Source organism: Hermetia illucens, chromosome 4 (assembly GCF_905115235.1).
Source record: "Hermetia illucens chromosome 4, iHerIll2.2.curated.20191125, whole genome shotgun sequence".
NCBI lineage: Eukaryota > Metazoa > Arthropoda > Insecta > Diptera > Stratiomyidae > Hermetia > Hermetia illucens.
Window position 1 is genome coordinate 161,606,126 of NC_051852.1, and position 56,032 is coordinate 161,662,157.

General features: G+C 43.1%; 1 protein-coding gene across 8 annotated transcripts; it reads right to left on the reverse strand.

The window, feature by feature from the left end:
• Positions 1–14,031: 14,031 nt before the first annotated feature.
• On the reverse strand, positions 14,032–51,075 carry LOC119654051 (transcription factor Sp4-like). 8 transcript variants are annotated; one of them, XM_038059213.1, is made up of 13 exons: positions 50,374–51,065; positions 35,415–35,649; positions 34,860–35,147; positions 34,663–34,794; positions 34,467–34,593; positions 31,361–31,759; positions 30,750–30,955; positions 24,554–24,961; positions 23,863–24,484; positions 22,848–23,035; positions 14,870–15,004; positions 14,639–14,806; positions 14,032–14,403 (listed from the first exon to the last, which is right to left on the reverse strand). In XM_038059213.1, exons 3-13 carry the CDS (start codon positions 35,121–35,123, stop codon positions 14,296–14,298), a joined length of 2,757 nt encoding a protein of 918 aa, XP_037915141.1. In that variant the 5' UTR covers positions 35,124–35,147; positions 35,415–35,649; positions 50,374–51,065; the 3' UTR covers positions 14,032–14,295. The 8 variants fall into 8 exon arrangements, 6 of the variants coding, with proteins under 6 accessions (XP_037915141.1, XP_037915142.1, XP_037915140.1 ...); XM_038059214.1 differs by lacking the exon at positions 35,415–35,649 and having other exon boundaries at positions 14,639–14,803; positions 50,374–51,068; XM_038059212.1 differs by lacking the exon at positions 35,415–35,649 and having other exon boundaries at positions 50,374–51,063.
• Positions 51,076–56,032: the final 4,957 nt, after the last annotated feature.

The following is a 56,032-nucleotide window of genomic DNA, read 5'->3' on the forward strand; positions in this document are numbered from 1 at the left end:
ACTGTTAGCAAATGCGGCACTCATTATGTACACAGCTTTCTGAAACCCAATACGCCAGTCAAAATATTGCTTACACTGCCCAATGAGATGCATAGGGCTTCTAAAAAATCTCTTTCAGTCACTCGGCGATTTTCCAATACGACATCCTGTATTTTTTCTACAATTTCTGGTGTTGTTTCTTTTTTTGGACGTCATTGACATGGATCGTCTTCAACGCTTGTACGGCCATGTTTAAATTCAACAACCCATCTTCCTACTGTACTTATTGAAGGCAAAGAGTCATTATATACTTTCAACATTCAACATTTCCTTTGCTTTTAAACCTTCCAAAAATAAAAATTCAATCAATGCACGATACTGGATTTTTTCCATTGTAAAAAAATACTGTGACACGTCTATACTAAATGGCTTGAAAACGAAGAATGAATTGACAGATTGGAGTGAAACTTGACATGCGTTTATATGAAGAGTGTACCAACATAACAAAAGATAATTTAGGCTAGTAGCAACGCACTGTCTTTTCGAATCGCAAAACTTATTGAGCCATCTAGTATTTCGTATTTTCGGATCAAGAAAGATACATCCACGCTTTAGTATATGCACGGAAGACTTTAGTACCTACTTATCGATATCTCATCCCCAATGCCGAAAAAGAGTCAATAAATCAGATCAATCTTTTTACTTTTTATTAGCCAGTTTAAGTCAACTGGAACGCGGCACTATAGATAGGAGTATCTCGACCATCTTGGCGTTCTCAAATGTATTATTGCAACACGAGTATCTGTTGCAGAAATCTGATTACATACATTTGTTTTATTTAACATTTGTTGTTCTTATTTAATTTTTATTATTTTTCTCGACAAGATGATGCAGATACAATTTTGCAAGTAGTCAATCTCGCTTAACCAGGAGCGTCTGTTTATCGCTGGACTTACTAAAGCCATCTTGTTGGTACGTCGTAAGATAAACTCGATAATTGTTGATCAAATTCTCCGGTTTACCTTGTTTATAAAAGCTCTATGCTGGCGTCGTCGCACAGATCACTCAGTGACTCATAGCGCAGCTACCAAACTCGTATTTTCCAGGGGAAATTGGAATGTTTTATATTTCAATTACCATTTTTTTTTCAATCCATCTACGAAGTACACATTCGCATACTTGAATCCAAAGATAGGCGACCTAGGGGAATCCCACCGCGTCATGCATGTACAGATTCGCAATTTAATAACTCAGTGCGAATACGACAATGCACATTTCGATTGACCTCAGAAATTTTGCTGAAGCGAAAACCCAGTGGCTGGGCTATAATATATGTAAATGTGTAACTTGATACCAATAATTATAATCTTTGGGGAGATCTTCAGATTCCAAATAAGCTTGGAAAGTTTAGTGCGAATTATTTATTACACTTTGGTCTATGGAGCTATAATTTTGTGTAAACATTCTTTCATTTTCAAATGCCCTTCAAAAATTAGATGCAGAATTGCTTAGTTGGAGGCAAAAGACTATCAATGTGGAGCTCTTTTTTGAACAACAAATAATTTTATTTATTTGTTCGTCGAAAATAACGTTTTTAAATTATTGTAAACAAAGGCATCAAAAACAAGAATTGCTGGCAAAAGTTCTACTAACTTGTGCACTTCAATGCACAAAACAATGTAAACACAAAACCTTATTAAAATTGGTTTGCTGTCTGTCTGTCTGTCTTTTTTTTTATGGATGGAGGTGGAAATCTTACAAAGACATGCCGCGCCAGGTTGCAGCAGCGTGTGGGATTCTCAGCCACTAAAACCACCCCCACTTTCCCCTTTTTCCTTCCCCGCGGGACCGTCGCAAGGCATTACTTCGCGGGGTGGACTGCGCTTTAAGCGACCACGCTTTCCGTTCTTCGCGTCCTCCTTGCGCGCTCCGCTCTTCCAAGTTCCTCTCGTATTCTTTTGATTGCGGAGTTCACTGCACACCAGTTTCTCTCCGACTTCAACATTTCCCCGACGATGTTCTGCGGGTTGAGGTTGGCTTTCAAGGAGTCTTCCAGACTTCCCCTTTCTGAGAAAAATCATGGACCGTGGAACATAAAATGCTCCGGGTCCTCAGGTGTGCAACTACATTCAGGACACAAGGGAGAATCATCCAGCCTGAATTGGTGCAGGTACTTCCTGTAACCACCATTTCCTGACAGGAATTGCGTAAGATGGTAGTTAATCTCACCGTATCGTCGCTGGATCGACTCCTCAATACGGGGAATCAAACTGTGGGTCCAGCGACCCCTCTGCGAATCGTTCCACCGTTTCTGCCACTTCTCCAGTGACTCTCGCCTTGAAGCCTTTCGGTATTCTGCATCCTTTTCAGGAGGATTCATTTTCCTTGTCTCGTACAGGCAGCGTGCCTCACTTGCCAGAATGTCTATCGGGATCATTCCCGCAATAACACACACTGCCTCGGCTGATATTAATCTGAAGGCGCTGCACACCCTTAGCGCCACTAAGCGGTAAGTCATATTTACCCTCCTACGATTACTCTCACACGCTAGTGCTTAGTCCCAAACCAGTGCCGCATATAATAGTGTGGAGCGAACCACTCCGGCCACAAGTAATCTGCGACTGTATCTTGGGCCTTCAATGTTAGCCATCATCCGCGCTAATAATCCGCTGTTATTTGCCGCTTTCTCACAGGCATAGTCCAGATGTCCCTTGAAATTGATTTTAGCGTCAATCATCATCCCTAGGTATTTGATAACCGGCTTCGAAGTGATCACGTGAGCACCAACACGAATATTAACCGTATTCCTCTTCCGACGCTTGGTAATCAAGACCGCCTCCGTCTTTTGTTCCGGAAGATCAAGCTGAACCATCTCCAGCCATACTTTTTTGACGCTAATGGTTTCGTTAGCGTACATTTCAACGTTCAAGGTTGTTTCAGGACGAAAACCACAGCTAAATCATCAGCGAAGCCGATTATCGTGGCCTCCATTGTACATGACGTTCCACAGGAGAACACCCAACACCGAGCCATGTGGTACTCCTGCGGTGACGGTGTACTGCTTAGATCCCTCACCCGTGTCGTACCAAAGTGTCCTCCCAGAAAGGTAGCTGTTGAGTAGCTTAGTCAAATAACTAGGGATACCCGTTTTGGCCAGTGAGCTTTTTATCCACTCCCAGCTTGCGGAATTGAACGCATTTTTGATGTACAACGTCACCACGGCACAGCATTTTTTAGACGACATCGCGTTTCGAGCCAGCTTCAAAACAACGTCTGCAACGTCGATCGTTGAGTGGACTTGACGAAATCCAAATTGTCGCTCCGATAGTCCATCCTTATATTCGATGATAGGGAGCAGTCTGTTGTAGATGACCCTTTCGAGCATCTTTCCTGTCCTAGGCGCTTATTCGGCTTCAGGAGCAAAATTAGTTTTTGCCTCTTCCACAGGTCGGGCAAAACTCCTTCTATCATGCATGTTTCAAACACGCCGATAAACCAATCAGGTCTGGTCTCAATAGCGAATTTAAGGGCTCTATTGAGAACAGCATCCAGACCGGGTGCTTTGTTATCACCAATTCTCCGGCAAATTTGCGTAAGTTCCTCCTCAATTACCGCAGGTATGGTGTAGATGTCCAATGCTTGCTTGTGTTGTTTGCGCTCCCCTTTATCCGGGGGAAGAGCGCCGTCACGGTATCGAGCAGAAGATGCGGGCGGGTCAGTTGTGGTGTTCGCCTTCTCATCTTCTTCATAACTATCCTGTACGCTGTTTCCCGGGGGCTTCGGTCTGCCTCTGTGCAAAGTTCCTTGAAGCATTCTCGCTTGCTGGTCCGTATAGCCTGCTTAAGCCTACCTCGAAGGTTCACATATATATAGCCGTCTCTCGTCGCAGTCTGGTCTTCCTCTAGATCGTTGGCAAATCCTTCTAGCACGAAAACATGCGTCCCGTAACCCGGCGATCTCTTCATTCCACCAATAGTTTGAGCGCCTTTTTGCGAGAACTCGTCGCCTCGGCATAGCAGCGTCGCATGCTCTCGTTATGCGTCCCATCATTTGCTCTACCTTTTCCGTAGCCGCACCACCGGGATTTTGGCCTCCCAATAGTATCCTCCGCAAGCCCTTCCACGGACCAGCCTCGGTTTCCAGCCTCACAGGAACGCACATCGACGCATGGCCCATATTCGATCTGGAGGAAAATCGCCTGATGGTCGCTTTGAGTATAATGCTCACTGACAAACCATGTCCTTCAACTCGCCAATGTGGTACGAGTACAAGGCCTTGATGACCGCTTGGCTCTCACTGGAATACACTGGTGATACCTGGGAGACCATGCGACTTGGATACACCGTGTGTATTAAAAAAAAACCCCGCGCCGACTCCACAGGCCATCTTTGATCCGTCAGTAAAGAATACTGAATCATAACCTTGAAACACGCCGCCGGTCTTTCACTTTGCCCTAGTTAGAAAGTCCACAGCAAATTTTCTCGAGAAATTCAGCTTGCGTATGGCATAGTCCATGGGGAATGCCCAGATTTCCCGTGGTACTTTGTCTCGGATGTTGCTGTGGCCGTTGGACTTGGCTGACCAAGATCTGGACTTACGTATTCTGACGGCACTGCACGCTGCAACGTATTTAATGTGGAGGTCTAGGAGGAGGAGATGCAGGAGTACATTGTTGTCCAATGTTCGTAAAATTTTGTCCATTACTATTAACCAAAGCACCGGTGAGATGGCGCCAACCTGAAGCGTGCCTCTGTTCGCAACTCTGGTCAAGTGGTTGCCTCCCAGATCCGACTGGATTGTCCTGGTACTTAGCATGGATATAATCCAGTGCGTAAGATACAACTCCAATCCAATACCGGTCAAGGCTTTCTTGATGGCGTTGGCACTAACGTTGTTAAAAGCTCCCTCTATATCCACGAAGGCAGCTGGGGTATACAGCTTTCACTGCAACGACCGCTCAACCGAGCCAATTACCTCATGGAGCGCAGTTTCGGTGGATTTTCCTTTGAGGTAGGCATGCTGGTATTTTGAAAAAGGCGTTCTCTCCATAATCGCCCTTAAGTGAATGTTCAGGACGCGCTCTAGAGTCTTCAGCACGAAAGCGGTCAGGCTGATTGATCGAAAGTCCTTCGCGGACTCATGACCACGCCTGCCCGCTTTCGGTATGAAAACTACTCGTGGGCGTCTCCAGGACTGTGGTATGTATCCTAAGGAGGTGCAACTCCGGTAGTTCTCAACAAGTCACGGCACAACCCCTTCCTGCTGCTTCTGTAGCATGACTGGTACTATGCCATCTCGACTGGTGTTTTCGATGTTCTGACAATAGTCCAACCAGGAGCGCCTCTTTGGCGATCCTGATGGCCGACTTGTACTTCTTCAGGCAGTTTTTGTATGGCTACCAGATTTGATTCACCTTTTGGTGAAGAGTAGCGCCTACCGCTGTACTTGAGGCATCGACGAACACGACTAGGGGTGTATCTGGCTGAGGAAATGCCTGCAGTGTTGCATCAACAAGGTGTTGTTGACTGTCTGAAACGCATGGACCGCCTCAGCAAACCACGCAACCTCGCCGGAGTCTTTAGTTTTGGGCCCAGACAAGTGGGCGTTCAGGATAACTGGGTGATGAGCAATGCACTCGAGATGTTTTTAGTGCTCAGATTCTGAAGAGGAGCGACCAAGACATCATCCATGTAGACGAAACAAAAGTTCATGTTTCGTAAGATAGAAAGGGTGAACCTCTCCAAAGTCTGCGCAGCATTGCACAAGCCGAAATTCATTCTAGTGAATTTGAAGAGTCCGAAAGTTGTGCAGATAGCCCTCTTCGGAATGTCTCCGGGAGTGATAGGGACGCGATGGTACGGCTTGGTTAGATACGAGGTCGTAAAAACACGGCAGTTCGTAAGTGATTGCGCAAAATCTTGGATGAGTGAAATAAGATATCGGTCTGGAACCGTCTGAGCATTCAGACGCCTATAATCTCCACATGGCCGCCATTCGCCGTTTGGCTTAGGGACCAAATAAAGTGGAGTGGACCAACAGCTATGGATAGATGGTCTGTAGATGAAGCAAGGTACATCAAGTCTTCAAACTCTTTCTTCGGAAATGCAAGCTCCTGGGGTAAAAGTGGACGCACCTTTGAGAAGATTTGAGAGCCGGTAGTGTTGATGTGGTACTGCACATCGTCCTTAACTGGCTTAGAGAAACTACTTTCAGTAGTGATGTTGCCGTACTTTCGGAGGAGTGCGCGAATGCGGTGGTCGGCAACTTCCTCGAAACTTGTAGACAGAGTGTTATTTTGGCAGGTAGAAATCTTCCGTGACGAGTCCAATGGTCTCCTCGTCGAGACAGATGAGTGCATGGTTGAACCTGGTGGCGTCCGCTATGATGCCCGCCAGCGCAAATTGGCAGAACCACGCAGCCGGATTGCATTGCCAAAAGGGAGGCACCCGAACCGCGACTGCTCCAGCGGTCGTATTGCGCCTTCCACGGATTTATCCTCGTGTAACAAATTCCTACAGATTCAGGGAGAGAAGACAAGGAACGACACACTGGAGCGGAAAATGGTTGTGGACCAAATGAATTCGCCTTCGCCAACGTAACATTTTCCGCAGCCACGTGGAAAACGGTTTGGCAGAGACCGGAGGAAACAAACGACCGCAAAAAAAAACTGAAGAAACCTCCTGTCGACCGTAGCAGAATTTAAAAAAAAAATATAAAAGTAAATAATAATAATAATGAGAAAAAGAAGGAATTTAAGGTCCGGTACGGATAACCGCCCCCATCTTACCGCCCCATGTTGCACCAGAGATTCGTCGAGTGTTTCCCGCAATTCGCGCATATGACTGCGTAGCGAGCCGCAAACCAGTACCGCTTTATTACTCGTAGCGACACAATCCCGGCCACCATCAGGGAGCGTGTTCGAATTGAGGTCATCGGGGAAACTGGTGACCGAGAGTCGATAGGGGCATAGGCGGCGGCATCAACAACACCACGCCGCATTGCGGGCAACAGTTTCAGTACTCACCGAAGCACTCTTCTCCACCGTCCAGCTGAGCTTTCCGCTGAGGTTCGGGACGAATTCCAAAGAGCGTGTATAGAATTCTCGGATATGGATCCGTTGAATACACCAGGTATTCCCAGGCTCTATACATCTCCAGCAACTCGGGAAATTCTATCTCAAATCAATAATGAGATTGCACTTCGGCTGTGTGCTATGTCACTGCTGCAACTACAATCACGTGTGTATTGTGGTGCAGTTGCACGGTCAGAAGATTCGCTTTCGTGTTATTGGTTTGAGTGACCAAAGAGACCCACCATGGAAAATTCATCTGGAACGTCGGCGGGACTCACTTAGGCAGGACATTGCTAGACTAATTCAGATCAGCACTGGCAATGCTAGCAGACGGGTGAGAAATAAAATGCAGAGGGTTTACCGGAACTATGCCATCCACAGTGAGACACCCGTAGTTGGAATTCTGGACACACTAAAACAAAAACTTTCTGTCATATGCAGTCGGTTTCGACGGTATGGCGAAAGCCATTCCAGACGTGTCCAGAATGCAACATACGCGAGGAATCAGCAGAGCTTTTTCAGATCTCTCAACGAATCCCAACAGAGCGTCCAGCCAGTGTAGTTTTCGGTGACGGAAGCAAAAGAATATTGGGGTGGACTTTGCGGGTTACCCGCCCAGCATGCTGAATGGATCACCGCCATGCCAATACGCCTGGCATGAATTTTTGCGGCTGTTATCGAAGAGGAAGTTCGACGAGCCATAAACAGGTCGAAAAACTGGAGGGGCCCAGGTCTGGATCGGCTGCAGAATTTCTGGTATAAGAAATTTACCAGCGTACCCAATCGGTTGGTATGCAGTATCAATGAGGGCATGAGTCGGCCGGAGGAATTTCACTGCGGGGATTACCCACCTTATCTCTAAGAAGGCCACGGTGCAGGACCCCGCAGACACATGGCTGATTACTTGCTTACCAACCCTCTACAAACTCATCACGCCCATTATTAGTGGAAGGATCAATGCGCATCTCGAGATCAACAACATTCTGTCCGAGGAGCAGAAGGACTGCCGAGTTGGGTCAAGGGGTTGCAAAGAGCAACTCATTATCGACCCGGTAATTGTAGGACAAGCAACTAGAAGCCAAAGAAACCTCTTTATATCGATTATGCCAAGACTTTTCATAGCGTCCCGCATACCTGGCTAATCGATATCCTAAATCTGTATCGCATTGATCCGAAACTAATAAAGTTTTTGGCGACAGTCATGGAAGGGTGCCATACCACCTTATCAGTGCGTACATCTGAAGGTGCTAATACCTCAGAACCCATCCGTATACGGAAGGGCATCTTCCAGGGGGACTCATTGAATCCCCTTTGGTTTTGTATGGCACTGAACCCCCTTTCATCGCTTCTGAAAGAAGCTAGAGGGCATGGTTTTGCTATAAAGTATGGCCTACGTGCTAAGTGCGAACTGACACACTTGATGTACTTAGATGACATCAAGCGGTATGCTGGTACTGACAACCATCTTAGAAGTCTGTTGCAAATGATAGACATGTTCAACCGTGATATTCGGATGGAGTTTGGATTAGACAAGTGTAGATGAACCTGTCTTCGGACATCGGAAGTAGGAGCGTGGTTGGCGTCGCGGCACAACATCGTCGCCAAGTCGACTCGCTGCGCGCTTATTTTTACAGAAAAGAATCGGTGAGTCCCTTGCATGCGGCTGTCTGTAAGGGTGACTGTGGGCTGACTCCACTTAACTTGAAGAATCGATCTTTGCTTTGCCCGCTGGAACTGTTACTACTGTTAGGATTGGCTTTTTCTTTGGTAATGATCCACTAATTAGTTTCGCTATCTCGTATCAAAAAGTCACCGTCGTGACCGTATTGACTGAATACAGTATCACATTGATTTCGTGTTATGGCTCCATACTACCAGCTTTCAATCCTCACTCCACTGTAATATCTTTCACTGGGTTCAATGTTTCCATAAATATTCGATATTTTACAATTGGAAATTGCTGACAAAAAGACAATCCGAGGAAATTGCACGCCCGACTTTTCGAATCTTCAGACACTTTCGTGTAGCGGCGTAATTTAATTAAAACTGTTGAACCTAAAATGAAAATTTCACGGTTACATTAAAGAAAAACATAGATGGCTCGGCAGCAAATTATTTTGCTAGTATTCGTAGGTATCACTTCATATAAAAAATATGCATGGTTAAATTATTCATCATTAACGAAGTACGAAACGGAATATTTGATGCCTCTGAGGACACATGGGTCATTTTGCTGCGCTAAACGAATGTGATTATGCAACTTTTTTGTATGATCTAATATATCCCACAGTAAAAAGAGGTATACGCTGGGTTGTGTATCAGTTTTCATATGCATATTTTTATTACAGTGTTAACGACATATATAGTCATTAATCACGTTAAAAACAATCCACATTAGGTCATTGCTCTATCATCAAAAAATTACGCTAATTTACGCTTGGAAAAATCTGAAAGTCAAGTGTATATTCAATTAAATAGACTATATCAGTGTTAATGGAAGTCCCTTAGGTCAAAAATACAATTTTCCCGCAGTATTAACAAAATGCATTGGGAGAGAACCGGAGCGAAAACTGTCCATGAGCAGTTGTTCATCGGCAGAATGACTTTGGTAAGGTAGAATGTCGAATTTCCACCATTAACACAAAGGTTCAAGTATGCTGTTTAAAATATCCATCAAGTTAGTCAAACAGTAGTATAGGTCCCAGGGCGAAACGTGGATTGGTACCCATGATGAAGCATAAAACCTGGGAAACGCCTGATGAACCAACACCAACAGCTTTACTACCAAACCCTATCTCCACCTCCACGTGGTGACGGCTGGGAGTACTTTCTTTATGAAAAACTGCAGACGGAGAAGGATGAAGGCGAGTCTCCCGCGCCTAAAAACGGGACAAAATGTACCAACTGGTCCTCCAGGTTGGGGGTTGGGTAAGGCTGACAACCCTACACGGAACACCGATGTTACGAAGCCACGAAAGAAGCCTCGGACAGGACGGATCTTACAACGACTAACCTGGTAACGACAACGGATTAACGATTTGCGCATTTTCTCATGGAACGTACGCTCCCTGTACAGACCGAATGCTGCTGAGCAGCTAGCCGATACCCTGTCCCAATATTGGACTGATGTAACAGCGTTACAAGAGATGCGATGGGCAGGGACCGGTTACCTGGAGAAGAGCCGCTACACCATATACTATAGCGGCCATCCACCAAACCATGTGCTCGAAGTAGGTTTCTTAGTCAGCCAAAAAATGAAACCTGCTGTTATCGGCTTTGAAAATATAAGCGAACGGCTATGCACTCTGCGCTTGCGAGGCAAATTTAGAAATATAAGCCTCATTAACGCTCACGACTCTACAGAGGAGACTGCAAAGTCAGAGAAGGATACCTTCTATGAGGCAGTTGAGCGGACCCTCGAAGCCTGTCCCAGGTATGATATCAAAACCATACTTAGAGATTTCAACAGTCAAGTAGGGACAGAGCCCGTATTCCGGCGATACGTTGACTCCCTTAGCTTACACAGGGATACCAATGAACACGGATTACGCATTATCCAGTTAGCAGCATCACACGAAATGGTTGTTGGAAGTATCTGGTTTGCGCGGAAAGCGGTCCACAAACATACGTGGGCCTCTCCAGACGGGACCACTTTCAACCAAATTGACCACGTGCTGATTGAACGCCGCCACCTCTCAGCCTTGATGAATGTCAGAACATATAGGGAGGCCAATATAGACTCGGACCACTATCTCGTTGGCATGGTGCTCCGAGCTCGAATTACGACACCACCTAGAATCCCCTCTGACAATCAGGTGAGAGTTAATACTCAAGCCATCCACAACGCAGCCCTCCGCGACACCTATAAGAGGGAAATGGATGCCGCAATGACCGCAGTCAACAGAGGACCTGGAGATGAAGCATCAACAAATGATCTTCACAATCACCTGAAGAACGTTATCATTGATACGGCCACAAACATACTTGACTCCAGCCGCAAAAAAAGTTGGAATGGCTGGTTTGACGATGAATGTAGGCTAGCTACGGAACCGAAGAATACCGCATACCGAGTAATGTTACATTCTCAAAGAACGCGGGCACGCGCAGAGACTTATCACAAACTCCGTCGAGCGGAGAGCCAAATTGGTTAAATATGAAGGCGACCAATTACACCAAGTGGTTCATCAACTTGTGCTCAAGGTATGGGACAGCGAATCAATGCCTGACGATTGGCAAAGAGGCATTATCCGTCTCATACATAAAAAGGGAGATATTACACAATGCAGCAATTATAGAGGTATCACGTTGCTGAGTACCATCTATAAGATATTCTCCGCTATCTTGCTAGGCTGGATAGCCCCATACGCCCAGAACATCATTGGCCCATACCAAAGAGGCTTCACTCCAGGCAAATCAGCAACAGATCACATTTTCTCTGTGCGGCAAGCGATGGAAAAACTGTTGGAATATGGACAACAGTTGCACCATCTATTCATCGACTTTAAAGCCGCCTATGATAGCATAGCCAGGGTAAAACTGTACACGGCTATTAGAGAATTCGGTATCCCGACGAAATTAATAAGACTGACTAGGCTGACCCTGACCAATGTACGAGGCCAGATGAAAGGAGCAGGATCACTCTCAAGGCCATTCGACATCAACAACGGTCTACGAGAAGGGGATGCCTATCATACGTCCTTTTTAACCTGACCCTCGAGAAAGTGATCCATGATGCTGAGGTAAATGCAAGAGGTAGGATCCTCTTTAAATCCACCCAACTACTGGCCTATGCTGACGATATCGACATCATGGGAAGAACCACCCGAGACGTACAAACTGCCTTCATCCAGATCGAGCAGGAGGCGCGTGATCTTGGGCTGCATATCAATGAAGGCAAGACAAAGTGGCAACGTCAGCATCGAAAACCAACCAACCAACAACATCAAACCGCACTGGTCAAACAGAAAGAATAAGGATAGGAGAATACAACTTTGAGACTGTTAACAATTTCTCCTATCTAGGGTCGAAAATCACAGCCAACAGAGCCTATTTCAGCTTACAAAAACTTTTCCGCTCGAAACGTCTCACCATAGGGTCAAAGCTCTTACTGTACAAGACTATGATCTTGCCAGTCCTCATGTATTCCTCGGAAACTTGGGTTCTTAGGAAGAAAAATTGCGAACTCTTGGCCGCGTTCGAGAGAAGAATCCTCCGAAGAATTTTTGGCTGGACGATTCCGTAGCCTACACAATGGCGAAATCTATGAGCGATACCATGACCGTCCGGTTGAGGATAAAATCCGGCTCAATAAGTTATGGTGGGCGGGTCACTTAATCCGTATGGATTAGATGATCCCACCCGGAAAGTCTATAAGGGCAATATCTATGGTAGCAAAAAAAAAAAAGACGAGGCAGACCCCGCCTAAGATGGAGCGATGGCGTAGGTCAGGACGCCAGATAGCTTTTAGGGATATCGAATTGGTGGACCTCGGCGCAAAACCGGGATGTCTGGAGTTCCTTATTAAGGCAGGCCTAGATCGGATACCGGTTGTTGCGCCATTGATGATGATGATTTTCTTTAATAGATATCAACATTGATTCTTACGAATTTTTGGAAAAAAAGTATTGAAAATTTAAAAAGATATTAATTTATTAAAGTTTTTTGTCTCAATTGCCCCCAATCTCACCTATGCAAGTAAATTACAATTATATGCTAGAACCTAACATAGTCAGACACACATTATAAGTATTAAATTTTCTACGTTACATAAATTCTACTCTACTACACCAACTTCTAAGATCGGGTGGAGGGCCTCATTTAATTTTTTTCGCCCGGAGCCTATGAGAGGCTTAGCCCCAGTGGCTGGGCTGAGAAAGCCCAAATAAAATGTCAACAAATAGCGGACCACAGAAAAGCAAGGGAGGTCCTCGAGCGAGTGAAAGCTCCTTAATACACAAGAAAGGAGAAGGTGCAAACCTTTCGCCTGAAAGATTTGGATGCGGAGGAATACGATGAGTTGTTTAAGAGACGCGAACTGAGGTCAAGCTCCTCTCAGTGTCTCGCCTTAACACCACGAGGAACGAATTCTCCCACACGTCCTGATGCAAATAAGCCCAGAGAGCCATGGAAGCGATCTGGTCGGTATCAACTCGCTGAGATGTAAAACCAATCGCTAAAATCACTCGGGAGTTAAAAACTTTATGTGCCAACTACAGAAGCAGAGGGAATCTTGCTTCGTACCATGGATGCCCTGCATACTGAGTGCTAAATTTCAAGCAAGCCGTTTAAAATGTTCATCAAGTTAGAACCATACATTTCAAAATAAAACTTTAAATAATCTTAAAATCTTTTATTTTCTTTACAATGTAATGTTATTTACATATTTTCGTATCCATCCTTTTTTGTTTAAGTAAGTATAAACTAGATAACAATAATTTATTGATATCTTAAATAATATTAGTCCTAAAATTCGTATTAGTATTATTAAATTAGATTTAAATTTAATTATATACATTGGAAATGCATTGAAATTATGCGATACCAGTCAAAGTCTTCTTACGCCATATGAATTTCATATGTTTTAGATTTTTCTTTGCATTTATTTAGTTCCAAATAAAGTTTAATTTAACCTATCAACAAAATTATATTAGTAATAAGTTTCAGCATAGTTTTACAATAGGTACATCTGACAATGAATCTAAGAGGACTGTGGTGTCCACGAAATATCGGAAGAAATGGGATCTTTATTTGGAATTTGAAATTTGATTCTATTTTGAGTAATAATTGTAAAAGCATACGGTTGCACATCATCGCTAAAATTCACATTATCCTCTTAAATTCATGTGTATTATGTAAATTAATACATCGCTTTAAAAAATCTCACTAAATCATAGACTTTCATCTGCTACGCGCAGAAACATAAAATCTAATTTAACAACTTATTCAAATATACAACGTGATCGATATAAAGCTGAAAAAAATCAACTTGCCAATATGAAGTTAACATTGTTTCCTTTTTCACATGGAAGCAAGCAAAGCACTTGTTAATTAATTTTTAATTAAAAAACAAAATAATCTTTTAAAATTAAGGAAACCCTCAACGAGCATTCCCGAAATTCTCATTCCTATTTCGAAAGAAACAACATTTTTTTCTTGATTTTATTTCATTTCATATCGAACTGCCCAAAGGAAAATTTACCCCCACCAAAGGAGGCAATTTGATCCATGAACAGCAACTCTGAATGCTAGTTAGAATTGTCACCTATTTCCGGATCAGCAATTTGGATCATCATTTTCTCATCTGAACTATCATTACTGTCGGAGGAATGGGATTGTGTTGACGTTGCAGCTTCCTGAAATGAAGAGAAAGAGGAATATGTGTAAAGGACTCATATTAAAAAGGAAAAATTTGAGTCAAAACATTTATCAAGCAAATTGGCCAACAAAGTTTTGTAATTGATCTGAAACGCTCTACCAACGTAAGAAGTGATAATGGACTGAGATCCCAAAGGTAGAGAACAAAGACAACTTTTCAAAATGATAACTTTACAAATAATAACAACACAAAATAAAAAAAATAATAATAACCTGTGCATAAGTGAGTTGTTTGATGCTGTAGAGCGGTGGCGGAGGCGGTGGAGTGGACGGCGACGATTGGTTGTGCTGATGCAAAGCCGGCGACACCCAAATTAAAGAATTATTTGAATGCATCGGTGTCGACGCGGCAGAAGTAACATTTCCTTCAGCATTTCCCTTCTTTTAAACAAATAAATTAATTATAGAATTTTAACACGCAAATTAAGGTTGATTTGAACTAACCGTTGTGACTTCGAGTACAACTGTACTATCATCAGTTTCCGCCTCTTCTGAACCCTCCATTTTCGATCCCATTACAAGCCTATTACCATCAACTTTCATTTCCATTTCATTTTTCATCTCGACCATTGAATCAAACTAATAAATAAAAAAAAGAAATATAAAAATAATAATTAGATGAACAATATAAATAATAAATTTAAATTAAAGGTTCCTATGAGCTATTATTGAACTATTACTGTAGCTTTTCCCACTTAATCCGTATGGGAGCGGATCGGCTTTGCGACATTGACAACATTTTCTTTGCCTTGTCCAGTGACAATCTGCAATATTCCTACGTTTTCTCCCGCCCTAACACTCCTTAGCTTCACCCAATTTACTGCAGGGTTTACCAATGGAGACGCCCCTTTTCTAAAACGGCATTATAAACAAACGCGTGATGTTATCCTCAAGTGTCAAAGCGCGTTTTGACAGTCAAGGTCTGCCATTTTACCATATCGAAGTACACGCCCCAAGAACGTCTCCAAATTATCAAAATTTATTTTAAAAATAATGAGTCGGTTACGATTTGTTTAGGTAAATTGAGCGGAATCTACGGTCGCCATAATCGTCCAGATAAGAAGACCATTGTTCGTATGGTGGAAAAGTTTGAGTCTAAATCTACTCTACTGGATGTGAATCCACCAAACAGAATGCGAAAGAAGCAATCCGAAGAAAATATCGCGGGTGTTTTATCCAGCTTTACCGGGGATGAGAATAAGTCCATTCCACGTCGATCTGAAGAGCTTGGGCTCTCAAAAATGACATTGTCGCGTATCTTACGCAATGATCTTGGCCCACATCCCTTCGAAATTCTCCTCTCACAAGAATTTTTGCCGTCTGACCCGTGAAAACTCCGTGGGTTCACAAATTGGACTCTGAACCAGCTGGCTGCGGATGCCGAATTTCACAAGAAAATCATCTTTACCGATGAGGCTCACTTTTGGCTGAATGGATTCATCAATAAACAAAATTGTCCTTGGTCATAAAATATTGGAAAACCCTTTACATTCAAAAAAATTGACTGTTTGGGTTGGCATTCATGCTGGCGGAGTGATTGGACCCTTTTTCTTTTACAACGATGCTTGAAACACTTTCCACCTTCAACGGCGAACGCTACGGTACCACACTAACTGACTTTTTCTTCGAAGAAATCATTGGAATGGATTTGCACCACATTTGGTTTCAGCAAGACATCACAACTTGCCACACAGCCAGTGAAACAATCACACTACTGAAACGCAAATTCGGCAATAGGATTATTTCAAAAAACGGCCCCGTCAGTTGGTCGCCATGTTCGTCGTATTTAACACCGCCAGACTGCTTTCTTTGAGAATATGTTAAATCCATGGTCTACTCCATGTTAAATGCATGGTCTCCAACACTTGATGAGCTTCGCGACAACATTCAGCGTTCAATTGGCGAAATAAAGTCGAATGTTAGTTCGAAAGTTGTGGAAAATTAGGTTTCTCGTATTTGGTCCTGCCAGCGCTGGCAAGGCGGCCATATGAAGGATGTTGAGTTCCACAATTAATGGCATTAAATTTTCTTCAAAATAAAAAAAAGTATTGAAAAATATCTAAACGTTGCGTTTTAATTGAAGTTTAAAAAAGGGGCGTCGCTAATTGGAAACACGTTACTTTCAATTTACTCATTCCCATCCCTACATTCCATTTTTAATTTTATTTATTTTATAAAAAACCTAACAACTGGCCCCTTTCCCCTAATCCCAAGAATTCGTTTACATTTGCATAATGACAAGCTTCAATATTTGCGAGCGAAACTTCACGATCAATTTCGCCATCTTTTTAGGTTTTTGAGACAGCTCTTCCCTCTTGCTCGTCTCCGGCCCTCACGTTGGTCGTTTGACTATCGACAAGCCATTCCATCCATACAAGGCCTTGTCTCAGATGGAACGAAGGCGTAGGCCAGACGCCAGACGCCAACTTTTAGGGATATCGAATTAGCGGACCCCGAAGCAAGGCATGTCGGTACAATCTTGGTTGCTGTCCCCTTAATATGATCTATCGTTTTTCTTAAGGGACATAACAGTTAGAGCTCCAGTAATTTCTTTTAAAAATTTTTTTAATTTTTAATCAATAGTATTATATTCGCAGAATATTTCCCCAAAATTTCAAAGCGAAATTCGAAAAAGTGTAGAAGTTAGAGCCCTGTGAACACTGCGCGTCTACCATCAGAATGAGCGAGGGACCCTTTTGAAACAGTTTTGCAGTGTAACGGGTTAAAGCTCTACTCAAGTATCGTCTGCGATCTTTAACTTTAACCATTCGGGGAGGAGCCCAAGTAGTTAGTTCAGACGCCCCATCGTACATTATGCTTGCGTCCTAAATAATAGCCATCAGAAAGTTGCTGGACGAGGTGAGAACGGCTACTGGCCGATGTACATTGGGATACACTGGGAGTTCCCGGCACCGGCAACAGCTCTTTACCGGCGTCTATGAAATCATATGAGGCTAATTCGGCCAAGATGTTAGTTGTGGTGTGTATCAGGAGGGAGCCCCTTCGGAGCTCTGGCTGGATAGTGTGTATTGAACCGGTATTAGTACACCGCTTCACCCCAATAAAGTGCTGATCCGTGCATGAATTTCGGAATCAACTAAGAGTAGGCTATGCCCCAGAAAACTTGGGTAGAGGCTTTGTCCCCAAGGGTCCACCCGTTCTTAGATAATGCCGCTCGATGCCTTCCACACGATGTGTCGGTACTCGTAAACAGATGCAGCTACAGGTGTGAGGACGTCAACTCAAATAGCCTGTAGTGCTCCTGTTTCGGAAGCAGTCCTGAAAAAATCGCTGAACTTGGCCAGTCGGCAGTTGCATTTGGACATAACCTTAATGGGAAAGATGTGCATTGTTCTTACTAGATTCGAAGCCGTGTAAAGCGCATGCGGTCAGTAACTTTTCTCCAGAAAAACCTCAGCAAAATGGGACTCGCATTTCCTTTTACAGGCGATCATGGGCTACAACAAAAAATGCACCAAAAGTAGAAACAACCGCATTTCCTGTTGGGAACACTATAAACGCAAAACAGACCATAGACTATCTTGTTGTTGAGCGAACTGAAAAAAACCGAAAAGAGGAAGACATGTCTCTATGCAGGTAGTCTCCAGAGAGTCTCCAAAAAGCAAAGAAAAATAAGGGGAAGTAACAAGCTGCGCTGTTAGCAAAGCGTTTACCAAAAGCCAAAACGGATATAAATGGTGGAACACCAATGAAGGAAAAAGAGCTAGACCGCCTGCTCTGCTAATTAGTCGGACACTTTCATAAGTTCTCAACGAAATCCATCATAAAATCAAGCACGAAGACAATGGAGGAGAAGTCTCTTCTATACAGAAAAAGAAAGGTGGTGGAGTCCTCATTGAATTAAGTCCGAAAACAAGAGTACGTTACACCATCCGGTCAATATATAATGAAAGAGAAGACTCTGATTTATATTCTAGAGCCTACGTGCTATTTGGATATCTGAGGTCTTGACTGTCTTACAGAAAAGGTAGTAGTTGAAGAATATGAAGAAGTAACCAAATCCTGGATAATTATCACCTCTGTAAATTGCCAAAAGCTTGCTGCGGTGGAAGTTGCCAAGTAATGCGCGAGGAAATTCTTTAACAGCGGAAAAATCAGAATTGGTTAAGTAGAACGTAAGGTACAAATGCGGATAGTCCCCACCAAGTATTACAGGTGCTTAGAGTCTGAGCGCACGTCTACAACCTGCCAGTAACATGAGGGCAGCATGCCGCAGATGCAGCCAGATAGACCACAAAGCTTAGATCGGCAACAAAATGGAGAGTTGAATTCTATGCAGGGATAGTAACACGTCTGGTGAGAGCGTTGCACATACTGCAAGCTAGATCTCACAGTAACTTGCCCCAAAGTGGAATGATCACCTCACATATCACGTTTTTCGAGCGAATCTAAGTTAAACGGAGTTTTTGGCGACTAACCTTAAGAAAGGAAGCGTCCGGATAGCTGAGTGGTTAGAACGCTAGGCTGTCTTACGAAAGGTCGCTGTTCAAATCTCACTGGTGGCAATGAGATTTGTATCGTGATTTCACGTCGGATTCCAGTCGGCTCAGCTGTGAATGAGTACCTTAGTCAAATCAGGGTAATAATCTCAGTCGAGTCCAATGCTGATCACATTGCCTCCTACAGGGTACTGTAATCCTGTAGTGTACCACGAAGTGCTCTAACACATTTCAAGGCCCTAATCCAATATGGATCGTTGCGTTGTTGGATTATTAACCTCAAGGAAACAGGTACTATCGCTTTTTGCAATAGCGACGTGCCCAGAACTGAGTGATCGAAGTATCTCGGATCTATCACCCAACGATGAACTGCAATGTCAAGCTACTTCACACATCAGTGTAACTTGGATGAAATGGCGGGCCATAGTTGGGGATTTTTGCGTTTGACACATCAACAAATGTCCCAAAGATAATAAAATCAAAATCCACCGCTGTATTGTTCGCTCTAGTTTCGTGTGCTGACCGACTACCAAAGACAATGGCCCCGCCCCGACATTAGGCTTGAGTCAATGGAATAACACATCTTCCACCTGCATCCCGAGCTCCTCTCCTACCCACTCGGATGGCCTTCTACTGCAAGTCCCCCGCCTAAGCAACTTTTCGTTACCAGACTTGCCTCTACTTCTACTTCTTTTGATGAAGTTCTTAATTACTTCTTAATCAGAAGTAAAGCTGGTTTTTCTCCGTCACCTCTTTCGTCCGTGAAACTGACGAAAGATGGCTCCTTCGACCGCATAATTGCATCCTCCAAAGTGACGTAACCAGATGACGGCTTAGAAGCCGGCGCCCCCGCAAAAGTATTCATTAAGCCTTACCAGCGGAATAAATTACGAACAAATTTACGTGTCGTCCGCCTGCCTCGCCGCCAACATAAACAACTTGCCAAGTAGCCTAAGTCATTATTATCAAAATGTGGGAGGCCTATGTACCAAGCTGTCGTGTTTCAACCTTTCTGCCCTGGCTTTCCAACACCATCTCAACTGTATCACTGAAAAGCTGTTGAATGATAGGATTTTAAGCTCTAAGCTCCATGAGGAGTTCTCTGTCTTTCGCTGCGACAGAGATTGCGCAGCTTCAGGTAAATCAGCTGATGAAGGTGCCTTGATCGCGGTTAAGTCCCCCTACGAGCCGAATCCATCTTTTCTTCATATTCTACCCTCCCCCTATGATTTTGTCACCTTACGTGTTTTCCCTCCCAATGCCGGTCCTTTTATTATTTATTGCGTATATTTCCTTTGCCTCTGTCCCCCCTATCTGCGCAATTAATTGCTCGAGTCTTTCAGAAGTCCTTACTTTAACATTCCCTTGTCCTCCCTTTATTGTCTGTGCTGACTTTAACCACCCTTTGCTCTTCTAGCCTCACATTCCCGGCCCGCCACAACTTCCAAATTGTTCATCTCATCCGTCTCTCCCTTTACTCACTTTCATGAACACCTGTGCTGCTCTTCAGTTCAACCGCACCACAAATGATTTTAATCGCACTCTCGATCTAGTTCGCTCCAACATGCTAGAACGGCTCGTTTCTCAATCTTCTCTTGCTCTTCCCTATGTTGCTCCTGACGCCCATCATCCTGCTTTTGAATTCAAGGTACTACTGCCACGCCTCAACCCCCATACTATGCGCAAACCCTTTAAGCTCAACTTTCTTAACGGCAACTTTAAGGGTTTAAATTTAGCTCTGAGGTCAATCAACTGGGCTACCATTCTCTCACCATTAACCTGCGACAAAGCCATCCCCTCCTTTTATTCCATTCTATCTGACCTCTAGTCCTCCTAGACCTAGTTACGTTCCTTCCTCCCTCAAATCCCTGAACTCCTACCCATTATGTTTCACCACTGAAATCCATAAAAAACTCCGTCTGAAGCAAGCTGCCAGGAAAAAGTTTTTATCCACCAGAAGCCATGCAGACTTTGACCATTTTAGTGCCCTGTGATCTTCAATTAAGTCGCTAATAGTTAAGTCTAGGGAGGATTATTTTACATCCGTAACGCCCGCAATGCCTCCCAATCCCCTCTGACTTTCATTAAATTCTCTGGCTCCACTCCTCAGTTATCCTGTGATTTACTTTGCAGTTACTTCTCCTCGATGTATATCTCCTCTCCCTCTTCTTCCTCTCTCTCGCTCCCTTCTGAGTACAGCTTCCTCCGAATCTCGTGCCATTCCCTTCCTTACTCCCTTTTTGCTGCAGTCCTTCATTGACAACCTTGATGCCAATGTCGGACCCGGCCTCGATTTTCCAGTGAGACTAGGTCAGCAAAGCTCTCTATGGTTCTGAGTGTTGGCCGACTATAAAAGACAATGAACGGCGGCTTGAAGTAATGGAGACGAAGATGTTGCGTTGGACTAGTGGCGTGACACGTTTGGATCACATCCAAAATAAGGATATCCGCGATCGTTATGGGGTTGCACCGATCGTGGAAAAATTGCGAAAGAGGCGTCTTCGATGGTATGGTCACGTAATTCGTCCTAACGAGAATTTACTTGCCAAGAGGCGGGCCAAAACAACGGTGGCTTGATACGCTGGATAGGGATTTAAAAGCCTCTAGATTGCACCCAGATCAGGCATTCGATAGGGCTAAATTGTGAAACCGATCACGACGAGCCGACCCCGTTTGTGAACGGGACAAAGGCTTAAGAAAAAGAAGAAGAAGAATGCAAGCTCTTGGTTTCTTCCAGGAGGGATCCTAAAGTATAATACACCCATGGTTCCCGAGTTAGAGCTATTCCAATGTTATCTTTGGACATTACCCTTGCAATTGGGCAAGCACCCAATTTAAACCCAAACCAAATGCTAGTTTAACCTCAGCCCGCTTCGGCCTGAATTTTACAAAGCGGTTTTGTTTTCATTATAATTCACACACATGTCGTATTTTTGAATCAATATAAGGAAGCAAATCCCAACTTGTAACCACTTTGGTCATTCTGCTCGCAGGGTAGAGATGAGGCAGCGTCTGATGAGTGGCCTCTGCCCTGGACGAAATCGCAAGTCATAATATATTGTAGTTTCACATAAAGATAGAGAAGGAGACGCCTCAGAAGCTTGGATGGCGAAAGCTTTCAGCTTATAGCCACAAAGGCCAGTATTTCCAGAGAGCTTTAAAAGGCAGTCTCACCTACGAGACGACCAACCCCAAAACGAACACAAGAAACGACAAGCTGTTGGGGTATACTACCAAAATCGAAGATAGGAAGCTCTACTCTACAAAGTTGAATGGGAATGAGAAGCTAAAATTTTAAAAGCGAACTCAAATGCACATGCCTAGACAAGAACAAAGTTAAGATGCTAATGCAACTCTTCCCAAAACACCAAGACTAAACTGGGAGTCGAGAAAGGCTACCTTCCACAGATTTTATTAGATGAAGGCAAACAAATGCTGACGCCCGACGTCGGGTGTCATTTGTGACGACTTACCGAATTTAAGAGTCCTCCTCTACTCTCAATCTGCAGAACTCTCGGATGGCCAAAATGCCATCTCAACCACTGTCCCACAAGCCGGCTTACCTTCACGGCCAATTTCGCCATTTTTATTACGTTTTGGAATTGATCTTGTCTAAATCGAATGATCATTTGATCATCTCGCAAACCCTCAGATCCATCAGTCGTGGTGATTTGAGGACGTCTCAACTCCATCCGAACCAAACTTATAATCGAGAAAAGTGAAAAACCCAATCTAGACAAGTTAATCCCGACGCTGAATAGTGGTAAAGAAAAACTGCTAAAAAAAACTAGAACCTATGTAAGGGTTTCAGAATGTCCTTCCCGAAATAGCAGGCAAGACTATGACACTCGACACCAAGTGTTTTCTAACGCTTTTCAACGACCAGAATACCGAACCTCTCCAAACGAATTTTCAAAATAAAATTCAACAATAAGAAATGCAACTCAATTGTTTATACTCACATTATTTCTTGGTTTGTTGTGAGTCTTGATGTGCTTGGACAAGTGGTCGCTGCGCATAAATTTCTTGTTACACTCGCTGCATTGGAAACGTTTTTCGCCGGTATGAGTCCGACGATGTCGTTGCAATTCATCGGATCTTGTGAAGCGCTTACCACAGAACAACCATGAGCACACAAATGGTCGCTCACCTGAAATAATAAAATTACAAATTGAACGTTGGAGAGTAAAACCATTTAATAGTGTCAATCTCCTGACTTTCGTGCATGTGCAAATGTTCCGACTGAGTTTTTGCCGTAGTTTTTTTGAGTAGACTTCAAGAGTCCCCGAAAGAAATTTGGGGAAACCTGTGTTAACAATGGTGCCATCTACTATTTTTCAGTTACGCTAAAATTATTCATTTAACAAAGGTAGAAATCATCATCAAGTCATTCAGTTTTATCTAAGTGACCACTGCAATGACATTATGGCAAAACTCAGTTGGAACATCTGCATTCGTGATACACTACTTCTGTGTTGTGTTTCGAAAAATTAAAGAACAAATTGTCTGCCCTTAATTCCTTCATTACAGGTTCATATTACAATTTCAAATAAATACGGTTTTTCGGAGAATAGTCTGCCAAAATTTTGTAACTCCAGATTTTAACCTTTACTATGATTCGTCACGGGTATTAATGATTAATAAAGCGTAGTGGTTATGCTAATCCGGGTCAGTATGGATCATATGAAGTTATTTACAATGCTCTAAACCGAAGCCAATATTTTACACAAACTACAATGTTGCTTCGCGTTTTTATATCAATAAAGCATACGACACAAATGGCAAGGAAGATTGAGGGTTATTCAATGTGCGTATGGTTAAAAGCCGCAGAAATTATTAATTTTATGCTATCATTTCGCAGAGTCATAGTAAAGATTATACAAATAAAAGAAATAAAATTGAGATACAAACATAAACTCGTTAATTTTGACCAAACTAATCTCGGAATGAAGGGAACTAATTAAAAACATATCAAACCTGTATGCCATCTTAAATGGGCTCTCAAGTGTGACGTTTTGCCATATACCTTGTTGCATCCAGGAATATGACAAATGTGCTGTTTCTTTCGATCCGAATGTTTCTCTCCTTCCGTACAGTTTGGGCATGTGCATGCAACTCGTTTCAGTCTAGGCTTCACATCAATTCCATCATTCACATTGATATTTACGTTCACCGAGGTCTGATTTTGGGCTTGAGTAGGAGCAAACTGTTGTTGACTCGCGGCCATATGAATGGGTCCAGGGCCCGCGGATTCCAGGGAAGCAGGATGGGGTTGAGAATTGGGTGTAGATTGTGGAGCTTGCTGATGTTGGGCTTGTTGTTGCTGCTGCTGTTGCTGATGAGTCTGCTGTTGTTGTTGCTGATGCTGCTGTTGCTGGTGCTGAGTCTGAGCTTGTGGTGCGGCAGCAGTTGCATTCGTGCCAGGACTATGCATTAGCCATTTGATTTCGGTAGGCTCGGTTTTTATCGTGGTTATTTGTGGAGTTATTGATATGGGCGTAGTGGAAGCAGTTATCGCAGGATTATTGGTCGTTGCTGTCGGCGTACTAGATTGCGTTGTCAAATTTTGTCCAACATTAACGCCATTAGCTTGTATCACCTACACCAAAAAAACAATCGGAATTTTAGATATCGAATCATTAATGAACGTATTAGGTATTCACGTTACCTGCACATTACCTAATCCAGGAATATTTTGCACAGGGATCGCCTGTAAACCCGGTATGTTAGGCATCTGGATTATATTTGCAGCATTTGCAGGTCGAAATTGATGTAAAGCCTGCGTTGGAATCACAGTAATTTGTTGCCCCTGGGCATTTGTAATGGTTATCGGTTGTGCTTGAGTTCCTTCTTGACCTCCGGCAACAGCTTGAACATTGGACGAGGTGACATTGCTCAGTGAAGTTGATGACGCCGCATTCTGTGAATTCGTCACTGAAGCTAGATTCGGTGCAGCTTGCTGCAATATCACATTTGAAGGTGTAGCCGCTGTTTGGGCGGCATGCAATGCCATGGGATTAATTGGTGCCAGCTGAACTTGTTGAATTTGACCAGTTGGTGTTATTATATTCGCTACCTGTTAGAAGAAAAACAAATGTTAATGTTATTGTTTAGGATAAGTGATAATTGTTGTTGTTGTTGTTTTCCTTGACTACAACAAGGCTATGAATACCTAATTTCGTTTTTCTCTTATATGATCCGTGAGTGTATCTTAACCCCATTGTTTGCAAACATTTTTTCGTTTGAAGATTGAATGGTCCTGAGTTCTCCATCAACTCGATAGCGAACCGTGCTAGTTGCGAGGAGCAATTGACTCCTTCCTTTCAATGCACGGACAATTCTTTTTTTAGTGCAAAAAACAACTTTCAAGAAAAACTAGCGACAAAACCGTCAGCAAATTTTTTTTAAAGAAAAAATGATTGGATTGTCTTAAAAAGAATTACTCGTGCAGTAGCAGGAAAAGGTTGCTCCTCAAAATTAGGGTGGACCGCCATTAAGTAGATAGGGGACTACTCAAACAAAAAAGTATTTTTCTAGGCTTCAGTCACTTAACATTTGAGCAGGCGGTGTTTCGCTGAAATACACATGGAGCCAACAGTAACGGTAGCCGATTCCGATCGACCTGCTCCATAGGGCAGAAAGGGGGCTGCGTTACCTCTGCCCCGAAAATGCCAGCAATTTTTTGTTCATTTTATTATCAGTCAATCAAACCTAAACCTGAACGCAATGAGTATTCATGCATTAACTTGATTGTGAAGTGGACAGATGCCGAGCCCTAATATCCCAAAAACCCGAAATTCTTAACTAAGTAACATGACCGTTTCCAAATTTGTTTCTGAGATAATGAGCTTAGACTTTAATCTAATCGAGGCTATTGTTTATGGCTATAACAAGCGCATATTTTAACGACAGCAGTTAATATTTAACCACCTACAGGTTTGCACCTCTAGAAAACCGTTGGCGAACCTCTCACAGTTAAGACTCTTCCCAGATTTTACGAGATATTAATCGTTATCTCAAAAGCGGCTCCCCTCATTAAACCTAACTAAAGTCATTATCAGCGAAGACCAATTCTTACGGAATTCCCTGAGCTTGGTTAAAACTTAACCAATTCAATGTGAGACTGAAATCTGAGATCATTACTCGGACACGAATCCTTGACTCAATTGTTGAATTTTGATTCAATCCAGATTTTAAGCCGCCCATCCCTCTCTAAACCCTCGTCCTGAAAATAGAATGGAAACAAAAAAGTGAAACTACCCGAAGAAATAGGCAATTTAAGGATAAGTGCCATCGTTGTTGGAAAATGAGGCACAAGGCCGCCGAATGAACATAAAAATACCGTGGAATATCGATGCGAATGCTGTCGGCCAACCATCTTTTTGTTCAATACTGGATGCTCAACTTAAGTAGAAGCCACCAAATTCTGAAGCATTTCACATCGGAAAATGTCATCTAGACATCTTGTCGTCGTCGAGGCTCTACAGACCATTCAGAATACCCTATCTCCAACCATCTCCATCTATCGATCGCTTCCTCCAAATTTGAAAGCCGAGCTGTTTCCGTCCACAAAATCTACCCAGATTTTCCTACCGATCTTCGTCCTTCTGCCCTCCCTTCCAATACTCTTTTAGGTATACGATTGTAGTCCATACGCTAGACTCTACACGGCCATGAGAGAATTCGGTGTCCCGATGAAATTGATAAGACTGACTAGGTTAACCCTGACCAGTGTGCGAGGCCAGATAAAAGCAGCAGGATCACTCTCGAGACCATTCAACATCAACAACGATCTAAGACAAAGGGATGCTGTGTCAAGTGTCCTCTTTAACCTGGCCTTGGAGGAGATGATTCGCAGTGTAAATGTGAATGCGAGAGGCACCATCCTCTTCAAGTCCACCCAACTACTGGCCTAAGCTGACCATATTGACATTATGAGAAGAACAACCCGAGATGTACAAACAGCCTTTATCCAGATCGAGTAGGCGGCGCAAGATCTCGGGCTGCACATTAGCAAAGGCAAGGCGAAGCACATGGTGGCAACGTCAGCACCAAAAGCCAAAGAACGAACATAGGGTCAAAGCTCTTACTGTACAAGGCAATGATCTTGCCAGTCCTCATATATTCCTCGGAGACCTGGGTCCTGAGCAAGAAAAATTGCGAACTCTTGGCCGCGCTCGAAAGAAGAATCCTCCGAAGAATTTTTAACTCCCTACATGAGGATGGACGATTCCATAGCCTACATAACGAGGAAATCTATGAGCGATTCCACGATCGTCTAGTTGTGGATAAAATCCGGTTCAACAGGTTGCGGTGGGCGGGTCACTTAACCCCCCCGCCAGTAAGCGCATCACCAGTTAAAAAATGTTCATTCACATTAAGTGAATGGTTCTGTCGAACCAGGTGTGCGTAGGTGATTGCCTTCCAAAAGTCTCTGGATCTACGGGCCTTTGCGGCTATAAATGTTGAAAGGTTTTGCTGTCCGAGCTTCTGAGGAGTAAATTTCCTTACCTTTGTGTGAAACGGCAATTGCTTCATTCGTTTGAAAATTGAATATTTTTGAAATGACGGGTGAGTTGTTTTTCTGTGCACATGTTGCAACAATTTTTGAGGTTGTATGGCATCACTGCCTGCTTCGACTCGTCCAGCACAAGACAGACATAACGACGGACGAAACGTAATCTTTTACGGACGACAGGTCCACATCTGAAAACTATTACAGACATGACGACAGATCCGAACTTGACTATATGTACTATTATAACGACTCGCCTTACGGAGGCCTGGCACGACCACTAAATGCCGTGTCAGCGAATCGCGTCTACAGTATTATTAGATTCAGGGGTCTGGTATTTAATGGCACACTAACATCTTTGCCCATCAACCAGTTTCTCTTCCGCGTAGAAGCTTTGACTCACTCAACCCTTCAGGAGATTTCGGTACTTGAAAACACACCCTTTTTAGAGATAGAGCAGCAAAGCGCTACTGGTACTACCACCAGCCTGTCGAACGAATCTAATGGACCTCTTTTCGTGAATCTCTTCGCCAGCAGCTTAAGGACTCACTAGATAATTGGAACATCCTTGAACTGATGCGAAACCGCACTCAAAGTCGGCACTGGCCAACAGGCTAGAAAATTCCCTAATGGAAGACAAATTAGTAGAGTTTCTACGTCATGACTAATTATCCTAAGCCCACTATCCACTCAATGGCGGGTCGCACTTGTTTGAGAAGCAACTTACTTCTTCTACTTTCAAAAATTATGTATTTGTATGTAGGAGGAGTCCGTCCACTTAACAGAAGAAGTAAGTTGCTTCTCAAACAAGTGCGGCCCGCCATTAAGTGAATGGCAGGCTTAGGACAATTTATTCCCAAACAAAATTTTTTTTCCATTAGCTGAAACTAATCTAGATGTAAACCAGGCGGTTTCGATCGATATAATTCATACCCTTGACGAATTTTGAATTTAATAAAAAAAAACTAATGCCACCTGTAACCGCTTAGGGTAGAGACACTGAGGCAGTGTCTGATGAGATCGCCTCTGCCCTGCGATCGAAACTGACTAGCCAAATACATAATTTGCGAGCAGAGCAGAGTTTTAGAGGAGCATCTCTCAAGCAGGCTTTCTAAACAATTGCATAGCTATTCTGCGGAATCTGGAGAGGAGGTGAACATGAAGTGCATCTCAGGAAATCCTCAATCTAAGAATCAGATTTTGGATTTAGTTTGGTCTGCTGGAATTGTCGGCAGATTGTAAATTTCTACGAAGGCTGTTGGGCGGATCCCAATGTCTATGGGCTCTCGAATACGCGTAAACCCTTATATCCAAAATTTCAAGTTCCAGAGCCCAGCCCAATCACGACCAAAACGCGACCACCTACTATTTCACAGAAACCGATGCTTTCACCACCGAAAGTTTCTCCGTTGAAGCGATTCAAAAATTTAGCTTTGACATACCCGGACTCCACCACTTCCACGGAAATCAATGCTTTCGACTCTGAGGCCGTTGCAAGTGAGACTGCAACAATATTAAGCGACCCGAGAACGGATTTTCGGAGTAGCAGAATCGTAGGAGTAGTAGAATAGCCGTCGCCTGTATTACTGCGACGCTCTCACAAGCCGGTTGAGCCATGATATTCGCCCGAGAGGATGTCATTGTCTTGGGTGAACGTGTTTCAGGACTGATAGATACCGAAGCCACCGTAAGTTGCAGAGCATGAGACTCTTCAATCTCTGAATCATGAGTTCGGGTAGTCTCCGACCACTCTGGATGGTCATCTGACCATCTAATCACATCTTGTCATTACAAATGACAATGCACGTTAGGCACCATTTGTAATGACATAATCACATTTCACTGCATCATTACAAATGGCGCTCAACATTGGACGCCATTTACAATGGCATAATGTCATTGGCGATAACCTAAAAAGACCTACGCACCGGAAAACACACGTGAATTTTGTATTTTTGTATAATAACACATGAGGGATAGAATTGCTCAAGGAATCCACCACCGCCCCATTCCCGAGCATGGCTAGCACAGAATTATGCATGCACCTGTGCACGAAGCACTTCGATGGAGCTTCAATATTTGCGAACGGAACTTCATGGTCAATTTCGCCATTTTTTTTAGGTTTTTGGGACAACTCCTCCCTCTTCGTGGTCTTCGACCACACTGGATGGTGGTTCTGACTACCGCCAATCCAATTTTGTCATTACCCATCGCATGTCAAAGTTACGATGTTGTTAAAATCGTCTGTCGAATATGGGCACCCCTGAACCCTTCTACGAAACCGTAGCCGTCTTGGTCTTTCTTTTAATTTTTGAACCTTGAGTGCTAAACTCAAAAAGAGGAGTCCGTAAACCATAAAAAGTGGGAGCAAGTTGCTCTCCGTTTGGTCCGTCCCGACTCCAAGTGGATGCGGACTTAGGATTCCCTAAATTCCTTAAAAAAGTGTCCAGCTTTGGCCAAACTTTGACCTGAATTGTGGAGCGGATTTACGTTGAATATAATTGGCACCCTTGTCGTGTTTTACGAATTATAGAAGGGAGCGTACAACACCTGCGAGCCGCTTCGGTCACGCTGCTCCCAGGGCAGAGGTGAGGCAGCGTCTGATGAGTTGCGTCTGCCATGTATGTATGAATTTGCATATTAGGTAGGTAGGTAGGTATCAGTGGCCGCTCCGAGGAGTCCAATTAGCGCTTTGGTGCGCCGTTTTGATGCCACAAACTCCTAAGACCGTGACTGTTGTTATAGGAACAGGGAAGCAGAGTCCAGCTGGCTCGGATCTTCAGAGCCAGCCCGTAGCATTCACGAAGGAAAGCAGCTCTCCGACCCTGCAGCTAGAAATCTCACTAAGGTCCCCAAAGAATGGTTTACCCAGTGTCCGTCGTCGAGTACAAGGCCTTGATGGCCGCTTGGCTGTCGGTCAGAATGGCTATGTTACGCTTGGGGCTCGAATCACGCTCCAGCCATCGACAGACTTCCAATATCGCCAGTACTTCCGCCTGGAATACACTGGCGAAACCTGGGAGACCATACGACTTGGATAAACCGTGTGTATTCGAGAAAACCCCCGCGCCGACTCCATAGGCCATCTTTGATCCGTCCGTAAAGAATACCGTGTCATAGTCTTGCAACACGCCGCCAGTCTTCCACTTTGCCCTGGTTGGAAGGTCCACAGCAAAGTTTCTCGTGAAGTTCAGCTTGCGTGTGACATAGTCCGTGGGGGATGCCCAGATTTCTCGAGGTATTTCATCTAGAATGTTGCTGTGGCCGTAGGACTTCGCTGTCCAACATCCGGACTCACGTAGTCTGACATGCATATTAACATATTAACTAAACAAAAACAAAAACTTACCTGGGTAAATTGTGGTATTATCTGCATCTGTGGCTGAATAAGTCCAGGCATTGTTGCAGCAAATGCTTGAAGTGGCACATGAACAGTTTGGTAAACTGTTTGACCATTTCCTGCATTAATTGGCACCTGTACTGGAACTGTTTGCGTCATTGGAAATTGTACTACATGTGGAAGAGCTCCATTTGGTCGAACTTGTATATTTTGACCTAAATAAGAACCAAATGAAGAGAGTTATTAGTTCATATGATATCACGGGTTATCTTTAAAAATGTAAGACCCTTTTCAATAAATATTGCTCTTAATATAACACCAAATTCCCTTATAAGCTACAACATATTCATGTAATTTATATGCAATATGGTACAATATACAGCTTGGCATTATATACAAAGCATGAGGGTTAGCTTCACATGCAACAGGATATGAAATGATAGAAGGGAGTTTATATGGGTCACGGTAACGTCATTTAAAAGGAAGCTCTGCTTCGTTCTTCCTTTACCGCGATCGAACTCAAAAAACACGATACTGGAAGACAGTCGACTTGAAGTAAATTAAACCTCGAAACATGAAGATATTGAAAAGTGCTAAACATCATCATTCAATATTCCTACCATCAAGTTTAATCCCAGCAAAATTACTAGTTTGAAATGCATTCCCCAGTAAACCATTGGCAGCAGCAACTGACGTTGGAATCTGTATATTTGTTCCTGGTATCGTTATCGTAGTTTGCTGTGCTGTTTGTTGTTGTTGCGTTTGTTGTTGATTGGCTTGATTTTGTTGTTGTTGTTGATTCTGTTGTTGATTTTGTGACTGTTGTTGATTTTGTTGTTGCGTTTGATGCTGTTGTTGTTGTTGCTGCTGCTGCTGTTGATTCTGTGTTGTCGATTGTGCATTAGCACTTGCTAGTGCTGTAGTGGCAGTTGCCGCGGCATTTGTCACCGATGTTGCTGTTCCTATAGGAATTGTTATGTTCGTTCCGGGAATTGTTATCGTGGCTTGACCAGAAGCAGCTGCTTGTTGGCAATTTATTCAATGGAAGAAAAAAAGATAGCGATTTCGCCAAAAAGCAAATGGAGTTAGTTGAAACATGTTAATGAAAAAAGGAGCAATGGTGGCGGGTATATTAGAAAGATTTGCAGCTTTTGGAGTGTTTCTGTGGATTTTCTAGCGTGCTATTATACCGTTTATAAACCAGAATCCCATAAATGTACTACCAAGGACAGAAATGTATTAGGTTGTTGCATATGAAATGGCCGTTTTGGCAATCAAGTGAAGTTAGTTGCAATTTTGGTGTATCAAACCACCACCAGTTGGCGCTGTTGGTGTTGAATATTGACATTTAATCAAGGAGTCATTTGAGTTTTGACCATCGTTGAGATAACGGAATAGAAAGGAAAAAAAGGATGGAAAAGAGCCAAGAACGTATACTTTTTCTGTATGAGTCCAAACTCGATCATAAAGCGGCGGAGGCGACCAAGAGCATTAACAGCGCACTTGGAGCTGATACGGTAACCGAACGAACCACACGGCCGTGGTTCGAAAAATACCGGTCAGGCGACGTTAACCTTCAAAGTGAGCCACGTGGACATCCAGGACCATCGGTTGACAACGAGGAGCTGCCTTTGCTAGTCGGATCCGACACACGTCAGGCCGTGAGGGACATTGCAGAGAAACTAGGCGTACACTATTCGACAGTTTCCCGGCACTTGCAAAAACTTATAATAATAATAATCGTTGGCGCAACAATCCATATTGGATCAGGGCCTTGAAGTGTGTTAGAGCACTTCATTCAAGACCGTAACGGTACACTAGGAGGCAATGTGGTCAGCATTGCGCTCGCCCGAGATTATTACCCTGATTTGACTCAGGTACTCATTCACAGCTGAGTCGACTGGTATCCGACGTCAAATCACGATGCAAATTCCACTGCCACCAGTGAGATTTGAACCGCGACCTTCCGTATGACAGCCTAGTGCTCTAACCACTGAGCTATCCGGACACTTGCAAAAACTTGGAAAAGTGAAAAACCTCGACAAATGGGTTCCGCATGCCCTTACGGAGCAAAACATGGCGCTTTGAACGGAAATTTGCAGTTCTTTACCCATCCGCAACAGAACCGATCCCTTTTTGCACAGAATAGTGACATGTGATGAAAGTTCTGGGGGTTTAACATGAGTACCTGCCGTGTAGGCATAATCCCACTGTCCTCTTCGGACACGGATTGATTTTGGGACCACAACCAGAGCCCCGCCATGCAAGCACAGTGGTCCTGATTTATACTGAGTGCAGGCTCAGCATTCATACCAGTGGATGCGAGGCCTATCTAACACCTCTGCCGCAACTAAGGGGAACGGCACCCGAGTTGTACAGCGCAACTCCACGCTTGAGCTCCGAGGAGCTCTGCCCGCGATGTAGGCATAACCAGAACCACCATGAAACTCCCACTAGGGGGCCAATCGCAAATAACCGGGCCGAGAACACATCCTCCAGGAATTCTCCTGGAGCATATGCTCTCAGAGGGCCGCCTCGGTTCCCATGGTGCCAGATAACCTCCGGTGACGCTTTGTGGCCGAAGCTACTTCAGATGAGTCCCTTGCAGACTCGGGTCTGATCGCCCTCCTCGAGTACGTGGGAGTGACATGTGATGAAAAGTGGGTATTATACAACAATCGTCGCCGATCTGCACAATGGCTAGATGCTGATGAGCCACCGAAGCATACGCGGAAACCGAGCCTCCATCCGATGAAGGTATTGGTGGCTGTTTGATGGTCTACAGCTGGAGTTATCCACTATTCTTTTTCGGCACCTGGAGAAACGATAAATGCACAGAAATACTGTGCCCAACTCGAGCAAATGCACTAAAAATTGAGTATTCAACGGTCGAGATTGGTCAACAGAGATGGTGTGATACTCCTTCACGACGATACACGACCTCATGTTTCCAGAACAACGGTTCAAAAGTTGAAAGAATTCCAGTATGAGACTCTGCCTCATCCACCATATTCACCGGACCTTTCGCCAACCGACTACCACTTTTTTAAGCATTTGGATCATTTTTTGACGGAAAAACAATTTAGGAACGAAGAAGCTGTCAAAATTGCCTTCGACGAATTTATCAACACCTGACAGTTGGACTTCTACGAAACTGGCATAAACGCTCTTGGATCTTGCAGGGAGAAGTGTTTTGAATCGACTGGAACCTATTTTGATTAAATAAATAAAGTTTTGTAAGCTTTACAGTCGTTTTGAATTTTAGTACAAAAACGGCCATTTCATTTGCAACAACCTAATATTTGCTGAACCTTGCATAAGACCCATAACAAGAAGCTTTAGTAATAGCAGCATAGGGAGCAATTATAGTACTTTATTATCCAAATAATGTCTACCTTCAACCAAGGAAATATATACATTTTTTAGGCGTCTTTAATTCAATATTACTCTTAACTTTTGAGAAGTGAGTTCGCCACAAATATTTAAAATATCGCAAAATTCCCAAAAGCCGCAAACTCCTTTTCAGAATTTTTTGTTATTTAATGAAATGAATGTAAAAATGAATCAAATGAACATAATACGAAAACGAAAGCAATATTTCATACAAATATCCGTTAACAAACAATAATTACTCTCAATTTAACTATAAAACATTATTCACAATTTAGAGTTCCAAAACTCTATAGTCACTAAGGAATTCAAGTATTTTTTTCTATAAACACCTACCGTTAGGCAATTGAACTGTTTGGCCCATATTCTGGAGAAGATGTGCAGGCAACACTCCGGCAGGTGGTGCCCTTATAATTTGACCGTTGGGTGTGAGAATGCACTGTTGTCCATTAATCTGAACAGCCTGAAACGAAATGATATAGAAAGTGGTAAGTCAGGTTTTCAGTTAATTTTGAATCTCCCAAGTCTTTACCTGAGCACCAGCAAATTGTGCATTGCCCACGTTTGGTATAAACAACGCCTCCTGTCCATCAACTGTAACTGTTTGCAGAGGCTGAACTACAGACAGCATACCATTTCCAGGATTTTGAATGAGTTGTCCACCCTTACGAAAAAGAAACAGTCCAGGTAGGGCAATTCTAGTAGCCTAAAGTCATAGTAACCCCTTACCTGCACAAATTGGTGTGGAATTCCCTGTAAATTTTGTAAATTCAATATTTGTTGTTGAGGCATTTGTGGATTTGCCACAAATGTTTTCACCGGCGTGGCATTTGTCGCCGATGCAGCCGAAACTTGAGCTCCATCCGTCGAAATCGTCCCCATTTGCTGTGGTAAAAAACTTTGCAATTGTTGTAGGGTAATAACTTGGGGTTGACTATTTGTTTGATTTTGGATATGTGCTGTTGTACTCGTTTGTGGTTGTGATGCTGCCATAATAGCAGCATTGAGTTCACTTCCCTGTTAGAAGAAACCCATTATTAGAAGTTGGAATGAAGCTAGTGGAAAACAAGGTCATCACATTCAATTGTTACAGAAAATTACATACAACATCAAATATACACAGGTCAAACCAAAAAAAAAACATACATTACAAACGTTTACTTCCAGGCAAGAAGGAGGTGTTAAGTCTAAAAACCCAAGATTTAGGAACAAATAAAGAAAACAGACAAGGATTTCCAAGGGTAACAATATACGTTTCCATTTTTATAAGTAAATGACATGCACCTGTAGTCCTTGGGCTTGCAATTGTGCGACCACTGAGGCGCTGACCACACGGACTTCAGAACCGGTGGTGGCATTTCCTTGTTGAGCCTCCAGCTTTATTTGGAATTACGAGGAAATTGAATTGTTTGAATGTGATATAACTTAGTGACCGCAGATATTTTGTCGCCTTTTCAATTGATCTTTTTTTTTATTTTTTATGGGCCAAGAAGTAAAGGCAATCCTTGTTGCAATAGACCTGGATGGAATAAAATAAATTACTATGAGGGATGCTTATTTGGTTTCATGTAAGAGTTATATCGAAATTTAATTCCTGTTGTGGAGCAACTTGTGTTGAAGGAATAAATCTATTGCTACAATATGTTAATGGCAAATTACATGCTTTTTGAAAAGTATTTCTTCAAATTATAGTGATTCTTCCTCAATATAGGGAAGGTATTATGATAGACAAGCCGTGGCAACTGATTAAGCCAAGACGGACCTAAACATATACGAGTATTTATCAATCAAGAAATCCTTTCGCAAAATTACCTCCCTTAGTTTCCTCGAAAGGGAATTCATAACAGGCTTTCTCACTTGAAGAATTCAATCTAAAACTCTAAATTAAAATTTTAATTGACGCCGAAGGATAATAATAATAATAATGACCGCTATGAGCGTTGCCATCAGCATGTAGCGAGCATGTAAACAGATTCTCTCTATTATGATGAAATGTAAATCATTTTTTGCCAGTGTAACACGTCGTAGTAGTCGGCAGGACTCTCCCAAATATAATATAATAAATACAGTTATTAAGGTATTGTTTTGTGTTTCCCTTTGGTCATATTTCGCAGCAAAATTCCCCCAGCAAAGTAATGTAGCAGTAATATACAAACGTCATTGCTCAAGCCGCTGCAGATTGGCGGCGCCGTACGCTACAAATTGGTGACCCCGACTGCAGATTCCCGGAAGCAAATTCTCAGAGGCAGGTTCCCGGACGTAGGTTCCGGGCCATAGGTCCCACCAAAATCCCATTTATCGTGGAGGACCCACACACACGAACGGACAATCTTGCTTTGTGCCCCGCAACTTCGCAACTGCGTATTTTGCAAAGCCTAATGACCATGGCGGAAGACGACAAATTTGTAGGAGCGTGAACGCTTATGAGGCTTATATTTCTAAATTTGCCTAGCCAACGCAGAGTGCATAGCCTTTCGCTTATATTTTCAAAGCCGATAACACCAGATTTCATTTTTGGGCTGGCTGAGAAACCTACTCCGACAACATGGCCCTTGTTCAAGAAACCGGTCCAGACCATCTCTTGCAACGCTGTTGCATCAGCCTTATATTGGGACAGGATATCCTGCTCAGCAGCATTCGGTTTGTACAGAGAGCGGAAATGGTTATTCCGTTGTCATTGCCGGGTCCGTCGTTTTGAAATCCATCCTGTCCGAGGCTCTTTCCATGGTTTCGTAATTTTGGTTTTCCGTATAAGGTTGTCAGCCTTACCAAACCCGCAATCTGGAGGACCAGTTGATACATTGTAATTTTTCATTAAAAAAAGATCTCCCAGAGATCACCACGTGGAGGTGGAGATATGGTTTAGTAGTAGAGCTGTTGGTGTTGGTTCAGCAGGCGTTTCCCAAGTTTTATGCTCCATCGTGGGTACCAATCCACGTTTCGCCCTGGGACTTATACTACCCTTTGACTGCACGTAATGTATACGCATGTATTATGCCAGAATATCGACTTTTAGATACTATTGACATTCAAAGCGCAGTGAAGCGACAACTATTAGAACTTTGTTAGTGCTAGTCCAATTTCCACCAAACTTGGCAGAGTTATGCTCTATATCATGGCCTATATTACTGCAATTTCATTATTCTAGGATGGACTCAAGGAATGTAAAGTCAATTACTAAACATTATAATAATATACTATTATTAACTTTATTTGAACAGATGAAAGATATTTCAGAGCCTAGGCACCATAAAATGGCAACTTCTTATTTGCAGGTTTTTTGTCTGGGTTGGTTCTGAAAATAGCCCCGTGAAAGAAATGACGGTTTTCCAGCGCCCCCCCCCCCCCCATATGAATTAAATGTCAAAACTGAGCCCAGTTTTGAAAAGTACTAATCGGGACCTTTCATTTGATACCCCACATGACCTTATTTGGTGGAAAAAAATTCCACCCCCCTTTTGCATGTATTAGGACCCCTGATAATCGGGTTCGCAAATAATCGGGTTCGCAAAGATCTAGCCGTGGTTGTTGCCGCGTCATAAAAACGCGCCTATCTCGAAACAGCTGCCCCAAACTTGTTAGCACTGATGAAGGGAACATGTGGTTCCCGAAATATTGGTATTTGCAAAATAAAAATTAACACTAGCGAAAAGGAAAAACAAGTTTTATTATTTCAAATAATTAATCGCTATAAACACCGCGTAATTACACTCAGAAGTAAGAATAGACAATTTTTCAGTCCGAAACATGTTCATTGCTGAGGAGTGAATTAAACGGATAGTTGCAGATAAAGTTAACTTGCAGTCCCTCCCTAACATCAGAAGTATACTCTCCCCAACTAGAGTATCTACTTGCAACGACGAAGGAAAAACTGCCATCCGTGGTGAATACTGGCAATGTCATATTTCATCATGACAACGATAGGCCTCACCGTACTACACATTACTCGGAAAAATTACGGAGTTAAATTGGCAGCAATGGGTCCAACTCCGTACTCTCCTGTCCAGATTTTTATTTGTTCCGCTCCTTCGACAAGCAAAGAATTTTTTTACGAAGACCCTCTAAAAAATGGACCTACATTCATCTGGATTTGACAAAAAAGAGATTTTGTGCCTACCAGACGGTTTTTGACTTCTTTTAAGAAAAAACCGAAAATACTTATACTCACACCCAATATAACATAATAAAAGTTCGATTATAGCACATTCTCCTGATCGCAAAGCAACGCGTACGCAAGATGATAGTTACGAATCAAAACATCGAGTAAGCAGCAAACTGTTAGCTACGGTCGCTTTTCGATCGTGCCTATGCTTATGCGAGATACTTTTGAGGAACTGCATTAATCTGAAATCTTAACTTCTTACGAGAAAACTAGGAGGGTCAGCTAGTCAGAGGACCCTGTTGGTACTAGTTGCTGTGGTGGTGACTGTATGAAATTAGTGCCTTAGATTGGGATGCAACAAACTCAACTTAAAATTCGTAGAACATAAAAAAAAATGTAAATAATCAATATAAAACAATTCGAGAAACCGAAAGCTGGACGCTTCAAATATGGGAGTTTTGTGTATTTCTTTAATAAAGACATTTGAGTGTGCATTCCCATTAGTGCCTAGCACGTAATATATACATATTATGTGAGAATATCCACTTTCGCGTGATATTGACATTCCAAGTCTTGAATTTGCACAGAAGCGACCTATTAAAACTTTGTTAGTAATAGTGCGATTCCCACCAAATTTTGTAAGATCATGCTCTGTATTATAGCCTACATTGTGCAAATTTCGTGGTTCTGCAGCCAATTACTGAAAATTATAGTAATATACTATTATTAACTTTATTTCAACAGTTAGTTCATCATAACAGCCCAAGGAAGGAGGGCTGCTTTACCATGTCAAAAAGAGCTATCTTCATCCACCTCAGATCCCGGATTTAAATCGAAATAGGAGGATAAGGAACAAAAAGGATTCAGAATATCACATAAAGGATATTTGGGGCTCTATTCCTGCGGAGGTCACCGATAAATTATAGGGTCGATGGAAAAAAAAAATTCTCGCAGTTTTAAAAGCTAATTATCACAATATCAAATACTAATTTACCCAATTATCGACGATAAAATAATAATAACGATAAACAAGTCGGGAAACCGGAAGCTTGACGCTTCAGGTATAAAAGGTTTTGTATGTGAGGAGCATAACGTAGTTCTCCATTGGCTGATAGCATTGACCCGAGATATTGAAATCGCTCAGTTCTGGGCAGGTTACTGCCATTGCCAGAACTGAGCGATTTAAATATCTGGAGGGGCAGGTTACTGCGTTTGCCAAAACGCAGCGATTTAAATATCTCGAGTCAATGCTATCAGCCAATGGAGAACTGCGTAATGAAATTGCTTCACGCATTAACGCAACCTGGATGAAGTAGCATTTCACAACTGGTGTTCTCTGTGATCGACGTATCAGCGCACGTCCCAAATCTAAAATTTATTGCAATGTTTCTCTATAGTTCTGAATGTTAGCCGACTATAAAAGATAATGAACAGCATCTTGCGGTAATGGGGACGAAGATGTTTCTTGCACTGGTGGCGTGACACGTTTTAATCACGCCTGAAATGAGAATATCTCCGATCGATATGGGTTTGAACCGATCGTGGAAAAACTGCGAGAAAGGCGTTTTCGATGGTTCGGTCACGTAATTCACGCTAACGAGAATTCACTTACCAATATTGATCTGAACATCGAAGTCAATGGTAAGCAACCAAAAAGCCGACCGAAACAACGGTGGCTTGATACGCTGGATGGAGATTTAAAGGCCTCGCGATTACATCCTGATCAGGCATTTGATAAAATGAAATGACGAAACCGATCACGACGAACCGACCCCGCTTGTGAACGGGACAAAGGCTGAAGAAAAAGAAAAAGATGTGAGGAGCGGCGAGTGCACGACAGCTCCGTGTCACATGACTAAAAAATTCAATGCCTTCTATTTTTTAGAAAGCGATTTAAATAAATCATTTGATGCAAGCCCCTGTATTGATAATAGCCAACCTCATACGCTTCACACCCTGAGTTTATTATTTGCAAATGCTAAGAATGTAACCTACATTAAATATAAACAAGTCGGGAAACCGGAAGCTTGACGCTTTAGGTATAAAAGGTTTTGTGTTTCCCTATGTGAGGAGCATAATGTAGTTCCCCATTGGCTTATAGCATTGACCCGAGATATTTAAATCGCTCAGTTCTGGGCAGGTTACTGCCATTGCCAGAACTCAGCGATTTAAATATCTGGAGGGGCAGATTACTGCCATTGAAAGAACTGAGCGATATAAATATCTCGAGTCAATGCTACCAGCCAATGGAGAACCGCGTAATGAAATTGTTTCAAACATTAACGCCACCTAGATGAAGTGGCGTTCCCCAACTGGTGTTCTTTGTGATCGACGTATCAGCGCACGTCCCAAATCTAAAATTTATTGCAATGTCGTCCGTCCGCCGCTCTCTATAGTTCTGAGTGTTGGCCGACTATAAAGGACAATGAACGGCGTCTTGCGGTAATGCGGACGAAGATGTTGCATTGCACTGGTGGCGTGACACGTTTTGATCACGTCTGAAATGAGAATATCCGCGATCGATATGGGTTTGCACCGATCGTGGAAAAACTGCAAGAGAGGCGTTTTTGATGGTGTGGTCACGTAATTCACGCTAACGAGAATTCAACGACCAGTATTGGTCAGAACATCAAAGTCAATGGTAAGCAACCAAAAAGCCGGCCAAAACAATGGTGGCTTGATACGCTGGATGGGGATTTAAAGGTCTCGATTACATCCTGATCAGGCATTTGATAAAATAAAATGACGAAACCGATCACCACGAGCCGACCTCGCTTGTGAACTGAAGGCTGAAGAAAAAGAAAAAGAGCGACGAGTGCACGACAGCTCCCTGTAATATAGCTAAAAATTCCATTGCCCTCTATTTTATAGAAAGCGATTTAAATAAATCATTTGATGGAAAGCCCTGTATTGAAATAGTCAACCTCATACGCTTCACACTCTGAGTTTAATATTATTAGCAAATGCCAACAATTTAACCAACATCAAATATAAACAAGTCGGGAAACCGGAAGCTGGACGCTTCAGGTACGAAAGGTTTTGTGTATTTCTTAGTACGTAGCACGGAATATATCCATACATTATGTGAGAGTAACCAGTTTCGGGTGATATTGACATTCATAGTCTTCAATTTTCAAAGATGCAACAAATTTGAGGTATTATAACTTTGTTATTAATAGTGCGATTTCCACCAAACTTGGTAAGATTATGCTCTACATTATAGCCTATATTACTGCAAAATTTCTACTAGGATGAACTTAAGGGGGATTTCTAACCAATTACAAAAAATTGTAGTAATATACTATTATTAACTTTATTTAAACATATATCGGCATGGAAGGTATTTCGGAGCCTAGGCACCATATAGTGGCAGCCTCCTGATTTTTTTTCGGTTTGGTAGTTTCTGAGAATGGCCCCCTTAAAGAAGTGATCACTTTCAACCCCCCGCGCTCCCCACCCTTCCAACGAATGTCAAAACTAAGATCGGCTTTGAAAAGTACTAATCGAGGCCTTTAATTTGATACCCCACATGACTATATTTGAGGGAAAAAAATGTTACACCCCCCTTTTGCATGTATGGGGACCCCCCCTTAAATTCGACGTAAAAGGATGTAATTCACTGTATGCATGAGCGTTCACAGTTCCCACCTTTCTACCAAATTTGGTGTCAATCGCTATAACTGTCTCTGAGAAAAATGCGTGTGACGGACAGACAGACAGACAGACAGTAAACCGATTTTAATAAGGTTTTGTGTTTACACAAAACCTTAAAAAGGGCTAGGGAGAATTAGATTCTTCTTGAATGGAATTTTAATATTTCTTTCGAATTTCAATTATTCTCGTTAATTATGACATCAGCATCTTATTTGTATGGCTTAGGATGCTGTTAATTAGCACGAAATTGATAAGTTTGAACTTCTATAACTTCATGGAACTTGGCATGTGTATGCATGAGTCCTCTATGTCGGCGCAAAATTTAGTACACCTAGGACGAACCTAACTCCCCTTAGGTAGTCAATTTCTAAAAGTTGATAATATACTATTAGCAAATTTATTTGAGCAGATACCGGAGTGGGACATCTCTCGAAGATTAGATTTCACCTAAGTGTTTTACACAAAACCTTAAAAAGGGCTGCAGATAAATAGATTCTTCATAAATGCGACTTTAATATTTCACGCGAATGTCAATTATTCCCGTTAATTATGACGTCAGCATCTTATTTGCATGGCTTTGGAAGAAGTTAATTCGCGCGAAAGTGCTAAGTTTGAACTGCTATGACGTTGGCGTTAATGGCCAGATTTAGCACGTATATAGGAAATATTATCCTCTATGCTGGTGCAAAATTCGGAAATCCTTGGATAAATTTAAGGGGGGTTTACAGTAAATTTCTAAAAGTTAGTAATATACTATTAGTAAGGTTATTTGAGCAGATATCGGAATGGGACATATTTTGAGGCCTAAATTTCATCTAAGCGCACCACCCTGATTTTTTTCGGATTTTTAGGTTGGGTAATTTCCGAAAATGAGTCCTGTCTCACTTTAAGTGCGTATATTTTGACTCCTTACTCACGCACTTTGCAATTAACGCCAAAACTAAAATTTTTTGAATCCCCGCTTTGGATGGATGGGGAGCCCCCTTTAAACTATACCGAAATTTATGCCACTCACTGTATGCGTAGGATTTCATAGTTCCCATTTGCCCACCAAATTTTGTTCAGATCGGTTTAGCCGTTCTGGAGAAAAGTGCGTGTGACAGACAGACAGGCAGACATTGACACCTTAAAAACACATAAAAAATGTTTTTATTTCAAGAATTTATTTAAAAATATCGTCGTACTTTCGAGATATTTAACTTCAAAGTGTATTGTCGTAATTGTCCAACTTTTTAGTTGGTTGAGCGTATATTTTTACAAACATTTTAAAGCTAGGTGTTACCATTGTCCAATGATGCAACATACAAATATTTGCTTTGTTTATAGAAATGCATATTATCTTTTGCATAATGTTGAATACAAGTTTGCCAATTGAGTTGGTCAAGTTATATTTGCATACAAAGCGAAAATAACTCATTTCGGCTGTTATTAGGTATGCATAGGTATCATGTAATACGGAAAAACAATTAAAAGTTTCAAGAAGACAACATTAATCGACTCGATACTACTCGCTCATTGCAAATAATTGACTTCTATGTTCGGTATCTTTCATTGAAAAAAAAAAAATAAATTATTTTTATTGAAAGTCGGAAAGGGTTTTTCAAGGGTTTATATTTTTTAAGAAAACCAGATTGTGTTGATTAATTTGATGCACTACATTTTAACAATGCGGTGACCGAGTGAACCCCTGAATCTTATTGCCCCGAATTCAATACTTGGATGATCAGTATCTCTCAGTTATTTCCTATTATAAGGATCTCGGCGTGACATTTAACAGCAAGCTTCAATGTAATCTTCTCTAGGGTGACATCCTCAACTAACGATCCAGAATGTCTGTCTTCGTTTTTTTCTCCTTTTCCGAGTTCAAGTATATTCTTCTTTTTCTTCAGCCTCTGTCCCGTTCACAAGCGGGGTCGGCCCGTCGTGATCGGTTTCGCCATTTGACTCTATCAAATGCCTGATCTGGATGCAATTTCGAGGCTTTTAAATCCCCAACCAGCGTATCAAGTCACCGTTGTTTCGGCCGGCTTTTTGGTCGTTTACCATCAACTTCGATGTTCAGACCAATCTTGATAAGTGAATTCTCGTTAGCGCGAATTACGTGACCATACCATCGAAGACGCCTCTTTCGTAATTTTTCCACGATCGATGCAACCCCATATCGATCGCGGATATCCTCATTTCGGATATTATTAAAACGTGTCACGGCACTAGTCCAACGCAATATCTTTGTCTCCATTACCGCAAGACGCCGTTCATTGTCTTTTATAGTTGGCCAACACTCAGAACCACAGATAGCAACAAGACGCACGACATTGCGGTAAATTTTAGATTTGAGACGTTGGCTGATATATCTATCACAAAGAACACCAGTAATGGAACGCCACTTCATCCAGATTGCATTAATGCGTGAAACAATTTCATACCACAGTTCTCCATTGGCTGATAGCGTTGACCGAAAGTATTTAAATCGCTCAGTTCTGGGCAGACTACTGCCGGTGACAGTGATTGTACCTGTTTCATGGGGATCGGTCGTCAAAAATTCAGTTTTGTTTAGAGTCAATCTGAGACCGTGTCGCATAAGGCGATCATTCCATTTTTGGACAAGTTCCTCGAGATCATTTTTGCTATTAAATGCTAGGATAGGTTCGACTGCTACAGCCCATGTTCTTATGGAAATTTATGCCTAATCATTTTTTCTTCACTCCGAATTGTTAATAAATAAATAAATAATGTATAATATAATTCTAAAAATTCAAACTTCTACTTTTTTGGTTATCAGAAAAAGGATTTCTTAAAAACGAACATCAAACGAGGTGACCCCCAATAGTGTAGGGTCTTGTTCCAATAAATTTCTAGCCAAACTGAACTCTCAGTAAAAAATAATGACTAAAAGGATTTTGATTCACAGGAAGTCTAGGAGCGTAAAGAGAGTTAAAGTGCCTGCAGAAACAACAAACTAAGAATTTGGACATTTCTCTTACCGAAAGAAATTAACGTTTACAATACAACCTAATTTGTTGTAACAAATTAATAATAACTGATTTTGTTATTATATTTGAACTCGATTAGATTGGATGAAGAAATATTAACTGTATATGTAATACCATAGTGTCACCGAACATCAGAATATTGTATTACACTTCAGTGCCTGGAAGAATGTAATTTGGTGCCAAATCTGTTACGCCGATACAATTTTCCTGGCCGCTTTTGAGGTTATAATATTCCAATTTGTAACTAAAATTCTAAATTTTAAATTTGAATCTTCAAACGGAAGGGAAATTTGTCCATGTGGCATCTTGCTCTGATTTGCCGCGCTACATGGCTGGATAATTTTTTTGTTTTCGGAAAAAAAGAGGAAGAAAGAAGGTGACAAGTGCGGAGTAAATCGCGCACGTTTTTTTTTTGAGGTTGGGATATCGAAAATTGTAAAGATGGGAGATAGTTGGTCGGCGGGGAGAAAATTGACAAATAGTAATCTCCGCCTGAGCAAAGCCACTTAAATGTAAAAGGTGGATCGAGAGACATATTCTGTTTTCCTATCGAGTGCGTAAGCAAACGTCATTGTGATAAATTATGCGTTACGAACAAATCTGTCCCGTGTAGCGAGCGCCCTTACCACTTTGGATATTGTCCGGCAATTTCCAATCGTAAACTCAAGAAAAATCGGGAAATTCAACTCTCGTGAGAGATAGATCCGAGATTTTTATTCTACATGACAGCTTTTGTCGCCGTTACGTTAGCCACCCTTTTAATGGTTGTGTCTGGTGCAGGCGTCGATGTGCGCCTCAGTAGCTCCTTGACCGCTTGTTGCGAACCTTAAGGAGGCGGGACCTGTGCAAGATGAAGATACTGCCATGTCCACGATAACAACATCATCCATCGAATCCACCGCAACTCTGACCCGCTATCGAAAGTGAAGACACCATGAAAGGATCAAGTTGCCCGATCGATAAATGAAAAGACTAGATTATTGTGAGTGTGTAATTTTGCACTAAATGTAAAGTACCCTGTACAGAATAAATGCGCCATGATGCGTAGACTTAGATACTAATTTAATGCAAACGAGATCACTGTATTCAGCTTTTAATGGAGCGATATTTAATGGGTTTGCTGCAAGGACATATTTGGCCTACCCTGATGGACATGCGGAATTTAGGTATAAGTTTACTACTATGTAATCAATTTTGTTGTGTAGTTTATTAGTATTATTAGTCTTGTATATCTTAGAGCTTAGGATTAATTTCCGTGAGAGAATTGGACGAAGGATATTTAAATTTTAAGTACAGCAAATTTTTTTTTCTTTGATTGACAATAATTCGTATTTATGAAGAGATCCGTAAATAAGTAAAATAAATCACGAAAACAACACTCCGCCTCAAGCCTTCTCTATTAAAGTAGATTACCCCGGGTGGATTTGGTTTTGTTGACTCCTGAGTCAAGACACGTGATTAAATCTCTGTGTCCTAACAGGGAGATAATATGTGGGAACCAAGAACCCCGGCCCATATCTCGCTAAACTGCTACATTCAGGTTAGCTCCTGCATGTGCCGTCCGGTTCTATATATTACCTCGCACAGTCGATGTTCACGACTGGCAAACCTGTTAGTGGAGTTCCGTTAGTTGAAAACATTGACGACCGTGTTGGTGCCAAGGGAATGCAACGCTGGACACTCATCATAACAAATCGTCATAGTGCACATCAATGAAGGCAAGATTAAATATATGATAGCAACGTCAGCGCCAAAAACCAAAGAACCAACAACATCAAATCGCACTGGTCAAACGAGAATAAGGAGGAAACTACAACTTTGAAACCGTTGATAACATCTCCTACCGAGGTTCGAAATTCACAACCGATAACGGCTATGATGATGAAATACGCGCACGGTTGTTGGCAGTCAACAGAGCCAATCTCAGCTTACAAAAGCTGTTCCGCTCAAAACGTCTCACCATACGATCAAAGCTCTTACTGTACAAGACAATGATCTTGTCAGTCCTTATGTATTCCTCGGAAACTTGGGGTCTTAGCAAAAAGAATTGCAAACTCTTGGCCGCGTTCGAGAGAAGAATCCTACGAAGAATTTTTGGCCTCCAGCTGTGCGGTGGTGTCTGACTATCCTCAAGTCAAAGCTGGCTGCAGGATGCCTGGATCGGATAAAAATGGCCACATAAATGGCAAAAGAAAGATAAAAAAAAAGATAGCAATAATCACAGACCCCAAAAAGTCTGCACATCAGACATCAGACACTCCATTGTCTGGGAAATAATTGACGCAAGAGCGAACTCTAACTTCGAGAAGAAAAAATACTGTGATATCCAGCTAAAAGTGAAATTATGTTGAATCCCCTAATCAGTGGGGGTATCATGGTTTCATCTTTTGCAGCTGAGGATGTATTATGGATGGTGCAGAATAAAATCAAGAAGGAATGGCAAAATGAATATCAGACAACGTCGAGATTAAAAGGCAAAGATTTCGCGACAATCTTTCCGGAACTGTCCATTAAAATACTAGCTTTCATCTCAACAGACTTTTCTCAAACCATGTCTACAGCTAACTTTTCCTTCATAAAATTGTCAAAATCAACAATGACAATTGTCTAAAGTGTGGCGTGTAGAAAACAAGCATCATCATCAACGGAACAACAACCGATATCCGGTCTAGGCCTGCCTTAATAAGGAACTCCAACTACTCCGGTTTTGTGCCGAGGTCCACCAATTCGATATCCCTAAAAGCTGTCTGGCGACCTAACCTACGCCATGGCTCCATCTCAGACAGAATCTGCCTCGTCTTCTTTTTCTACCATAGAAATTGCCCTTATAGACTTTCCGGACTGGATTATCCTCATCCATACGGATTAGGTGACCCGCCTACCGCAACCTGTTCAGCCGGATTTTATTCACAACCAGACGGTCATGGTATCGCTCATAGATTTCGTCGTTATGTACGCTGTGTTCCTAAGTTCAATTATTTCATTTTGGATTTTAACTACCCAACCGGTTCTGTTCCCATTGCTTCCCTGAACTGACCCAGTCCAGACTAGCAGGTTTCCCACTCTTCTTTCCTCCTCATAGATCTTGAAGTTATTAAAGGCTTTCTGGAAATTAATATAAGTTACCGAAAGACCCTTTTTGGTCATGGGATTGTCTATGACCAACCTATAGGAGAAGGGAGCAGATCTTTTAAGCCTTATCAGATCCTTAAAGGCCAATAGTGCCTTTCTCAACTTACGGGGGTTCGCCCGCTAGAGCATAAGACCCATGATGCGGTGAACACTTAGTAAAACCTAAACATCTTTTCAACTGAGGTGCCACAATCGTGGCTATTCTGTTGTCCAGGTTTTTGGGCAACAAGAGCATGGACGCAGCAGCATAATCAAGCACTGGTCTCACAATTGTCCTAAACAGTTTTATGGCTCTCTCAGGTTTTAATCCCCATGAGAAACCTGTGGGGAAGCGAGATTGTGTATAGTTTGAAAAGTACCGGGCTTAAAACACTTCCTTGGGTTTAGACCACTGTTTATTGAGCACGACCACTCACCCAGCTTCAGCTCCCTGTACTCCAAAAAGGGCAGGGTCTAAGAGTATATGTTAGATGGCACATTTTTCTCTCCCATGGTTTCGGCAAGAAAGAGTAGGTCCACCCTTTCGTATGCTTTGCTAGTGTCAAAAGACCCACCTTTCACGACTGTACCCTTACTCTTGGCTACAGATATTTCCAGCAACAGGTCACTTAAGCATGTCGTGGTCGATTTCCCTTTTCTGTGTGGATAGCAATGCTCTGTAAGCACAGTTTTTGTTTCTAGGAAAAAGGAAAGTCTTTTCTTGACCATGCCGTTGAGAATTTCGGCGAAAGTGTTTATTAGGGAGATAGGTCTGAAGCTCATGGTATTATTTAGATCAATATGGCCCTAATAGTTTCAAAAGTCGCGTATGGATGAAATGGTGTTCAACGATTGCCATTCAACCCCATATTTCAGGGAATTCCCTTCAATATAAAACGAGTTATGTATATACTTTGTTTATTACTATTAGGAGTTGACAGCTATTTGCAACTTTCTACGTTTGGCTGGATTCAAATAACAAATGTTTATGTGAAAATAAAAAGAAAAACAATTTTGGATGAGTATTCACCCAAACGAAAGTCTTCAACTAAATCCCAAAGTATGTAAGGCAGCGATGAATACGTATTTGAAAATGGCAAGCATTCTTCCATTTTCGCTCACTACTGTCCCTATATGCGCGTATTCATACATCTCTCTTGTATCCACATATGTAGTATTCAGGTCGGTAACGTGTTGCAATGCTGCGTACAGCAACACACAATTGTTAGCTCTACATATGTCAATAGAAAAATTTTCATTGACGAGTACCTGAATTCAGTAAGGATTAATTAAGAGATTCTAGCTGTTATCTGACCTGTGATTTTTTTGTTTATAAAATACTATGGTACTAATTAACGTTAAGAAGAATTGAAGATGCTTCAGTGTAGTTTTTTGAACGCAGCAGTGAATTTCTAGGAGCTGCTTTATTCAACAAAAACTAGAACTATTCTCAACATGTGACCCAATTTTCATATTAATTCTCTCTCCACACTAGAATAGCTTGCGAGCCAAAAGCAGCTGAAAACCTAAATACATACATCGAAATGTACGCGACTTTCTAAATCTTTCACCACGTTGAAAATTACTTCTGCCATTCACTGTACCTGTTTCCCAATGCTCATCGCGTGACACAGTCGGTTGGCAGATCGAGACGTTAATTTGCCAAGTTCGCTCGTGGATTTTAACTGAAACGTTTCGTTCAGGTAGAAAGTAGTAAAAGGATGGAAATTTGTAAACAAATTCGGAGTCTTCCCTTGGACCATAATTCATGTTCTTGCCATTGAGAAAATTCCTCAGTACGCAACACACAACTACATACTTCGGCGACATACACACATCTCAACCGGGCTGTGTGGCGACACGAAAAACACAAAGTCGCCCAGGTAAAAATCGATTTATGGCGCTAATCTAAAAACGCCAGAACTAGGCCGAAAATCCCAGTTGTTTGGGACGGGGAATCCCCCGAGCACGTTTCGCGGGCAAATGCAATCCACCCGCAAAAGGGCGGACGAGCGAAATGCATCGCCGCCTGGCACATTGGCCTTGTTTTCGGTGAATCTGGCGCTGGGACTCATCACGCGTTCAGCCCGGCTCGGGGACACTGCACCATCCATGCACACCACTGAGCTCCCGCCCAGAGGAGTGTAAGCGCGGAACACCCACCCGATTTCAAAGTGTGGCCTTGTCCGCTTCTGCCGCCAGCCACTATAGCGCTTACTCACTCACACAACCCCATTCGCTCACCCACACACGCACCACTCCACATGAACACCGCCACTTTCCGAGAGGGAGGTCTGCCCCGAATTTCACTCGGCCTTTTTCAAACTTCTCGAGTTCATCCCAAGGCGCTGCGAACCCGCTTTTCCGGCCCAAATGCACTTACTTGGAATTTAGCCGGGAAATTGGCCGCTTCTCGTGCGGTGCATATTCCACGGCAGCCTCGGGGTCCTTCACTGCTTTACGTAACACGGCTCCACTGGCTCCACTCGCCGCCTGCCGCCCCGCTCGCGCCTACCAGCGCCGCAAATACGCCACGAAACGACGGCCGTCGTCGCCACCGAGATCGATACAAAGAAAAACAAAAGAAAGCGCAGCACTCGTCGCGGAAAAGGCACTTGCACCCGGGCCCACTCGCTTTTCACTTTGCCGCCAAACGCACGGGGCACGCACCTTTGCAATCACAAACTTAATTTCACGCGAAAGCTGCAAATTTTGCGTTAATTATTCCGGAAAAAATCACGCGTAACGCTTCCCTCTAAAGCACACAACACGCAGCCTGGGCTGGTCCCATTCGTTTGTGTGTGGCAGAGCGACTCGAGCATTTGCTGACGGCCCAGTCGACACCACGTCCCCTGAGCGCGACCGAGACAGCCCATCGCGCCGTTCCGTTCGCTCCCACACGGCCGTCGGGCGGCGAGTACAGGGAAAAGGTTTTCTCGTTCGATGACTTCGCCTGTGCCCTACGCCTGCTGGAAAAGGGGACGCCACGCACTATTTCACTACCTCCTGCCCAGGTCGGCTCCGTTCGTTACCAGTTTACACCCGAGGAGGCAGTTGAAGAGGTTTCTGTTGCTCGTCGCGGGCCGGGCGAGGGCAGGGGAATTCGCTTTCATGCCCCTTTCTCGAATTACCACGCCGGCAGATGTGGTGTGCACTGCATTCCTCCTGCCAACAGTGCTGCGTGAAAAGTTCGTGCTTGCAGTGTTTTTCGTATAAAAATGGGAGGATAAAGTCGACAACGAGGGTAACTTCTTAATTGAATATTCTTCTGAATGGGAGGATACCCCGGAAGGGGCAGTGGAATGGATCCAGGGCAACAAATCATTTCAAAATTGATTCCCTCTCAGTGGTGAAGCTTCAGCGCCAATCAGTAGCAGTGGCAATTTGGGCATTACATTCTTGTCTTTTGTCGACTTTCACGACGGAATCTTCTGGTGAATCGTTAGCGCTGCTGGTCCAGACGCTCTTCCCTGCCATCAAGGAGCACTGTGAGCCAAGGCCTTGCTTGGAGAGTATTCAGCCCCAGCTTTGTGACACTATCAAATCCATAATTAAGATAAAATCGACTGCGCTATAAACAGCTTCTCTGCATAGAAATTTCCGGGCCCAGATTTCCGGGCGCAGTCAATGAAAGCCATCGAAGCAAGTCGATCACGGCAAAGCTGCATTCATTTCGATTCTTTAAACAAGGAAAAAACCCAGGCGTTAAAAGCTGTATCTCACGAGGAAGAAGTTCACTAATCAACTTTTATCTTCGCATTTCAAGCGACTCGAAGTGCTAAAAAAATTACAGAATAAAGCGAAGCTAAAACCTGTTTGCCACAAAACAAGTGGGAGCTCGGCAAAAGGCATGCTTCCAAGAAGACATGGCAATGGAATCAGCGATGCCATCCGACAACCGGCTCCGACACTTCATTATACGGCGGCAGTATCACGACTTTCGAAATTCAGGAACTCGTCCCCATCAAAAGGCGAAACAAGAGCTCGCAACCAAACTGTGGGCAAAATAGATGGAGGTGCAATCACTCTGAACGCCCCCCCCCACCTATCCATCTACAACTAAGTTGCCCCCTTCCACTGTATAAAGGAACCCAGCCCGGCACCCTACCCATAACCACCCACCAAATAAACTGCCAAGGTAAGCAAAATACCTCTCCCCTACGTACCTAAATCAACTCTCCCCTCCCTCCCCAATCTCGCCAATCCTTGTGTAAAAAGCTTCTCGAGAAGAACAAGACTCTATACATACACCCTCCCACCCGGGAAGACAGTCTGATCTTCCGCTGCGTCGTGCATATTTTCACCCCGAAAAAATCCTAGCAGGCTCACACGCCCAAGGCGTCCAAAATGCAAAATGTAATCCCAGTCAAACCGTATACAATCACCCGAGCCAAAATCGAGAACCACACTCTAGATCTCTGGCTCATCACTTGCGATGGAAACTTCTCAGAGGAGCAACTAAAGAAAACCAGAGCAATTAGAAACAAACAAATTATGCAGTGTAAAAACTGCCAAAGAATCGGCCACACCGCTCCCCTCCCCCAATTTCGACGATTAAATGCGTCCACCAGCGGCTTCCCCAAAAGCTCTAACGACCATTCGGCAAACTACCAGAATTGTTCGACCTTCACCAAGGGAGCCTCTAAGTGAAGCACACAAAGACGATCACTCGTGCCTCAACCCGCCCCAAGACAGGCCCTACGCACCATCAACACTCCTTCTTTGGTTCGCCCTTCGGTATCATACGTTGACGCCACCATCACGCTACCCGACCGGCACCTGAGAACCCAACTAACATCATTAACTTTTCTCAAATTCAAAACAACGCCAGTATGCAGCAACTCTTCCAAATGTTCTCAATGACAGTTATTTCCTGAGTTTTCAATAATGGGCGTTAGAACTATTGAACTAAATATTGAGTCTAGGTTGTTCCTCTCTATGAAACCAGACTCAACGACCGCTATAACCTCCGAATTTCCCCAATTTCAATCCGTTTCGAACAGATCGGTTCCAACAGCTACAACTCAGCTCCACTCTCGCTGGTGGAACTGCAGTGATCATTGCTCTTCACGCAACACTACCATCCAAAGGACTTCATCAAATCCATTGCAGTCACCCTCATTTCCATAAATACTGTGTCTACCACGACATATGACATGCAGGTATCTACTGCCCTAACCAATCCTTCGATTCCTCTGACCTCTCAAACCTCACCTCTTTTTGCTTCCCGCAATCACGTGAGGTACCCAGGACTTGCGGCTTGCGTCACCTTAACGTCAACCTGCCTTCTTAGCTCGAACAAAACCCGAATTTCAATTGTCACTAATTCCACAGGTGGCTCATATCTCCTATCTCAACCTGAAACATGTTCCACTTTAGCCCCAACAAACCAACCTTCTTCCGTTCCAACTACCACTCCTATCTTGATTGCTTCCTAATTTTCTTGAACATCACCATCATCTCGAACCCTAAAACCTTCCCTAGAGACCGCCTCTGGACTCAATGACCATCAAGCAGTCATTCTTCACTGAAAATTGGGCGGAAGGTTCAAGAAGAACCACCCCCCCCCCCCCCCCTTACTCTTCGTCTCCCCTTGACTTCAGTAGGCAAACTGGAGACACCTCAACCAGCACCTCAGTAAACAATTAAATAACATATATCTCCCAAATTCCCACCAAATCTCGAAAGACGCAATCGACGAAACAGTCGACCAGCTCAAACCTCAACGGACCCCTGGCTTCAGACCTTATTCAAGAAAACTCTTCGTTGCAGACTATTTAGGAATAGATTCTTAACGCACTTCCACATCTTAAAAGCCGAGATAAGGATCTTGACTTGTCCATTAGAGCAAGAATCCGCACCCTTTATTTAGAACATACTGACTCGAACCTAGAGAATACTGTTCTAAACGCAGACACCTTCCGCAAACTAAGACAAACATTCCCTGGTCTCGGAAATTCTTCCTTCTCAACTCCAATCCCTACCTCAAAATATTTCCCCGCCAGACCACGTCCTTGAAACACACCACACCAGTACGAAACTAGCCCACAAAACCGGAAGTCGTAGAAACTACTTCCCGATTACCAAATCATTCTACCATTTTTTTTTTTTGGCAATCCACTTCGTAACCTAACCCTCCCCGAATCCATCTCATCGACTCCAATATTTCCATATCCGATTTGCAGTTCGCAAAGCGTCCAGCATATTAGGTAGCTAAGCCTAAATAAGGAAAGCTTGCCTTGTCGACCTTAAGAAAAACTCCAACTCAGTCTGGCAGCACGGACTAGTTCATAAATTACATTATATCCTATCTTTCCATCTACATCTATGCAAGCTTATACTCAGGTTAGTAGATAATCGTTTTACAAAAGTAGCCATTCCAAAAACCACCTCACCACCCTACTTCTGCCCGGCTGGCATTCCACAAGGCTCGGTTCCCTCCGTTACTCTGTTCTCGCTCTTCACAGCAGACCTGCCAAAAACACCAAACGCAGTACGCAAACTACCTCATTTTTTACATCTCGACAAGAGACATTCTGCTCGGGGAATCTCGCCTTAACTCTTATCTTGACGAGCTGTACCACTATTTCACTAAGTGGAAAGCCATTGTCTTTGGAGACGGACTCATGCTATCAAAGCAATCCATGCAGAAGATTAGAAGTATTTCACTATAGATTAACAATGGAAAGTACCTGAGTGTAATCCTGGATCCAAAGCTAAATTGGAGATTGAATATCGAACTAACCTTCAATTTCAGGCCAGTGTAGCGTTCTATGCCTGCAAGAGAACCTTTGCAAGGAAATGCGGTCTTAGGTCAAGGATGGTTCTCTGGATGTATACTGCTGTGGTGTGCCCCGTCCTAACGTACGGTTCTATTATATGGTGGCAGGCTTTTAGCAAACAGTACAATAGAACGAAGCTTAATAGGATTCACAGGCAGTCGTGGATGTTGCACAACGAAGCCCTGCAGCCATAGGAACATCCCAGCCGAAGTACCTCCGGAACTTTGGGCACTCCCCATGGACGCCGAACATCATAAGAAACTTTGCTGTGGACTTTCCAACCAACGGCAGCGTGTTGCAAGACTATGACACCAACGGATCAAAGATGGTCTGTAGACTCAGTGCGAAAGTTCTCTCAGATACTCACAATGTAGTTGAATTGTACGCTCTCCTGGGATTACCCAGTGTATTCCTAGCAGAAGTACTGGCGATCACACAGGCCCATCGATGACCGGCCATGATCCGAGTCCCTAGTGTAACATAGCAATTTTGACCGACATTCAAGTGGTCATTAAGCATTTGTAGTCAGTAGCGACATCCTCCAGGCTGATAGGACAGTGTAGGATCGCGCTGAACAGTCTAGGCGGCACGCTTAAGGTCACCTTTCTTTGGGTGCTCGGTCATAAGAGCATAGAGGGGAATGAACGGTCTGACGCATTGGGCAGGCTCTTGGCAGTCCCTTGGTGGGCAGTGTCTGTATCCCGTCAGCGACTGTTAAGGGTGGAATTACTTAGCAGCCGCGGACTTCAGCCGGCGAAGGCGCACCACCTGCCCTAAGTCGGCTCACCTATAACAATATCTAATCGCGCGAGCTCTTGTGCCAGACACTGTCGGCTAGTTCTGAAAATTTGAGCTCGCTAGACTCTGCCTCTTTGCTCTTACCACAGCAGTGATGGTCTTAGTAGTTTGGGGCACCAAAACAGCGCTAATTGTGCCCCGTGGAGCGGCCACTGATGCCCATAACATCACCATCCCTCCACCCACTTTTCATAAAGATTAGTGTCTTTTCGATTTCATAAACCTACATCTGCTTGAGTCTTAACAATTCATTTCTTCTTCTTTTTCTTCAGCCTCTGCCCTGTTCACAAGCGGAGTCGGCTCGTCGGGATCGGTTTCACCATTTGGCCAAATACCTGATCTGGATGCAATCTCGAGGCTTTTAAATCCCCACTCCATTCTCATCCGAATTATGTGACCATACCATCGAAGACGCCTCTCTCGCAACAGTCGGCGCAACCCCATATTGATCGCGGATATCCT

Excerpts from the sequence above, each read along its gene's own strand:
- LOC119654051 (XM_038059213.1), bottom strand. The coding sequence starts at position 35,123 with ATGGCAGCATCACAACCACAAACGAGTACAACAGCACATATCCAAAAT. Across the intron at positions 14,807-14,869 it reads TTGTACTCGAAGTCACAACG|AAGGGAAATGCTGAAGGAAA; the intron begins GTTAGTTCAAAT and ends TTTGTTTAAAAG. Across the intron at positions 14,404-14,638 it reads AACAACTCACTTATGCACAG|GAAGCTGCAACGTCAACACA; the intron begins GTTATTATTATT and ends TCTTCATTTCAG.